Source organism: Pseudonaja textilis, chromosome 2 (assembly GCF_049901715.1).
Source record: "Pseudonaja textilis isolate UNSWEBS1 chromosome 2, rPseTex1.2, whole genome shotgun sequence".
NCBI lineage: Eukaryota > Metazoa > Chordata > Lepidosauria > Squamata > Elapidae > Pseudonaja > Pseudonaja textilis.
The window spans coordinates 124,008,557-124,078,802 of NC_141991.1; the positions used below are offsets into that span (position 1 = coordinate 124,008,557).

At 40.6% G+C, this 70,246-nt stretch overlaps 1 protein-coding gene across 3 annotated transcripts; it reads left to right on the forward strand.

Annotated features, from left to right (window-relative positions):
* The first annotated feature begins 2,083 nt into the window (after positions 1 to 2,083).
* MMD (monocyte to macrophage differentiation associated) lies at positions 2,084 to 40,188 on the forward strand. Of its 3 annotated transcripts, XM_087925148.1 has the most exons (8): positions 2,088 to 2,481; positions 2,806 to 4,927; positions 26,823 to 26,904; positions 29,946 to 30,106; positions 32,548 to 32,622; positions 33,748 to 33,849; positions 35,430 to 35,499; positions 37,531 to 40,188. In XM_087925148.1, exons 3-8 carry the CDS (start codon positions 26,827 to 26,829, stop codon positions 37,729 to 37,731), a joined length of 687 nt encoding a protein of 228 aa, XP_087781274.1. In that variant the 5' UTR covers positions 2,088 to 2,481; positions 2,806 to 4,927; positions 26,823 to 26,826; the 3' UTR covers positions 37,732 to 40,188. The 3 variants fall into 3 exon arrangements, with proteins under 3 accessions (XP_026566884.1, XP_087781274.1, XP_026566886.1); XM_026711099.2 differs by lacking the exon at positions 2,806 to 4,927 and having other exon boundaries at positions 2,084 to 2,481; XM_026711101.2 differs by lacking the exons at positions 2,088 to 2,481; positions 2,806 to 4,927 and adding an exon at positions 14,961 to 15,392.
* The last annotated feature ends 30,058 nt before the right edge of the window (positions 40,189 to 70,246 follow it).

Consider the following 70,246-nt stretch of genomic DNA (forward strand, 5'->3'; position numbering starts at 1 on the left):
CATTTTTGGCCTTCCAGAGCCCCAAAGGAAGCAAAACACCCCCACCCCTGAGGCTTCTCTGAGGCTAGGAAGCTCACAAAACAGAGCTTGGAGGGGTGCTGTGTGCCCAGGGGTGGGATTCTACCAGTTCTGTCCACCTCTGTAGAATCGGTTGCTCTGAAGAGCAGCAGACATAGAACTGGTTTTATGTCTGCTGCTGTTTTGGCCCACCTGCCTGCCCAGGCTCTTACCTGTCCTCTATTTCCTGCTTTGCGTGACACAGCTGTGGTTGAAAAAGCAGGGAAAAGGGGCTTTTCCAACCACTGCGCACTTGCACGCAGTGCTGCTCAGCTATCCGGGCAGCTCAGGAGGTCATAAATTGCACTCACACAACATGCGCAACTCGCGTATGCACACGCGACGCAGAGCAACAGAACTGGTAGTTATATCGGTCGGATCCCATCCCTCCCATGCTCTGTTTTTTTCTTCCTGAGCCTTAGAGGGGCTTTAGGGGAACAGAAACGCCTCCCCAGAGGCACCTCTGAGAATAGGAAGCTCCCAAAACGGAGTTTGGAGGGGTGCTGTGTGCCCAGGGGTGGGAAGCTCCCCAAAATGGGTAGAGGCAACAAAAAGAAAAAAAAGAAAAAAAAATCCACACCCACCCAGTCACGTGGCCATGCCCACCAAGCCACGCCCACAGAACCGGTAATAAAAAAAATTGAAGCCCACCACTGGTGCCACTGTAACTTCGAACAGTCACTAAACAAATTGTTAGAAGTATAACTTAGTCAAGACAGTGAACATGCCTAACACTCCGTCTTCTTCCCATTTCCCTCACAACTACAACCCTGTAAGGTGAGTTGGGCTGAGACAACATGATTGGTCCAAAGTCACCCTGCGACTAGAACTCACCCTGGGACTAGAACTCACGGTCTCCTGGTTTCTAGCCTGTTGCCTTAACCTCTAGATCAGTGGTGGCTAATCTTTTCCAAGTTGTATGCTAAAAGTGCACATGCGATTCCCTCCACGCCCCTGCACATGCGTGCATGGCCCCTGCGCGTGCACTGCACATCTCTGCACATGCTCATGTGATCCCATGCACACCTCTGCACATGCGCATGCAACCCCCCTGCATGCTGCATGCCTCTGCGCATGTGCACGTGTCTCCCCACGCACATGCAGGGCAGATACCCAACAATCAGCTGGCTGGCAGGGGCATGCACACATGCGCAGTGGGGGTTCTTCCAGGCAACCTCTTGCATGCCACTTCCGGCACGCATGCCATAGGTTCACCATCACGGCTCTAGACCATACTGCTTCTGCTGCTTATGCCTCCCACATCCCATGAGTCAAGACATATGGACCAGGCCTCTTATGCGACATCCTGCCTGCCTCTCAGTATAATAGTACCCTCCCCTTTTAACATTCAGGAGAGAACCAAAAACCTCTTTCAGTGGTTCAGTTCTAATTTGTGGTTCTGCTCTTGCAGCTATGTGTTACTGGCTTTATTACCTTTTTGTTGTTTTGATTATGGCTTTGTGATTTGTTTGTTTTTGTTCACCCTCAAAGCTCTACGACTGGGGCAATATGGAAATGCTGCAAAATAAAGAAATACATGAGCACACTCCACATACACTAATGAAACATTTAAGAAACATTTTTCTTAAACATTTTTTTCTTCTTCTCAGGAGCCCTTCCTATGTCCTAATTTTAAAAATTATAAAGGATCACAAAAAGAGGTTTTGTTTCTGTGGGTTACATTTATTGAAATTTATCATATTAAAAAATAAAATTGATGCGTTTGTTGCTGCTACCTCTTCTCGCAATTGTTTGATAGAATTTTAATATATTTTTTTCAATATAGGCTGGCAAATAATCTTAATTTCGAGGACTTCTGAGGGGGTCTTGAGAATACCCAAGAGTTGTGGGACCCACACCCTAAGAAATGCTGCAATGGAGCAAGAAAGGGAAACCCTAAGAAATGGAGCAATTATTAAAAAGACACTATTTTGCTAAGCTAATGAACTCATGAATTTGTTGTTGGTTTTAAAGGTTTAATCTTATATAGAGGGGGGGAAAAGGTCAATCAGCAATCACCTTTGCTCCCCAGGACACTTCAAACACAACTTTGTAAAGCAAAGTTCTTTCTTTAATGCTCCAAGCTTTCTTTTCCCAGATAATTACCTACCAGAACAGTCACGTGGGTGTTACTCATCTCTTGCTTCACATTCTTATGGTGAGTGAACTAGTTCTTAAGCCTGCCAGGGCTCATGTTTTCTTTTCACTCTTCTTTTTTAAGAGGACTAGACAAGGTTAATCGGTATACTGCAGGCAGGAGAAGGCAAGGATTCCTACCTGATCCTGTTGCTATTGCTTGAGAAGTACCCTGCCTTACAGCCAACTTGCTCTTTTGTCCCGTGAGATGGCTGACTGCTCCTGTGACAGAAGAAGGAAAATCTGGGTTACCAAGGATCTATGTGAAAACACAGACGAAGTAGAAAAGTGAGTATTCTTGGGAGCACTTGGGAGCCTTTGTTCAGTCTCAGACTTTTGCCTGGGTTTTCTTTTTTTTTCATTTGAGGAATGTCTGCGTGTGCGTAATGGCACACAGCCCTGATGAAATGATTATGGGAGATGTGAATCCACCACCTCACTGAAGCTTTTGTGTGAAATGTGTAAATAGCTACTGCTCTCACTGGGCTTCCTAAGGGAGCTTGATTACTTCTGGTATTTAACTTATGTAGAATTGCTGTGCAGCATTGGCTTATCACATAAAAATGTCTCCCTTTTTGTTGTTTTTTTTGTCCTTGATCTTCCTTTCATCAGACTCCGGTGATACGTTGGGAAGATTTTGCACTGGCTACACAAGGTGAAGGCTGAAAAGTTAGCTATTGAAGGAACTGCTAGATCCTCGCCTCTGACCCTATTTTTATATAAACCTATCCCTCCAAGGATATCCAACTTTTTTTTTTTTAAAGGACACTACATACATAATTCAGAGTGACTTAGATATGTTTGAAAATAAAAAATTCTGGCAGGTAAACCTTTGATATGCTATACTTCTGAATAATTGAAAAAAAAATTCTTTGTATTTTTTTCTATGTCAAGATTTCTCCCATGATTAGATATTTCAGGGGAAATCATGATGGGAACAGCATGCTGTAATTCTTTATGAAGCTGATTTTTAATCTTTTGTATTCAATCCCTTCATCCCTTTTTAAAATTGGGATTATGCTGGTTGTTTTCCAGTCCTTGGGCACAAAATTTAAGAGTTGTTAAAGAGGGGTGGGGGGTGGGGGAATGAGATAATTCTATTTATTTAATGTATATGCCTGCCTATCTCTAATTCATGACTCTGGGCAACTAACCATAATTAAAAACTATATAAAAACACAAAACCACATTTTAAAAAGTGCATAAATATAATCAGCAGCCACTATTAAAAATCATAAATTAGCCCAACGTCTGCATGGCTCTTTCATATCCGGATCTCCAAACCCAGTGACAAAACCCTGTCTTTAGGACCTTACAAGAAGCAAACAGGGTCAGAACCAATCTATTATCTGGAAGGATAATGTTCTAAGGGGCAGGAGCCACCACAGAAAATACTGTTTTCCAGGGCTCCATCATGACAGGACCCCACACCATGCTTGTCGTGCCAGACCTAATAAGACAGGTGGACATCATCAGGGAAGGCAGTCCCTCAAGCAGAGGTATAGCATGCACTGATCAAGGAACACATACACCTGCTTGTGCTACTGCAATCTGTACCAGCTGCAGCCTCCAAATAGTCTTCAAGGGCAACCCTATGTAAATCAGTAGTCCACTCAGTTGGTGACTGAGAATGAGTGACTATGAGTAGGGATTTGTGGTCCAAGAACAGGCACTACTGGTACACACATTCCTTGAACAGGAGCTGTGAGTCCAGAAGGACTCCCAAATTGTGCACAGGTTCTGTTTGGGATAATTCCATTCCATTCAAAATTAGTGATGGAAACTCTCCAAAACCAGGGGACCCTAATAATTAAAGCCACTGAGTCTTGCTAGGATTGAACTGAAGCCTGTTGTTCCTCATATAGCCTCCAGTCACTGAGACAGAACCTCCATATCATCATTTGGGTAATCAGGGGTAGAGATATAAAAACTGGGTATAATTGGCATACTGATGGCGTGGTGCCATCAGGTGACCACACGCAGGGGCTTCATGTAGACATTAAATGGGGGAAGAGAGAGAACCAAGCCCCAGGGAACCCTGCAAAGGAGGGGCAGAGGGCTGGGCTTCCCCATCATCAACTCTAACTATAACCAACCCAGGAAAAAGAAAGACAGCTAGCCAACACAATGCCAAACACTCTTCAAAGCCATTGCAAAAGAATACCACATCTGATGTTATTGAAGGCCACTGGCAGGTCAAGAAGAGGAAGGATGAATGCACCACCCCTCCTTCACCCAACAGATGTTATCCACAAGCACAAGCAATGCTGTTTTGGTCCCATATCCAAGCCTGAAACCTGACTGTAATATATCTGGATAACCTGCTTCTTTGAGAATTCTCTGTGGCTATTGCATGACTACCTTCTCTATAACCTGCCCTAAAAAAACTAAGGTTGGAAACTGGATAAAAATTGTCCAGCAACAATGACTTCTTAAGAAGGGGGGGGAATCACTACCTCTAAGAGTCATCTCCAGAGGATCTCCCCAAGCCTGGAGTCCAACGTGGAACAAATCCAAAGGACTTTGTCTGACATATGCACAGTACATTCCTCACAATTTTGTCTTATATGTACCCATTTCACAGTGCTATCTACAGTATATTGTCTATTCCAAGAGCTTTTAAACAATTAGTTACAAAGCTTGTATTTGTTAAAACTTTTTGTAAATAATTTTTCCTGTATCAAGGTATGCTAACCATCACCAGATTGATCTTGTTGTCACTTCTGTAGGACAGGTAACAATGATTTGTTTTTAAATATTTCATCACACAAAGATCTTATGCCCCTTTCACTGTCTATTATAAATCAGTTTTCCAGCATGGCTAGAGTTTAGTTTCTTCAAAAGGAATTTTGTTAGATTTCAATTGCAAGCATATCCCATAAAATAGACTATTCTTAGTGGCCCCCACCCATGTGAAAAATAAAATGTTTCCAATCAGAAATAAATAAAAAATGCATTTGCAATTTGTACTTGGATATTTCTTTAAAAGAACACTTTCTACATCAATGTATTCAAAAATTTAAAAAAACTGAAATATTACATTTTTTAAAATGACTTTTAGATGGTAATTTAGTGGAAGCAGTATACTCCTAAATTATTCTCTCAAAGTTAAAAATGACTTGAACAACTTTGTCACGTTGACAAGATTTGATTCCATGGATCTTCCAAATACAATGTACACCCTATCAGTTTGATGGAGGAGAAATCATACTACCATGTTTTCCTCTCATTACTGAGTGTTTGAAAAAAAAAAACCAGCTTATCCAACAGTTGGTATGAGTTTAGTGAGTTTCATACAATTTCATGAACTAATCATTTGTAGACTTGTGTCTGTAGAATCCACATTATGACATTAACGGGAAACAACAACTGTGTACTACTACATATATCCCTCAAGACAACTTGCAATTTATCAGTAGACCATTTGTGAAGACTACACAACTTAATTTAAGGGACTAATGATTTTATGAAAATGTGCCCAATGACAGGGTTGTTCCAATATGACATCATTCCAATAAAAACAGTAGTGATATTCTGGATCTGTGTTCTTCTTCTTGAAATGTAGTCTTTCAAGAATATCCCAACTCCTCTTTCATCAAGAAGAATTCTAATGGTTCCCAGAATGTTGTATGGAATTATCAGGTAAGTATGACTAATATTCCTGCTGAAGCTCTTATTACGCATAGATAGGCACTTTGCATAATTGTTCTCAGGCATTTATTCCCTTGTAAATTAAATAAATTTCTAGATCTGTTTCTCAAAGTCCCAAATCAAGCACTGAAAGTTTAGTATGCTGCTCAAAAGCCCCCTCCAAGTTTTCTAGGAATATATCCACATATCTTAAATATAATTCTGGGAAATGCATTCATCTAGGTCAGGGGTGTCAAACTCGCAGCATGCAGGCCAGATGTACTGGCCTTGTCCTCACCCAGTTTAGCGAAGGGGGGAAAGTCCCTCTACATCACATGATACTGCTGTGACAATGCAAGTTTGACCCTGATTTAGGTGCACTGCATGATGACCAAGTGTGTGAAACTGGTCACCTGCATATTTCAACCTTACCCATTGTGATTTGTTATGTTAAATAACAGAGGATGGAATAGTTTAGTCTGGATTGTAAATTCCTCCTTGAAAGAGAGAGCCTTTTAAAAAGAAAGAAATCATACTATTCAATATGCTGGTAAAACCCAATCTGGATCCTAAAGTGAATAGAATAGGGATGGGGTGGGGTAGGGATAGGGATAACAATAGAATAGGAATAGTATAAGAATAGAATAGAATAACAAAGATGGAAGGGACCTTGAAGATCTTCAAGTCCAACCCCCTGCTCAGGCAGGAAACCCTATACCATTTCAGACAAATGGTTGTCCAGTCTCTTCTTAAAAACGTCTTCTGAAAAACTTAGTGTTCGAGAATTCACAACTTGTGGAGGCAAGAAAGAAAGCAACCTTCCAGATATTAGGCTGTTAAGCAAGTGGCTGTCACCCAGACTGCAAGAAACCTTGAGAAAAATTGATTTTCTAAAATTCATTTGACCTTAATGTAAGGTCCAGTTTTAAGGTAGATAAGGTAGTCCTTGACTTACAACCACAATTGAGCCAAAATTACTGTTGCTAAGTGAGATAGTTTCATGTGTTTTGTTCCATTTTATGATGTTTCTTGCCACAGTTGTTAAATGAATCACTGCAGTTATAAGATAGTAACATGGTTGTAAAGCAAATTGGACTTTCCCATTAACTGCTTGTCAGAAGTTGTAAAAGGTTATCACATGATCCCAAGACACTGCAAATTTCAGTCAGTCTGAATTTTGATCACATGACCATGGGGATGCTGCAACAGTCATAAGTGTGAAAATCAGTCGTTACTTTTTTTGGTGCTGTTGTAATTTCTAATTGTCATAAATGAACCAATTTAAGTTCAGGACTATCTATACTGCCAAAGTTACTTGTATAAAGATCACTGCAATTTTGGTTGTTTGCATTCAGATTTATTCACTTAATTCTGCTGGGCATCAAATTTTAAATTTGGTATGAGTTACACAGAAAACTTAAAAATACAATAAACCCATTAACTGATACACAGCTTCCAGGTAGATATATTCCTAGTGCTGATAATCTATGTGAGAAATAATAATCTTGCAGCTATGATTAACTGAAATAATGATAGAATGAGTCTTTACTCCTGATGGAATATTTGAAAATATCTGGAGAAAGAAAATTGTTGTTCCAAAAACAAAAAGTATCTGAAATTGATACAGAAGCAAAGCAAGTACATTTCAATCCTTCTGTTAGACTGACACACATAAAAAGGAGCAGTTGCTCCTTGTACAGGAGCATTCTAGGCTTATCAGAATCATACAACAGCAGATTGATAAAACCAATGGATAGAAAATATATATATAAAACAGTTTCAAAAATTCCTTCTATTTAAGGAAAAAACCTTTGGATCCAAGTCAACGTTTATTTTAAGCATTGTAATTTATTGCACTTTCTATATCGTTCTCCAAAATGGTTCACCTTCAACAAAAAGTGAGACATCTTCATTCTGTTGTGAAGATAGGTTAAAAAAAAATGAAATCAGGTGATTATTTTCAGTTCACAAGGCCAGGCTGCTCCTAGATGCTTTCCCTCCTTTTCTTTTTGGAAGGCAATCTTTTGACTGTATGTTTGCAAAATTTTGTTCAAACATATTTTAATTATATTCATATTTTCAATAGATGAGAAATATGTAGCTCAGGTTGAATTTGTGGAGTCCTTGGTGCTGAGTAAGTTGGTTGTCTGTCTGCAGATGTTTCATTACCTGACTAGGTAACATCAGTGGTGCTAGCAAGTGTCGGGTTTGCTCCCTGTTTATATATAGTTGCTTGCCCTGCCAGTGTTGATTGGGAGTGTGGTTTCCTCCTTGGTAGTTCTGAGAAAACAATATCTGCTTGATTGTATTTCTGGTCTACATCCTGCTTATATGGGTGTAAGTTGCTGGAGAGGATGTGTTCTGGTCTTTTTGTTTCTTCTTAGCTTTTGTTTCTTTTGAATGATGTGTAAATTTGGTTCATTTCTCTGTCTCTACTGATGGCTGATTTACCTAAATGCCAATCTTACAGCATTTTTTCTTTTAGCTTGGTCTAGGATGCCCAGTTTCCCAATTGAAACTATGATTGAGTCTGTCCATGTGTTGTGAGAGTAAGGAATTTTCATTGTCTTTGCTTGCTAGTGTGTGTTTATAGTGCATAGTGGCCTTTACAAACCTCATCCTGTATGTTATAGATTACACCTTTCTTCTTCTTGGGCTACAGGGTCTGTTGGTTTATTAAAGAAGCTTTGGAGGCTTTAGTTGGTTTTTGTACTGTAGTGATGTTGTGGAGTAAAATGTAAGTCTGTTGGTTGTTTCTGAGATATATTTGGTGTATAGTACTGTTATCCTTTTTGTTAGATAGGTGTAGCAAGGAAGGAGTGGACCAGCAGTGTAGAGAACTCTTTATTTCAAATGGGTTAAAAAAGCAACAATTGCGGCCAGTACTGGCTTTTTATAGTTGGCACTGTCCAATACTTCAGCCACTGACGGATCTCCGATACTCCCACCAGTGGCTGAAACCAATAAGTGGAGTCTGACATCAGACTCCACTTTGCAACTGACGTGGATGACGTGGTATATGTAGATATAACGTCATGCATATTTAACACCCCTCCTTTCTTAGTTCAGTCCAATCCTCACTAATGTAGTCTTTCAGGTAGGCGGGGCTTTTGTGGCTGCATCTGGGTCTGCGCTGTTGTTTCTGAGGTGGCGGCTTGAAGGGGCAGGTCCTCCGCTGTTCCAGACTCCGCCCTTTGAAATGCCTCAGATGTTTCCGGAGGCGTGTCAGTTTCTGTGGAGCTAGAGGCCTCAGACGTACTACGCTGGACTCCTCCTCCTAAAACTAAGTCCTCCTCTATCCCATTCAGGGTTGGTCTTGCTGAACTCGGTGTAGTCATTAGGTGTATGTTTCATTCTTCAGTTTCGTGTGTGTGTGTAACCTTGCAGCCCCATAGTTGGTCTATGTGCATATTCTATGTTCTTCCCCCTTCTATTTCCAGTCTGTATGATCTTGGTTCCGTAATCTCAATTATTTTTGCCGGGACCAAGGTTTCCCCTCCTGTATAGTTACATGCATACACCATGTCATCTGGCGTGAATGTTCTGCACTTCCCTGTGGTGTCTAAAGGGGTTTCATTAGTATAATCTGGATGAATCCTGTCTAGGGTGGTTCATAACTTTCTATTCATGAGCATTTCTGCTGGACTCCTGTTTGTTGCTGCACTTGGTATTATGTGTTGGGTTAGTAATAATTTGTCTATCTTTTCCTGCCAATCACCAGGGCCCAATGTCGTTAGGAAATCCTTTGTTGTTTGAACCATTCTCTCTGATTGGCCATTTGCTGCCGGATGAGCAGGCGCCGATAGGGCATGTCAGATCCCTTTCGAATTGTTGTGCTGTGAGTTGTGGGCCATTGTCCAAAACGAGCACATTGGGTAGCCTGTGGGTAGCAAATATTTTCCATGGGGCTTTGATTGTTGCCTCTGTTGTTGTGGAGTTCATAATGACCACTTCCAACCATTTAGAGTAGACCACAATTAGGAACATTTGTCCTTGATGGGGTCCAGCAAAATCTATGTGTATGCACCCCCATGGTTTTGTAGGCTTTTCCCACTTAAGGGGGGGTGCTGCAGGAGGGGCCTGTTGGGATACCTGACAAGATGAGCACATGGCAACCCAAGTTTCAATGTCTTTGTCTATGCCTGACCACCAGATGTAACTCCTCGCTAGGGCCTTCATTTTCACTATTCCTGGATGCCCCTCATGTAATGATCCCAAGATTCTTTCCCGTAATGGATTCGGCACCACCACTCTTTCTCCCCACAGCAAACATATCCCCTTAATGCTGATAGTTCCAATTGTTTGTCTTTGAATGGTTTGAATTGTTCCCCCTCCAAGTTATCCAGCCATCCCCGCCATATTCAGTTCAAAACTTGCGCCAAGGCTTTGTCTTTTGCAGTGAGCCTCGTGATGTCCGCCACCGTCACCAAATTTGGCTCGAAATGTTCTACGAGAAATATGGCAGGCACAGGGGCAGGGTCTTCCATTAGATCTGGCAGGCAGCATCAGCTGAGTGCATCGGCATGCAGAATGCTCTTTCCAGGTATGTGCAGCAGGCGGTAGTTATACGCTGCTAGGAAAACTGTCCATCTTAGCATTCCTGGTGATAAAATGTTTGGTGTGGGTTTGTCCCCCGAAAATATGCCTAGTAGCGGCTTGTGGTCAGTGATCAATTCAAAGGGTCTGCCTTATAGGTATTCATGAAAATGTTTAACCCCGGCTACGGCAGTGAGGGCTTCCTTGTCTATTTGGCCATAGCTTCTTTCAGCTTTTGACAAAGTTTTGGAATAAAATGCTATAGGGGCTTCCTTTCCGCTTGGAAGTCTATGGCTCAGGACTGCCACGATGCTGTATGGAGATGCATCGCATGTTAATCGTAGCGGCAGGGTCTCACTATACTGCATTAAAACTGTGTCCAAGGTTAAAATATTTTTTATCTCCAAATGCAGTGTTTTCAGGGGGTCCCCATTTCCAAGTTGTATTTTTATCCAACAGTCTATGCAGTGCTTCTGCTAAGGTCGCCTTCTTTGGTAAGAATATATTATAAAAGTTTAATAATCCCAAAAACGCATGGAGTTCCCCCTTATTCTTTGGGGTAGGGGCTTCCTTAATTGCTTGCAGTTTCTTATTGGTGGGTCAAATGCCTGACCCATTGATTTGAAAACCTAAGAATATTACGCTTGGGACTGCAATGTGACTTTACTCCTTCTTTTATTTTGAGTCCCGCGTCTTGGAATCTTTCTAAAACTTTCCGGACCCTGCCCATTAGTTGGGGCTTGTCTTCGGCCAAGATTATTACATTGTCAAAATATGGAACTACCCCCGGCAGACCTTGTAGCAGTCTTTCCATTATGCTCTGGAAGAGGCCAGGAGCTTGCTAACTCCAAATTGTAGCCGGTTGCACTTAAACATGCCTTTATAGGTTACGATCGTTTGGGCTTCTGCGGTGGCTGCATCCACAGGCAATTGTTGATATGCCTGTGCTAGGTCTAGCTTAGCAAAAATTCTGCCCCAGCTCAACGAATGTAGCAGGTGCTGGACAACTGGCACTGGATATGCACTCTGTTGTCGGGCACGGTTGAGGGTACTTCGGTAGTCCACACAGATTCTGATAGACCCATCAGGTTTCACAGGGGTCACTATAGGTGTCTCCCACTTTGTGTGGTCTACCGGCTCAAGAATGCCTTGAGCTACCAGTTTATTTAATTGCTGTTCAACCTTTGCATGCAGAGCAAATGGGACTCTCCAGGGCTTGAGACGGATAGGGGCTATGTTGGGGTCTAGGCTAAAACTTGTTGGGTTCCCCTTATACTTGCCCAATTTGCTGCTAAAAATATCCTGGAATTCTTTTTCTAACACATTCAAATCTTCTAGGAAGGTCACAAAACAGAGCTTGGTTTCCCCAGCAGCCTCCACATGGTTTGCTCCCCTTTCTGTTTTCGGATTTACTAGTTCTTACCCGATGAACATCCTTCTTTTCACTGTCACTGCTTTCAGAGCTGGATGAACTACACAAGGTCCTTCTTGCTACTTAGGAGGCGTGGACCTTGCCATGTCCTTTGACTCAGGCGGCTGAGGATTCAGAGGTTTCAGCTGCTTTTACTTCTTCCAGCGCCTGTTTGAAGGAGATGTCCTCTCTAGCGAACAGTCTCTTCTGCAGTGTTAAATCTCTAAGTCCAAGGACTAAACAATCCCAGATCATTTCTTCAGTGTTCACAATTTTTTGACAATTTCCTTAATGTAGCTACGAAATCACTTATACTTTCCCCTTCTTTTTGGATTCAGGTACAGAAGTCATTTCGGTTTGCCATGTACAACGGGGTAGGGTCAAAATGCCCTTCAATGCCCGTTGCAGTTCATCCCAGGAGACATTTTCCAAATATTCTGCAACGAGGGCTTCTGCCAGTTCATAGAGTTCTGAATCACAATAGGTCAAGAAGTATGCCTTCTTCTTTTCGTCAGATTCTGTTTTCATCCCATTCATCACCAAACTCTGGTTGAATCTTCCCATGTACGAAGACCACTTCTCTTTGGCTGGGTCAAATGGGATGGATAGGGGTCGATGGGCCATGTTGGTTCACTGTCGGTCTGAACGGTCAGCTGGAAAATGGCCATGGTGCCTACGAGGTCCTTTGTCTTCCATGGGATCCCACCTTCATCACCAGTGTTAGATAGGTGTTGCAAGGAAGGAACGCACCAGCAGTGTAGAGAACTCTTTATTTCAAAAGGGTTAAAAAAGCAACAATTGTGCCCAGCGCTGGCTTTTTGTAGTCAGCGCTGTCCAATACTTCAGCCACTGACGGATCACCGATATTCCCACCAGTGGCTGAAACCAATAAGTGGAGTCTGACATCAGACTCCACTTTGCGTCAGACTCCATCTGACGTGGATGACATGGTATATGTAGATATAATGTCATGCATATTTAACACTTTTCATAGCTTGCTTTGGTGTGTTATAGTAGGTTGACTTTTTGATAAAGTTGCAGAAACATCATTGTGTTGGAAAAGATGATATATTAGCATTCTGATATGTAAGATGTTGGCAGTCTGTTTCTTTTTTTCTGGTGTTCCTAGTTACTGCACTGTTTGTATTCATCTGAATAAGTTATTACATAGCTCTTCTGGTGGAAAGCTGGGTTGTTACTTTGGTAATAGATCACTTGGTTAGTATGGATTTTCCATTGAGTTTCTAATGTGCCAAAATTTCCTATTCAGATGAGCCAATCTAGGAAGAGTAGTATGTATGTTTTCTTCTTCCCTCATGAATTTTATTCATTTGAAGATATTGTTGATTGTTTCATGCATCTTCTCCAGTTATTCCTTTTTTATTATGATACTGTCATCTACATAACAGATGTATATTTTTCTGTGTACATGGAGAAGTCCCAGTTTCTAGATGCTGCATAGTCTCTGCAACGAGTCCTGAGGGTGCTGATCCCTTGGGCGTTTCTCTGATTTGTTGCTATATTTGCCTTTCAAACTGAAAATAGATGAGGCGGAGATTGATTCTAGATATTTTTATATTAGTGCATTTAGCTAGGTTGGGCATGTTGTGAATATGGTTACCATCAATTTTTTTGCTAGTTCTAGATCTCTGGATATAAAGAGTGCTGTGATATTTAATGAAACCAGTTTTATCTTCCATTTTTAAGTCTTTAATTTTCTGGAGACACTGTGGTGAACAGTTGATAGAATATTTGCTCCCTATTGTGAAATGTCCACACTTATTTTTTATTTTTTTGTGGGTTCTCTGGCTATGTGGTATGTTGGGGTCCCTTGTAATATAAGTGGATGAAGAAATAGTCAGACTTGTGTATTTTTAGTATTCATAAAAGCATGGGAGGATGGGTCCACTGTTTTTCATCCACTGCTGTTCTTTTGTGCTTTATATTTTAAAAGATTGTTATTCATATTTTAAAACAAATAGGTATGGTAAATTAAATTCAGAACACAGAAATTACAGAAATTACAGAGTACCCCAGAGCGTATTACTGCAGTTAAAGCAGTAGCTGTTTCTTTTAATAGCGAGAAGCAGGTTCATACAAAATGCTCATATACGGGGCACCTAGGACAGATATGAGTGAATGATTCTACTTGTCTCTGACTTGGTCAATTTCAAATAGAAACACTGAGCCAGACTCAAAAGTGTTAATAGTAATGAAAGAGTTGACCTGGAACTGTGAAAATACAGATGCAGAGCTATCCACTGGATGATGTAGGGCAGTGACGGTTAACCTTTTCAGCACTGAGTGCCCAAAGCGCACATCACCAAAATGTAATATGCATGCGCCTCCCGCGCATGCAAGTCCCCAGTGCATGCGTGCGTCCCCATGTATGCCTCCCACGCATGCACCCTATTCCCCCCCATGTCCCCCCCCCCATGCATGCGCAGCAGAGACCCAAAGACTCCCAAAGTGGGAGGCACATGCACAGCAGTGCCATAGGTTGGCCATCACGGATGTAGGAGTCAGTCCCTCAGTCCAATTTACCTCACTGGCTAGAGTTGAGGAGGGGAATTTGGGAAGAGGAATTGCTAAGCACAATGTTTGGAGAACAGGAGAGTCATAAATGAAATAAAAGCAATATTTTCCGAGCCAGATGAGACCAGAGCAACAGATCGTGCAGAGATGCAGCAGGCCATCTCCTTCACGTATGGGTCATTAAACTTTCAGCGAAACATCCCTTCGTGTTTGTTTGTTTTTGGTTCGTTTGTTTTAAGCAAGCAGCTTCCTCTCTGGGAATGACCAAGGGGTGTGTGTGGATTTTGAAGCTCTAGCAAATCATTTTGCTATGAAAAGGGAGCCCCACAGCAGACGCGTCTCCGGCGAGCACACTTTAAATCGTGCGCCGTTTTGGACGACCAGGCGGAGGTGGCTCGTTACCCCACTGCCGTAGGGTCTGGACCCGAGCAACGCCACGCAACCAGCCCTCCGGCAGCCATTCGCTAGGCCACGACGCCTCCCCCGTATCTGGAAGCGACTCTTTTTTCCAAAGAGGTGGCGGAGCGGGAAAGATGAGTAGCTCCCGCAACCCACGCCTCGCCGCCTTCCCCTCGCCGGCGAGGGAAAACTGAGCCGCGCGCGCCATCAACGGGTCTCTCACGTCGCCGGGCTTCCAGGCGGCGGGGGGGGGCGGGGGGGGGGGTAGGGCACGCGCGCGAGCTTGCCTCCTGGCTCTTTCCTTCTCGCGCCCCTTCCCAGCCTATTGTTCTGCCGCCGCTTCCTCCCCCACCTCGCCTTTCCCTCCCCCCCGCCCTCGGAAGTGGGCGGGGTTTTCCCCGGCCTCCGACTGACACTTCGGGGACGGGCCGGAGCCGGTTGAAAACGGGAGCCTGAAGCCGGCGGGACAGAATTGGCGGCGTCGCTGCTGCTCCTGTTACTGGAGGCAGCTTTGGGCCTGCTGTGCGGCGCTTTGGCTGCCTCGGTGCGGGCTGGCAAGCCAATGAGGGCCCGGACTCCGGCCCTCGCTGCCTCAGGAGCTGCTGGGAGCCCCCCGTGCCGACCGCCGGCCCGAATAAGGGCGGGTCGACTGGCCCCCCATGCGGCGGCTCCAGGAGAAGTTCAGGAGGTGAGGCGCGGCGGAGGCTTATCGGGGGCGGAGGGGACTCCGTTATAAAGCGTAAGGATTGGCGGCGGATTTCCCTCCTCTGCCTACCGTAGGAGGAAGGTAGAATCCCTTAATGGGTGTGTGTTCGCCATCCGATGCTTTTAATCGGGGAGATTCTGCCTCGTTCCCGTGGCCGGATCTTATTTTTTACCGTTCACCCCCGTGGGGCACAGAGACCTCTTAAAATAAAAACGGTTCCGTTTTTTAAAACCACACGTGTCTTTTCGTCCTCCCTTCTCCAGGTGTCCGCATTCCGTGCAGTTAACGATTGAAACGTGGGCTCCGCTATCCCCCCTCCTCCCCCCCCCGGTTTCGTGGCATGGCTTCGGGGGGGGTGTTAATTTGCTATTTTTGGGTTGGGGAGGGAGTAGGGTAGGAAAGAGAGAGAATACCAACATACAACTTAATTTGAGTTAAGCTCAAATTGCTGCGGGGTAGTCGTGTCCAGGGGACCACGTGAAAATGGATTCGGGGCGAGAGTCATTAATCGAGATTAATTAAAGCAGAACACGAATGATGCCGATGTGATTCTGGGTGTGCTGTGTATCTCATTCAGGCATATTGTGTAAACCGTTGCCTCTTTTTCTGAAGACTGGAAACCTATAAAAGGGCTGTGGTCTTGACTTGCTGCCAGGGGGCTTTTTTTTTTTTTACACAAGTGCTTATGGATTTAATCTCTAGCACTCAATTTTGAATGCAATGCCACAAAGGTGGTTTTTCTAAAGACATTCAATGTCTGTATACATCTCAGTACAAGTGGAATTTGCGAGATACTGATGGAATTTATAGCAGGAAGATGGGAAGAGAGATAAATTACTGAGGATGAGTTTCCATCAAGTGATGTAGAAAAATGTACATAGAGTAATTGTAAAGCTATATTTGGGGATGGTGAACTTTTTCAGCTGATTTTTTTTTTCCAGGTGAGATTTATTTTGGCTTACAAGCCTGGGTTTTATCAGTAAGCTAATTTTTGCTTATAATACTAGCCCTTTGTAATATCTTGGATGGGATACAGGCCTTTTGCTTAAGAGTTTACAAAATGGTGCATATGACATCTTGTGTATGATACCATTAATTTTGTTTTTGAAGGTAAGTTCATAATTTACTCCACTGTCAAAAACAAAATCAAGAGTGGGAATTTTTGTTTGTGTATCTGATTTTGGAAGTGTTTTTTTGAAATACAGAGAAAAATTGAGAGTATATGCAAATTATTTTTGTTTTAATACACTTAACAAGACATTAATTTAATCTAAGCTAATAGTTTATAGGCACATCTCCCATCACTTTTTTTCTACATATTTAATTTTACCTTTTTTTTCTTGCACCATCTTGAATTACCTATTTATATTCTCTGACATTCTTCCTGTAAATACAGCTATTTGTTTGAGGAATGTAAACATTTCTGGCCTGAGTTTTCTCAGAAGGGCATCTGAAATTCAAATTCTTGGATTCCTTTCTCTTCCTTGTTCTTCCCTTCTTTGTTCTTCTTGTCCTTTCTTCTTCTGATGCATCATTTAATTTTGTGATTTCTTCTCTTCCACTATAACTCCAAGTGAGAGAAAGGGGGATTATTTCTATAAGCCACCTATAGTTACTGTGAGCAGGCATGTACATTTCCTTAATAAATAAAAAACTGAATCTGTACATTCTTTGAAACTAACAATTGAGACAGCTGAAGTTACAGGGAATGTGAGCATTTGATATTGAATATACTTGCGGCTGACAGTTTCTTAAATTTCTACATATATGAAAAAGTGGCTATTATCTCTGCTGCTTGAGAAAAATTGGATAGACATCTGCTTATGGATGAGAGTACAGTAGAAATGATTATAGTGCTTTTCTTTCAGAAAGGAAATAGATCATAGTTGAAGTTTTTCATCTTCTAGGTGAAAGTTCACATATCCGGTGTTTGTCTTGTTCATCTAACTTGAACTACATTTCTCTTTCATGTGTAGCATATTAGAAAGCTTTTCCATTTTCCCCCTTTTCCATTTTTCAGAATCATCCATGTAGTTGTGGGACAGATTCATCAGTTTGAGGGGCAAAGGAAGGATTAAAATCAGTTTGGGAATAATATACTAAAGCAGGGGTGTGAAACTGGTGGCCCGTGGGCCAGATGCATCACACGCAGGCCATGCCCACCCCAGCTCCGTGAAGGGGAAAAAAGTAACAAAACATCATGTGATGGTAACATGTCGCTGCGAGTTTGACACCCGGTCATTAATGTAATATGGAAAATATTGTGTGTTAATAGAACCTGCAAAAATGAGTCAAATATGTATTAGGTCAGAAACAATAGTGCTAAAATAATAATGCAAATGTTTGATCTTGTTTTAAACAATATGTCAAACAATATGAATGGTTTAATTTGAAGCATGACTAGACCTGTCTTTACATATGGTCCAACTCTACATGGCAACACATGCCTTTATTATTCACATTGGATATGCTGAAGAATTGGCTTTCTTCTTCCTCTTTTATAATCATTTTTACTTTGAAAAAAGATCTAAAATGTTTTTTTTCTTTTTCACATGAGTCAAGAACAGTTATTTAGCAGCAAGTTTTTACACAGTTAAAATAGACAGCTAAAGGACAGAGATAATGAGAGTAGAACCTTGTAGGTTTTGGATCCATCCTTTAATTAAGGGGAACTCCTTAGCTCAAACTGTAGCAGGTAGCAGTACTTGCCAACCTTAGCTGAACTAGAAAACTGGAGATACAGTCTAGTTTAGTACTTGGATGAGACCATCTGGGATTTGCAGAAGTGAAAGATAAAGGGGCGGGGGGGGGGTGGAAATCACCCAAAAAGGTAGTGACAGTTTTTGTATTACAGTATTGCCAAGAAAACAATATAGGAGTGTTATGAAATCTGTGAGAGTCAGTCTTGAAAGAGATTTTACCTTTAGCTTTGTTACTTCAAAATGACCAAAACATTTCCAGGTAATTCAGCTCCATATTTTTAAACCAAAATGGAGCAATGTTTTAATTGTGATATGAAGTTTCATCAACCTTATAATTTTGAACACACCAACCATGATTGTAACCATTGATTTTTTAAAAATCTTATTTCATTTTGAAAATAAATATGAATGAACCTGATTACAAAAGTCCCTTTTTTAGAGATCTGGTTTGAATATCAGAGAGCAATTACCAGTTTTCCAGTCCCTATCTCTTATCACTGAAGAGACTTGTAGCTCAGTTAATTGTCTGGATTGTTTCATACCAGCAAGACGGTGAGGTGAATTACAACTTGTATTGCAAAAACTGTTATCTTAATTATCCCAAGATGTGCATTTGTTTGTACCTTTGAATAAAACTTGACTCTTGGGCCACATTAAAAGCCAGCAAGCTTTGAGTTCTAATTTTGGTTTAGGCACAGAAGCTGGCTGAATGACTTCGGCAGTGACCAGTCACTGTAAGTCAACTCTAGGAAGAAAACAATGGCAAACCACTTCCAACACTGTAGCCAAGAAAATTGTGTGGATTGTCTCTCAAGTTACCAATAAATATTAAGAGAACAAGACTAGAATATGATGTATGTTCTTTTTTAATTCCTCTCAGATTTATCCTTTAAAATCTAAGCATCATTGATCTGCATGTTTATCAGTTTAAGAGTCATTTGAATCATTTTTTAAAAAAAAACTGATTTCTGCTCTTAAGATAATTCAAGTCTGTAGAATGAGTATTTAGTCATTTTAATAATCATACACAAGTTGGACCCAATTGGGCCTCACAACATTGTAGATGTGCTAGTAAGTGCATTTTTAAGCTTTCAAAAAGAATTAATTGAATACAGAAATTCAATAAATTGGAGATAACCACGTGCTAATAAGATTCCCTATTACACATAGCCTAAAGATAACATTACTTTTTTAAAAAGCTTTTATTAAACTCACTTTTGGTTTGCCCTTTCTCTCTCTCTCTCCTCTCCCTCCCTCCCATCTCCCCCGCGCCCCCCACTGAAACTTAATAATATTTGGGGAAATGCAATTGCTCACAACTGAATAGATGCAAAACAATCTTAGGTTAGTTAACAAGAAGAAGGCTAATAAGCTTTGGGGGAATAAACTACACTATGGCTACTAATAGCTATGGGTCAAGTAGCCTGTATTAAAAAGAATGTTTGACTCTAATTCTGTATAAGATTGCCCCTTAGAGCTATTTTAAGTGGTTACTACCATGTTTCCCTGAAAAGAAGACAGGGTCTTAAATTAATTTTTGCTCCAAAAGACACATTAGGGCTTATTTTCGGGTTAGATCTTATTTTATAAATAAGTTATTTATAAATAATTTGCAAGCAAATACATGGGGTTCCATGCTTGTAATTTCATGCGTGTAAATTAATGAGGACAAGCAAGGAACACTTTGTTTCTGTTCTGTAATAACTCAGTAGAGCTAAACTTGTGGCTTATTTTTAAGCCAACTCTGCTTTTAAAGGAAGTATTCAAGACATTTTTGGTGAGAAAAGGGAGGTTGGGAATACCTTATCTCAAACTGGAAAAAAAATCCACATTCCTATTATACCCGTAAACCACCAGCTTGTCACCTGCAAGGATTTTTGTTTTTAAACAACCTGAATGTTGTTTAATGCTGTAAATTACTCTACTGTTTAATACTATAATTATTCTACTGTAATGCAAATTACTCCCTGCACTTTTCTTGGCAATGGTTTTAGAAGTGATTTGCCATTGTCCTCTACCTAGGGCTGTGAGAAAAGAATGGGCTCAAGGTCATTCAGATGGTTTTGTGCCCCATTCCTAGCCTCAAGCCTTTACTACTACACTAGCCCTGCTGAAACTGCGAGGTCTTGTCTGTGCATTTGCCAGGAGCCAAAAGTCTGAAAACACCCCCACTCCAAAAAAAAAAAGAAAGAAAGAAAAGAAAAAAGAAAAGAAAACTAGAGATTTTCTGCCTACAGAAACTAGAGGCAGTTCGTTTCTCAAGATGTGAGGGAAAACAAATTTCAATACAATATTTAGAAAAAAACTATGTTAATATCGGTTTATTTGAATTCTTGAAATACAGAAAAGGATTATTATATTGCTAAAATTTAAAACTAATTTGGAAAAGTACAATAAAATTGATGCATTCTCAGAATTCAATCTGTTAGAAATGTTAACAATTTGCATTTAAAATTATTTCCTAATTTTACATAAAATTGGTATATAAATAGATGTATCCCTTACAAGGAATTTTTAATTGCAAGTCTACAAGGAAATAGTAGTTGCACTTGTACTGTCTCTATAATGAAGCAGAATCTTGCCTCTTTGTGCATCCTACAATACACTATATTTGTCTAATACAGTTATTTAATAATATATAATATAACCCTTAGTGGCTAGAAATATTTTAAGCTTGAAATGAGATGTTCCAACTTTTATCATCTGTATTCTAGGAGAGAATGTAGAATTAAAGAACAATTACAGATACACACTAAAGTTGATAAAAGCATAAAAAATCATTTTTAATAGCAGGGTTCAGTTTATTACACCCTTAATACTGTATACCTTTGCTTGATAGAAACATGGAAACGTGGAAAACTAATGACAGAAAAATACCCAGTAGTTCATCCAGACTGCCCCTTGAGTGTTTTTGTTTTATTTTTAACATTATTTTTAATTAATGTTTTTGTTTATTCATTAGAATATATGCAAACTGTATGTGATATTACAGATAGTCCTCATTTAGCAAAGACTCATCTTGGTTGGGATCAGTGGCTTGGTTGTTAAGCAGCGTGCTTGCTAAGTGAAACCACAACTGTGCTAAAAACTTCTACTTTTCTTTGCTTTACAGATGTGTGAAGATAGTAAATGTGAGAATTGGTTGTAAAGTCACTTTTTCATCACCATTGTAATTATGAACAGTTGCTGTCTGAGTTAGTTGCTAAATGAGGATTACCTATAATTTTTGTCTTTTAGAAAAAAAAGTAAAACCATTTTATGGAAAAGGTCATAAAGTGAATGATATAGAAAAGGTTTTAGAGGTATTTTAATATAACAGATGCTGAGTCCTGATACAGCATGATTTATGACATCAAGCTAGTTATTCTTTAAAAAAAAACAGTATAAAGATACCTTATGGAGAAGATTCACAACAGAAAATAGCAATAAAGCACATGGCTTAAGGAAGCTGATGTAGCTTGGTGCTGAAACATATTGCTAAAAAACCTTGGGATAATTATAAAATCACTGGAGTGTGTGTAGGAATCTGTACAGCCAAATTTCTATTGGCAGGCTCTGGGTGAACTTTTTCCCTAAGAGTGCTAAATCCCTCCATGCAACAGTGCCCGAGATTTATTTACATACCTCCTCCTGACTTTACTCTGGGAAAGCGCCAAGAAGGAAAGCAGCATACTAGTTGTGCACTATTGCTTCAGTTGTGCCATGCTTCAGGTTCCTTCTGGAGTAGTATATTCTACCTCACCAGCCCTTCCAAAGGAAAGGGAAGATGTTTAATATGCACTTGGAGGATATTCCAAAGAGACACTTAAGACACCCAAGCAGATATACTCCTGCTACCCCACGCACCCACTCCCACCCACTTTCCCCATGCCAGTTTCTTCACAGTTTCTGTATGGGTCATGCAAATACTGGATAAATTTAATCTTCCTCCCAGTTTTTCATTGGGAAAGTATGCCTTACTTGTTGTGTACAATTGCTGATATTTTCCATATTCATCTCTATGTCGGTAAACTTCAGGTGTTGGTTACTAGTTTTTTTATATTTGCTGCAGAATGATGCCATGCTAAACAGAATTATTGAAATTATTTTATTTGGAGTCATGGTTAGTAAACAAAGCCCTAAGCCTTTCTTCCCCATTTGAAACTTGTAGATTGACTGGTATAGAATGGATTATAAATAGAGCTAGCATCTTTTTTTACAGTGGAGGAAGGGCGGGGGGAGATGCTTATTATAGATTATGCTCTGCAGGAAAAATAAATCTTTCAAAATAATACGTAAGGCATTTTAAAAAATACATAGGAAACAACCATAGGAATTATGAGCCCCTGATTCTCTGCCTCTAATATGAAGCCATCTTTGGAATTTAATGTATTTTCCATGTGCAGAAGAAGTTCATTTATGCAAGGAACAGTCTGAAATCCAGCCTGTTATATATCAAAGCTGTAAACTGTGTAAAGTGGGTATGAAAATTGCAAATTGAGATCAAAAATCCACATGTATAAGGAAAATTAATAATATAAAACAGAACAGAAACTATTCAGCAAAGCTAAATCTTGCACTTGTTTTCAAAAGTGTGGAATACATGAACAATAAGCTCTTAAATGGCTTTACCAGTTCAATGTAATAGATTTTGTGTGTGAACACCATTTTCACTATTTTTCTATATGTTCCTCGTTCTTAACTGTTTTTGTGATTCATCCACACATCCCCCTGACTGCAGAATGAATGTTCCAATAGAATAACTGCTTTTTGTGCCATACCGTCCTGATGCTGAGCCCACAGTGAGATACCTTAAGTTCATTGTTAGTTGCTTCACTTTTAAACAGTATTTTCCCTCTTCTTTCAACACAATTTTTGCCATGGTTACATGTCATTAATAATGTGGTTGCTGTTACATTCATGGGTGGGATCTATCTAACTCTACTTCATCATTTAGGATTATTGTGGCATAGTGAGTCCTTTCTTATTGCTGCCTGGAGGGACTGGGGAATTGGGGAGAGATAGACAGGGGAACCTTGAGCATCCCTGTGGTCAGTCAAGGGATCGTGGAAATGCTGCAATGGCAGTAACTGTGGGTCCACCATACCATCCAACAGTTGCTAAGCGACCAGTCATTAAGAGACCTGTACTGTACTGTGGCAATATATACTGTAGATTGACAATTGGTGCAGCAGATTTTTGGCCACCAAAATTCTATGATGGCTTAAGTGACAGTATTCTAAGGCGGCTGTACTCGTTACGCGCAGATTGCCTATGAATGTAGACTTTGTGTGGACAAGTATAATGAAATACAGGATTCATTTATACAAAATACAGTAAGGTTTAAAAAGCATGATGGTTACATAAATATATTCGAAATAAACATATACAGTTGATGTTAAAATCTACAGACCCCTGTTAAAATGCCAGGTTTTTGAGATGTAAAAAAATCAGACCAAGATGAAATTGCAGCAGAATTTTTCCCTACTTTTAATATAACGTAAAAGCTGTACAATTTAATTAAAAAATATATTTTGAGAGAAAAGTAACAATAAAATGTACAATACTGTGGTTGCATAAATGTGCACATCCCCTTACAAGTAGGGATGTGGCTTTGTTCAGAATTTGGTTAAATTCTGAACAAAGCCACATCCCTGCTTATAAGGGGATGTGCACATTTATGCAACCACAGTATTGTACATTTGTATTGTTACTTTTCTCTCATCCAAACTAATATTAAAAAGTAGTCAGTACACACCTGCCATTAATTAAAGTGACTGATTGAGCCCATGTAATGGTTAGCATCAAAGACATCTCATTGTTGGAAGGTGTCAATCAGGAGAAGAATTCATAACAATTTCCAAAGCATTGCATATGCCATGCAACAAGTTGAAGGCGGTCATCCTCAAGTGGAGAAACTATAGTACAACAGTGACATTGGCAAGAACTGGATATCCCTTCCAAATTGATGAAAAAACAAGAAGAAAACTCTCGTCTGAGAGGTTGCCAAGGGGCTTACAGCGACATTAAAGAACCTGCAGGAATTTCTAGCGCAAGTATTGGTTGCATACTACATATGACAACATACTACATATGAAGAATATGATATATTCTTCATATATCTGGGCTGTGGAGTAGGGTTGCAAGATGGAAGCCTTTTCTTACAAAGAACATTCAAGCCTATGTATATTTTGCAAAAAACCTACATCAAGTCTGACAGAAGCATGTGGGAAAATGTGTTAACCTGGTCTAATGAGACCAAAGGCTGAACATTTTGGCCATCATTTCAAAAAATACATCTGACATGATTTCAAAAAGTACATCACCAAAAATACAACTTATTCACAGTGAAATGTGGTGCAGCATTATGCTTGGGGGCTGCTTTTCTTCAGCTGGAGGTGGAACTTTAGTCAAGATCAGGGGTGTCAAACTCAAGGCCCGGGGCCAGATCCGGCCTGCAGGGTGATTAGATCTGGCCCACAGGGCCACCCTGGAAACAGCGAAAGACTGGCCGGTGCCTCTGACATCAAAAACAAAACTCGAGTGGGCTGGATACAGCCCTCTTGAGCTCTGTTTTCATTGGCAGAGGGTTACTTATAGGAGGCCGTTGCAGCAGAAAACAGAGCTCAGGAGCCTGTTTGGCAGAGGGCTTGGGCCACCACAGGCACCCCTGACACGAGTGATGTCGAGCTGACCACACCCACTCTGGCCCTCCGAGGTAAAATACAATCCTGATGCGGCCTTCAATGAAATCGAGTTTTACACCCCTGGTCAAGATGGAGGGAATTGTGAACAGTTCCAAATATCAATCTGTTTTGGCACAAAACATGCTGAAGATGAAGAGAAATTTCTCCTTTCAGTATGACAGCAACCCAAAGCGTACCTCCAAATCAACAATAAAATGGCTTCACCAAAATAAGATCAAAATTTTGGAATGGCCCAGCCAGAGTGGGGTGCCAGAAGAGAACTGTCCACAGAAAACGCCCTCCCAATCTGATAGAAGTGAAATATCTTGGTGGGGTTTTTTTTACCTTTCAAAAATTTGGCATTTTTACAGGGATGTGTAGATATTTTGTATCCACTGTACATACTTGCATTAGGTAAATATATACATAATTGAAATTTAATCTCATAACTATATATTTTCTTTTTATCACCTTTTTAAAGTAATTATGTTTTTTATTTTGATAATGTATATATTTCTGTCATGATTATCTTTGTATTTTTGTTCCTTTTTCTATTATCACTTTAAAAGCAATATATATAAATATTAAAGTGTAGCTATGCTCCTAGATTAAAGGTTTGTGGATATAGAATGTATGTATGGAATAAAAAGAAAGTATGTACCTACCCTTTTTTTTACATTTTGAAGAGAAAAGCAATATTTCCAAATGGAAGGCAGAACTATTATGCACTACTTAAAACAGATTTATGAATTGTCTAACTTACTAAAATTAAATGTTTAGTAATTTAACAGTTGAATGGCTTTGAACACAATTGGGACTTACAAATATCTCTGTAGCAGAGAGTCTGCAGAAGACAGTCCTCAAAATATCACCTAGCACCCTGAGAGTGTATTGCTGATTTGGTATTAAATGGCCACATTTCAGTGATATGATTTGGGGAATCATTATTTTGGGGAAGATAGCAGCTTTATATGGGTAAGGAAAATAGTTGGAAACAAAATGTGTTTTTTTGTGATTGAACTAGTCTGCTGTGACATTCAGATAATAATTCAGCTGAAATTTGAAAGACTGATTTATATATTCAGAATCTGTATTTTTTTTATTTCAAGTTCCAAACAGATTTGATTACTGTAATACTTTATTGAAATTTTATGAAATTGAGACATAGTGAAGGTTGTGATTTGTTTCTCAAAATACAAAGCAAAGCATAATCCCATGCCATTTTGAAAAGGAGTTAGGAAACATTTTATAGTGTTATAGTGATGATATGTTTTGGAGCTTTAGTTATTATTGGAATGAAATTCAATGTGCACATTAAGGGTTAGTGATAACTCACTTCATCAAAATGCTCTATATTAAGGTTTGGAGCTATGTGTCATAACTTTTTGATAAACATTTTGGTCCTTTTTGCAAGATACTCTCTAATTGAAGCTCTGAATTAGTTAATTGGAAGAAAGCACTGATAAGCAGTTTATTCCAATTGATAAATGAATATATAAAACCCTGATGTAGATTTCTTAATTGTAAGATTTAGAGATAAGTTTTTAAATTATGGAGATTTGTTTATTTTTTTAAAAAAAGGCATGTGTATATATATAGCCAGAATCTAGGAAGTGGAATCCTCAAAGAAGATGTGTAGGTTTATTTATCATAATTTAAAAAAAAAAAAAATTTGCCTTCTCTACTATGGAAGAGAAATAAGGTGAAGTAACTTTTCCAAATCATGACTCTATTATCCAACCTCTTAATATTTTTGTTTCAGGGTGTAAATACCCATTGCCATGGGTTTCTTTCCCCAAAAATAATGTTGCAGTAAAATGGACGTACATTTGATGATCAATGTTACTTTTAAATTCTAAATGTTTTGTTGTGCCGAGAGTGGAGGAAAGCACTTTTAATGAAATTCTGTTTTTTCATTGTAAATGTATTTAATGTTCGGTATCAAAAACATTAAAATATGAATTAATTTAACAATAAATAAATGCATTCTTTACATTCTTGCAATATTAATCTGCATCATCCTAATATTTTGATTATCTCAACAGATTTATGAATCATCCAGCTCCAGCAAACAGTCGTTATAAACCTACTTGCTATGAGCATGCTGCTAACTGTTACACTCATGCGGTAAGTAAATTTCCTGGAAGTCAATTCTTATGATAGTCCAAATAATTCTGATTCCTGTCTGCCAAATATATTAGTGCATGATCCCATCCATGGATTAAGTTAACCAAGATACAGTGAAAAACGCATCATCTGCAGATAAGCCAATTATGAAAATCAATACATCAAAATATTTTGAGTGTCAGCTTATCTGAAGGTGGCACTTTTTTCATCATATTTTGCTTAAAAACACGGGGGTCCGTTTAATTGCAAATGGATTAATATGAGAATATGGATGGGTACTTTTAAAAAGTATTGCTATATATACTCACAGGTAAGCTCATCCATGGATAAACTGAACTCAATTGTGTGTAGGGGTGTGTGTTATGGCAATGGTCCCCAACCTTTTTTGTGCCGCGGCCCGGTACCGGCATCACAAAATCATCCACGGCCCGGTACCGGCATCAGCACGCATGGCAAGGCAAGCCGAGCAACCGGCCATCCATCCATCCTCCGCTTCTCCCCGCCACCTTCAACTCCTCCTTTGTACCTGTGTCGATGGGCTTCGCGACGGCTTCGAGACGGTCGCTCGGCTCGCCTTGCCATGCGTGCTGAAAGAATCCTTGTGCCTTAGTTTTGTTCGAAGCCGCCCCCCCCCTCGATGAAACTAAGGTGCGAGGATTCTTTCATCACCCAAACACCGCTTTCTACCCGGAAAAGCTCACCGGAAGCACTTTTTCATCAAAACAAGATGGCAGCGCCCAGCAAACTGGCGGCTCGGTAGAAATTGTTCCACGGACCGATCCCGGTCCGGGGACCGGTGGTTGGGGACCCCTGTGTTATGGCACCTAAATTCTTGGGTTATCTGCGAGTGTATACAAAACATTAAATTTAATAGTGTATTGATAATTGATTAGATCAGGGGACCTTTCATTCATTATGCATTACTTTAATTCATTTTTCTGATACAGTACAGGCTACTTGTGTTACTTTGGTTTGTGTACTGTTTTGGCAATTTATGCTAAAAAGAGGGTTCAACCAAAACCTTATAGATTCTTTTCCATTGTTTTTCTTCCATGGGACATGAAATTCATTAAATATATTTATTAAATATAGTAAACTAATTCAGTATTATATCAGGCTTTGAGTCCCTCACCCTTTTTTCCCAAAATTATCATGACAGTAAACTGAAATACTAAGATTTTGAGGAACTTGACTGGAAATAATATTTTCCTCCCGTTCCCTTTAGCAAAATGTGTCACAATTATTAAAATGCTGATCAACTAGTAGCCTGCCTCTTATTTGGTCTGTGTCAGCTAAATCATTATTCTGTTATTTCTATATATTTTCCTCTTATTTCAAGTTTTCCTTTTATATTAGGTTGACCAGCAGTCGTAGGTTAGATAGTTAATGTGATAGTTAACATAGTTACAATGGTCTAGTTGAAAAATCTCTGCCCAAAAGCAAAAAAAAATGGACAAAAATATACACATGGATGGAAAAAAATGATTAAAAAAGCAACATATAGATTTTAAAACAGAAATACTTCTGTTGGGCATTTTATCGGATAAGTATAACAAGGGGGAATGCATATTTGATTCTACTTGTATTAACTGCAACTAGAATTGTGTTTGCACAACAGTGGAAAAGTGAAATGAAGATGAAAATGTGATTTAAAAAATATTAGAATGTGCAGAAATGGATAGACTAACACTTACAATTAAGGGAAAGGAAGAAACTGAATATTTTTTTGACATGGGACTTATTTTATCAGTGGCTAGCTAATAAAAACAGAAGTTAGAAACATGTAGATAAAAGAAAAGGACTAATGATATAAGGGAGGTTTATTAAAATGAATAAGCAAATATTGTTATCGTAGAGAAATCTCAAGTAACATGATATGTATGGGTTTGTTTAACTGTTTATTTGGTAAGATTTTTATTTTTTGACTGCAAGGACAATGGCTTCATATAACAATTGTGTTTGTAAACTGGAAGTAAGCGGGCATCTGAAAATAAATAGATAATTACTGTACGAATTAGCTAGTACCACAATACTGTATAGAAAGTATTTAGTTATGTCATGTATCTTGGACTAGAGAATTTTTTTTGCATAATTTGTATATATGATACATATAAATGAATAAAATGTCTAGGCTTGTCAACATGCTGTTTAGAAACAAGTGCATTTTTGGCAGGCTCTGAAAATATTTTAGACATCTTACTAAAATATAAATTTTAAAGGCAGTGAAGTAGTTAGAACATAAACATGTTAACACAAAATTTGGCTGGCTTAGCCCTGTGTTTTTAAGCAAAGTATAGTAGCCTGGTTCACAACTAATTTTAAGCCTGAACTATGGTTTATAATGGATAGTTTACAGGTTGTACTAAACCAGCATACAGCAATTTTAAAGACAGTAATCGTGAATCTCTGTAACTAAGCATACATATTAGATATTTTGTAAGTGTTCTAGGTTTTTTTTTCCTCACTTGCACAGTGAATTTAATTTCAGCTTATTTTGATCTCAAACATGACGTTGCCTGATAGTTGGGTGCTGCTTTGTCTTTTGGCATGTGGTGTGTCTTTGTGACGTAGCAATTCTGTACCAGCAATTGTTATTCAAAATAATTGAGAGATCTTGAGATTAAACGCGCGAGGAAATTAGAAACATTGTTCCTCCTTTCCATGCTAATGGAAATTAAAAATACGTTTATTTGTTATATACTAGGATAATATAATTTTGTTTTAAAACCTCACTTATTTTCATTTCATTTGAATCAAAGGGCAGAGGAAAAAAAATGACTATCAGGGATTTGACAGCTATCTCAGATAAAATGTCTTCTGGGCCAACCTCCTACGTGCCCAGGAGACCTTGAGAAGATTTCAGACCATTCATTATTTTAAGTAGGGGTGCTTTGTTGTGAGCCAAATGCCTTATTGATGTCAACGTGAAGTATTTGCACAGTAATATGAGGTGAAGAGGGCACATTTATAAGTGGCGTACAATTTAGATGAGATAATGCATTTGTTTTGCTTTGTTTTTGGGTTTGTTTGTTTTTGTCTAGTTTCTTATTTTCCCAGCCATTGTTGGTAGTGCCCTCCTTCATCGACTGTCTGAGGATCAGTGGGAAAAGATAACAGCATGGATATATGGAGTTGGTCTATGTGCACTTTTCATCGTTTCAACAGTATTTCATATCATTTCTTGGAAGAAGAGTCATCTAAGGTAGAGATTTCTGGCACTTTCTTCTGACACACTCTAATCTGTTCTGCTTTTTTTAAGTAAGTCTTTTATGTTATGTTTCAGAGCAAAATAAATTTGTTACAATGATTCTTCTTTGTACAATTTATCTTTTGTAATTTTAAATATTCCCTGACATCTAGACCACAAAATATCCTGAAAATTAAGCTACCAGGAACAAATGTTGATTTCATTAGCACTGATCGTAGGGCTTAGTCCCGCTCTTTGCAAGGAATACACTCTTTAAAATATTGGCTTACTATATTTCTGAAATCAGATAACCCAAAGACATCTTTTAGTTAATCCCTCATTAGCAAACATGGAACTTCAGGGTGAAGCAACTAACTTAATTTCCCTAGAATTATGTCCTCTTGCAACAGTTGCTTATGTAAGAAAACCAAATCTTACCCTCAACATTTGCATCCTCTCTTCTAATTTTGGGAAGGAAACTTTCGCAAGAGTCCTATACAAGTCATCTTCCTGTCTTTTTATTGAATGTTTACTGATCTCTAAAATACTAAAATGTTGTCTTATCTTTATCTACTTCTATCTTTTTCTACAGAATAGTTCATTTGGACACCTGGGGTCTGATCAAGCACTATTTTTTTTAAATGACAGAAAATCTAAAGCATCTTAAAGCATAAGCATGCTAGCATAAAATAATTAGGGGAGTAAAATAACAAATCATCAGCCTGATCAAAAAACTCACTTCGATTATCTTATTTTTGAAGCACCCAAACATTCAGAATAGAATATTTTATTGGCCAAGTGTGATTAGACACACTAGGAATTTGTCTCTGGTGCTGAAGTTCTCAGTGTACATGCAAAGCAACAAAATAATAATAATGATGATGATAATACCAATAAGAGGGAATAGTAGAGTAGATGAGAAAGATAATAATACTACAGCCATAACACATGGGTAAATATACTTAGATATAAGAAAATACTGGGGGAATTAGGTGTTCAGTAGAGCGATGGCACGAGGGAAAAATTGTCTTTGTATCTAGTTGTTTTGGCATACAGTGCCCTGTAAGTGGTGTCCCAAGGGAAGGAGTTGAAACAGTTTATAGCCAGGATTTGAGAGGTCTGTAGTTATTTTGTTCAGCCCCGCTTCTGATCCAGGCAATATATAGGTCCTCTATAAAAGGCAGGCTGGTTGCAATTGTTCTTTCTGAAATTCTAACTATCGTTGGAGTCTGTACCTGCCTTATTTGGTTGCTGATTCAATAATTCCTCTGGGGCAGTCTGAACTTTCTGAGTTGACGCAAGAGGAACATTCTTTGTTGTGCCTTTTTAATAATGATTCTCTAATGTTAGGTGTCCATTTCAAATTTCAGATTTCAAGTTATATTTTTAAAAATGCTTTGATGACCACACATCTATTTTAATCAATTAATTAATCCTCTAGTGTATACATGCAATAGAAAGATGGGGGAATTCATGGAACAAAAAAAATGTGAATTTTTAGCCTAAAATATACTAGCATGAGAATCAGCTGCATGCTCATCCCTCAACTTGATGTGCAATGGAAGCTCCCCAAATGGGATACTGCACTTTCTCTCCAGCAGCCTCCTCATCAGAAGATCAGCAAACTGTCAGGAAGCATAGAGAAAATATAAATGGCTTCCTGGTGCCAAACATTGCTGGAAGGTCAGGAAGCCCTGTTTCTTCCTTCTAGCAATTTTAGTAAGTGGGGTGGGAGAGGGAGTAGAGGGGAAGAAAAATTCCTAAAATTAAAGGCATTCTTGCTGCCACTATAAGCCAATTTGCAAGTGGCTGAAGATTTCATTACACCCAAGAACAATTTTGGCACTTAGTTTTAATTGTCAAACAAGTATGATGAATGAAGTCTTTTAATAGAATCCATTTAAACAACGTTAATACATGATCATATAAGTAGACTGCAGTATATATGGTTTGGTCTGCCCCAAAATATATATATATATATATATATGAAAAACACAAAGTTTTTTTCCTTCTCCAGGTACCCAATTCCTAAGCTGTATTGCAAAGTAAATTCAATAATTCTTTTCTCCAGAATTTAAGCAATAAAATGACTCAGTATTTTTCATTGTATAATATTTTTGCTAAAATATTTATTAAAAAATAAACCAAACAAAAAAAGCCTTATAGGACAGTTGAGCACAATATTTGAACTGAAGACTAATATTGCTCAGTTTTACATTTCTAAAATACAATTTTGGGAAGAAAGAGCAGAAAAGCACATTTGGATACTGGTTTTGATTTAGATGCTTTGCCTTTTTTGTTTGTTTGTTTGTTTTTTTCTGAGAGGCTGAAGAAAACAAGCATTTTGTTTTGGCTAGTTTAATCTTCTCTGTCTGCCTAGTACTTCTTCGGTGGAATTCCAGGGTAATTATTTTAATGGCACTTTTTTTCTGAAGTGTTCCCTGTTTGCAATTTAGGACAATGGAGCACTGTTTCCATATGTGTGACCGAATGATGATCTATATCTTCATTGCAGCATCATATGCACCTTGGTAAGGATGAAAATATATGCTCTTGGGTAGAAAACAAATGTAATCCCATATTATCATCTGAAGGATTAGTTAAATAATTGCTCCTAACCTGAGAAAAAATAAAAGTACAATTTGTTTTCCATCTGATAAATTAAGTGTGGTGGTGGTGGTGGGGTTGCTGGTTTGTTTTTGTCTTTGCCTTTTCAACTTAGTTGACCTGATCACACAAGATTAGTACAGAATCAGATTTCTGCTTTTTGGGGACCGTTCCCTAAATAATGCACCACAGCTGCAGCTCTGAATGTGAGGCAACAATATTCTGTGATGCTGCACTTACACTGTACTCTTTTCAGGGAACTGAAATAATTTTAATAGAATTTTATTGCTATAAGAAGCTATAGTACACATTTTATGAAACTATAAGCAAATTTTAGTTTTCCAAGTGTGATTGGGATTAATAAATTAAAATTTACAGGTAGTCCTCAACTTATGACCAAACTTATCCCAAAATTTATGTTGCTAAGTGAGACATTTATTAAGTGAGTTTTGCCCCATTTTACGACCTTTCTTGCCACAGTTATTGAAGGAATCATTGCTATTGTTAAATTAGTAACATGGTTGTAATCTGGCTTCCTCATTGACTTAGCTTGTCAAAAGATTGCAAAAGCTGACCTTATCTCCCTAGGACACTGCAGTTATCATAAACATGAACCAGTTGCCAAGCATCCAAATTTTGATCACATGATCAAGGGGATGCTGCAGCAGTTGTAAGTGTGAAAAACAGTCTTGGCCATTTTTCGGTGCTGTTGTAACTTTGAACAATCACTAAATGAACTGTTGTAAGTCAAGGACTATCATACTTTGTCATCAGAACTAACTTTTTCAATTTATTGAATGTTAGTGATATGGATATTTTAAATGAGCTTGAATATTATGTATTCACACCACTTTATTTTAACTTAACTTTTTTCTTGATTTTTTTTTAAACTAAAACCATATTAATAACAAAAAGGATGTGTTTTCTCCTCCACCTTGCCTTTGAGAACTGACTGGATTATTTTTTTACATCTGGAAAAAGAATTTAAGATGCCTTTAATATGCCATTCTTTTTACTAGTTCAGAAAGTCATTTAAATATTTTTTTCAGGTTAAATCTTCGGGAACTTGGGCCTCTGGCATCTCATATGCGTTGGTTTATCTGGCTAATGGCTGCTGGGGGAGCATTTTATGTATTTCACTACCATGAAAAGTAAGGATTATCATGATTATTCTTTAATGTTATATGTGACCATTTAGATTCTACAGTTCAGTCTGCAGAGATCCCCATGTCGCTATCTAATCAGATTATTTTAGATAGCTTTTAAAGTTCAAGGGTGCTGGTCCCTTCTCTCTCTCTCTCTCTCTCTCTTTCTCTCTCCCTCTCCCTCTCCCTCCCCTCTCAGTTTAGTGAAATATCTCATAAGTGCTTGCATGTGGCTTTTTTACATAAAAATCCTTGGAATAGTGCAAGTCAATTGCTTTTTCAGGATAAAACAGACCATTTTCATGTAATCACACACTTATTTCTCTTTATGAAAAATGATTTTGTATTATTAATTTTTTTCTCCCTTGCAGTGCCAGTAGGAGGACATTATCAGCCTATAAAAAAATCACTTGTCTCGCTTTTAAGAGTTCTTTTTGATAAATAATTAAAGCCGCACTTAATATTCTGCTTGATGAGAACAGCTTGGAGTCATATGGAAAAAAATAGAGTATGTGACTGCAGTCCATTTTTTATTCCACTGTATACATCCAGACCGTTCTCAATATTAAAATTCTAGGGAAATATATTTTCTAATACAGTACAGCAACAGAAAGAAGGTAGATCAGGATTATTGCTAACTGAGTTCATCAGATTCTAAATATTCTCAGAGAAGCTTTCTTAATTCTAAATTCACATGTTTGATTTCTGGCTTGGAGAGTTGAAGTAAAAAACAAAACTAGTCTATGAAAGTTTTATGCTTATTATGCTAGCTAGTAAGTGGGATTAATCCTTTAGAGGAGCTTAGTGTTGCCTCCAAATGTGTCATTTGAAGTAGCTTCTCACATGTTTTGTGAAGATATGAAAATTGTTACCAATACAAGTACCGTATTTTTCAGAGTATAAGATGCTCCGAAGTATAAGATGCACCTAGCTTTTGGGGAGGAAAACAAGAAAAAAAAATCTGCCTCTGCCTCCTAGCAATTTCCCTCCTTGTAGCAAACAGCAAACAGCCTGTTTCAGCTTCAGCACAGCCTGATTAGCACAAGCAGCTAATTGTCAGTTGGATTGGCCTCCTGATGATCAGCTATTTCGGGCTGCAGGGATTGCCATCACCTATTGCTGCCTCCGCATGCCCCGTTTTTGGCCTCCACGCCCCCCCCACCCCCATTTTTGGCCCATAAAGTTTGTTATCCTGGGCTGCACAAGATACTGTTTCCACAAGTGCTTCGGGGGTATCTTTTTCTGTCACTTACATAGGAATCCATCCCCAGTGTAAGAAAGTTTTCCTTCTGAATATTGGTGAGAAGTGGCAAGAGAGTGATACATAGTCATGTACTTATAGGTGCTGTTTATTCTCTACTAACAATAGAAATTGAACCAACAAGAAACTCCTCCCATTTTCTGGATGCTTCACATTATATTAACAAATCTATTATTAAAGTTTTGCTTAAATTTATTTCTATCTTCTGTCCATGAACAACAGGAATTTATGGGTGACGTTGAAGCAAAAATATTTTGCGTTTCTAAAGCAAGAAAGTGCCGTTTTCATAATTGCAGGCTAATGTATTTTTGGTTTTTGTACGTAGGTATAAAATCGTGGAGCTCTTCTTCTATTTAGCAATGGGATTTTCTCCTGCTCTAGTTGTAACTTCCATGGTAAGGAACACTCATTTAAATAGTTGCATTTAAAAGAAAACACTTGTGCAACCACTGATACACTTCAAATTTAAAAGAGCACTAAGAAGCTGACTTTATTTTTGCCTCCCTTTTTCTTTTTTTGTTATTGGAACAACACAAATGTAAGAAAGAGGCAACATCTTAAAATAAATCTTCAGTGTAGTGATTAGGTGTTGTATTAAGAGATGGGAACTTAAGTTCTAGATCACCAGCAGCCAGAAACTCACTGGTGATTTTGGGCCTCTCTGTCTCTCTCCCTCCCTCCCTCCATCCTCGCAGGGTTGTTCTTTGTTTGTTTGCTCAGTTTATATAGCTGCCCATTTCACAAAATGAGAGTTTCTAGGTGGCATATGTTGAAGCTAAAGCAAATAAGAAATGCCTAAAACAATTATCATTATTATTGTTAAAAACTGGAAAAAAAAACTATAAAAACAAAGCTAAGAAGTAGTCAATGAAATGATGTTAATATTTGTATAGGGAGGGAGCATTCTTTATGTCTTGTGAGCTCCTGTGTAAAAGGCAGGATACAAGTCAGATAGACAAATGAATAACAGCCTGATCGTTATCTTAATTTCTGAAGATTTTTAGTAATATTAGATTAACAGAAAAGTTATGATTTTAATGGATGTACACAAACAACTGAGCCCCACCAAAGTTGGACGCATTCTATTAATAGGGATTGCATTCCTTTGCTGGATCAAAGTGCAGCATCCTGGAAACTATTTCCTAGCACTGTGTGGACAGACAACAGACCACTTCCCAGTGCTCTAAAAGGAAACAGTGGCCAATAATATAAAAGCCTGTGCAGAGAGACAGCAAGCATCTCTCCAGTACAGATTATCCACAAGAGGGCTTAGTGCTGTTTTTGTGCCAGTTCATGTCTGAACCCAGATGAAAGGGATGTAGATAATTACTTGTAAGAATCATTTGGGGTTGTAATGCTATTGCCTTTGCCATTAATTTGGCTACACAGAGGGACAGTAGGAATTGGTTGGGTTCAAAGATACTTCCTTAAGCAAGAGTTTTGTCATTGCTTTCCTTAAGGGATGGGAGCACTTGGCCTTAATTATTCCACATCTCAACCAAGCCAAGCAGATAAGATGCTCCCCAGAATTATCTAGAATTCAGTCAGATCCATTGACCTTTGAGGGGAATCCAAACTAATGCACAAAACCCATGAAATCATGAACTTCCTTGACTTCAGCATGGAAGTTACATTTGGAAGTCTTCATATCTCTAAATCCTGCATTTAAAATTACCTGTATCTGCTCAGTCAAGGTTTCCATTAGGTGGTGAAGCCGCCAGCATATATCCTTAAAGGTAGCCAAATCCCAGAGAGAAGAGTGTGGAAGATGAAATCCTTGTTGAGGATAACCACACCTCATCCCTAGCCCAAAGACTGAGTCTCTGCTGCATGAAGTACTCTGTTGGCAGAAGGTGAACCAATACAAGTTACTGTTCCCCATTTAGTTAATTAACTCTTTGATTTTTTTCTAATGCCATGGATGTTAACATTTTTATTACAGACCAACCTGATGTTCATTGGAAGTAGTATCAAGGTCTGTGGTTGCTCCAACTGACTGTCCAGGTTACTTTCACAAACAGAGGCACAGGAATGAACCATTATGTCTAAATGGTTTTATCTCTCCAAATGGATCTGTCTGCCCCCTTCTCTTTTCTTCCATTTATCCTTATTATACTTGGATAGCAATACCAGTAGCTACTGGAGAGGAATGTAAACACCTGCCTAGGTCACAATAACCCTCTCCGTTCACTAAAGCAATAGATATATTGCTGGTCACTGCAGAAACAAGGATCCTGTACTACAAATCCTCTTGGTTTTTAAGCCAAGAGGCTTTTATGTCAATACCTGATAATAGTTTTTTACCTCTATCTTGTCTGTGTATAGCCTGAACAGAAATTGCACTGTATTCCTTTAGTGTTAATGACTGTTCTCTTACATGTACTCAGGTTAAAAAGAAACCTGTTCCCTTTTCTGTTCATCTACAGAACAACACAGAAGGACTTCAAGAACTTGCCTGGGGAGGCGTAATTTATTGTATGGGAGTGATCTTCTTCAAGAGTGATGGAATAATTCCATTTGCCCATGCCATCTGGCATCTGTTTGTTGCCACAGCAGCTGCCGTTCATTATTACGCTATTTGGAAGTATCTTTACAGAAGTCCTGGAGATATCATCCTTCAGCTATGATATGAAACACGGAGATAGAGACATTTGCAACAACAATTTGCCTTTGACTCAGTATTACTTGGGGAAAAGAAATTATCCAGGAAACCTGGGGAGGGGGATTGTAGAGGGAAAAATGCACTGACTTTGACCATGTTCACCTTTACTGTGAACTTAAGTGACAAAAAACTTTCCTAGAATTACAGTTTGCATAGCACGTGCTGGAGCACTTCGTTCTCCAAGCACTGTCCTTGGAGAGCCCCAGTTGAAATAAATAGGACTTGGGCAAGAACATGGCACTCCCGTTCATTTCAGGGCGGCTTGCACAGAAGCCTATCCTTTTCATGTTGCATCCACCGTGAAGACGTGGAGACTACATCTAACCAGTGAACTTTAGGTGGGGCATTTAAGTCCATTTAAGCCCAGGTTGGGATTGTGGTTCAAACCAACATGCTGCATTATGAAATATCCATTCCACATTAACAAGCTACAATGATGTGAAAAATGGGTGGTGGTATGTTTACAAATTCTTTTTTAATGTCTGTTGTAAGTTTAACTTCTGCATCTTTAAACAATGTAAACTTACAAATTGTAGAAGTTTATGTGATAGCAAAACCACATTTTTACAACTGCTTCTATCACTTTTCACAAATAATTTCATTAAATACAAATCATGAACCGATAGGGTATAGCTCTTCCCTCCCAAATCTGATAAACCAATGTGACTTTTATAAAGTGTTTTTTTTAATAAATTAAAGACATACCTTTTTTCTTTTTGCAAAAACCAAAAAACAAACCTAGCTACATTCCATGTATTGGTACATAATATCTCTACCAGGGTTTTCATTTAAAAAGATAATGTGATTGATAAAAATTTCTAAAACTGGCTTTGCCAAAGTAAAAGCCTGAAAAGCTTCCACCCTCTGTGGTAAACTGAATTACCTGTGTGGAATGTATTTCAGAATACAACTAATGCTACCTAATACAGTGCCATTTCTAGAGTAATTTGTAGGTATCTGTGTGAAAGCATTCTGAACGTTTTAGTTAGAAATTGTGAGCAGCGGTTAACAGCTGTAACATTTAATGACTAAAGCATCAGTTATTTTGTAGATTCATAAGACATTTGGTGCTCAAGCAGAGGTTATAGTGCAACTTTATGCCTGTTTACTCAGAAGTAAATCTCATGGTATTAATGAGGTTTACTCCCTAGTGATATTAAGACTGTGTCCTTACAGTATTCAAGATTACTAGTTAGGCCAATTGCTCCCACTAGGGTACTTTTGCCATTTCTGAAAACTTAAAGAGTTGCTGGTAAATTTTTGAATATTAATAGTGAGTGGTTCACTGTAACACCCAAACGGCCTTTATGGAAGGGAAACTTAAAATATTTGTGATGTCTCCTCCATCTGGGACTTAAAGTTGCAAAACTGCAAGCGTATGTGGTTCTTACCATAGTAGTTGGGATAATAACAGTAGCAGTTTGGTTGTCTGATGTGCTTATTAAATGACAAGGTGTTTGGATCTTCGTTGTGATGATCATTGTCAAGTTACTGTATACGTCCCACTGTACTATGAATGTCTTATATTAAGATTGAATTTATGCTTTTTGTAACTTGCTCTTTTTCATGTAAGTATTTAAAAAAAACTAAAATGAAACATGTTGCCTTTTTCAGATTTTACTCTGGGGATTTTACCTGTGAAACAACCAAATGAAACTATAAAAATGTTGGGGGAGGGTTCCCACCCCCCCCCACACCGCCCAGGAGTATGTAAACCTCTTCAACATTTGCCAGTTGGTTGTAATCTAGGCTTCTAGAGTTTGAGCCCTTTGTTTTAGACAAGAGAGGCTGCTCAGAAAGAAACCTGGTTTCAGTGCAGTATTAGCTAATGACTATAAAATTTTATCTTATCAGACTCACTTCCAAAGCTGTTCAGAGTGTGAAGGTGTCTGTGAATTTCTGACTAAGAAGTAGTTGTTTCACTCTTTTTCTTAACATGTCAACGTTTTATAGACAGCAGTGTTGCAAAAGAACAGAAGAGCCTTACAAGAAATTTCCATCTAGCTATTGGAATCCAAGACTTGGAGAACTTGTTTAACTTTCTGAATAGAATGTCAGAATAAAAATATCAGAGTACAAAATGTTTACTGCGTCCATTCCGGAATATCTGAATGACACGGCTCTTTTTTTATTTTCTTAACTGATGTATCTGATTCTAAATATTTTCACTTTACGTGAGTTCTCTTAATCAAGTGTAGTGCTGTTAAAACCACTAAAATGTGTTTAAAGCTCTGTTTTTGTCAAAGCTAGTTCTAAATAATACTGCTACCTTTATGGTAACTTCTTATGGGCTTTATAATGTTGCATATTTTAAGGATGGAAAGTGTTAAGGTTGAAAACATGTCCTACCCCTAATTTAATCTAGTTCCGGAAGGTTAAATGTACTGGATTAATGCAAATAAACATTTTGTGCAATTTGAAATTCTGTTGGCAGATGTTGCATTTATCATGGTCACGCAAGGCATCCTGTGAGCATGCAAAGGTACCAGAATGGACCCTGACTAACTACCATGCATCTTTTATAGACTGCAGCACAAGAGAATAGAGTGGAACCTTGGGTCACAACTGTAATCCGTTCCAGGAATACGGTTGCAACCTGATTTGGTCATGTCCGGAAGCATGACTGACTGCATATGCACGGACAAAAAAATGTGCAGACTGTGCATGTGGTGCAGGGGAAATCGGCACAAAAAGAGAATCTGCCATGGCCAGGTTTGTTCGCCACCCATTTTTTTAATCGTGACCTGATTCAAAAACCGGGTGGATTTTTTGGTTGGAACCTGATTTGGTCACAAACAGAAGCATTTGCGACCCAAGATTTCACTGTACTGACATCTGGCCCTATATGTTTGAAAGGAGATACAGCTTCTTTCCACGTGTTTCTTTTACTTGAGAAAAATTACTGTGTAAGAATAGAAAGAGAGTAACTCTTATAGACTCTGTGTGGGAAGGTGATGTTGTCTTTAAGAGGACATTTTGCTGTGTTCTTTTAAAGGATGTGCAGCATTTTAATATCTGCCTGTTCTTATTGCAGTAATGAAGAAAGGGCTACTCTGTGAAATCACTGAAAACAAGCAACACTTCTAACCCCACAAGTTTGGTGAATTGGAAGGGGCTAGAATGAAGCAAAGTATCACTGTACCAGTTGAGTAATTTGTCTATAGGGAGATCTCATTGGTACTGGGCCCCCAAGTGAAATGTTGCAAGCTCAGATGGAAGATGACTAGCTAAGTCTAAGGCCTTTTCTTTCCCCCAAGAAGTGCTAGAATAGTCCCTCGCCAAGTATTTTCCTTCCCAATGAGACATAAAGGAGTAAAAAAATAATTAGAGAAAAAAACATGACCATTAACTTGCTGCTTTGTTTGGCTTGAGTGTCAGGCTTTGGAGAAAATGGGCAGCTGCTCATTCTCAACATTGCTTAGAATTGTATTATCCTGATTATTGATTTCATCACCAGAGAAAACATTCTGGATCTTGTTGGGGGCAATATGCTGACTCTGTAAACCACTTAGAGAGGGATATAATTATAAACCACTATAAAGCAGTATCTAAGTCTAAGTGCTATTGCTATACAGACACTAACTTGTTTGAGGGCTGACATTTCAAAGGGAACTCTCAACTATAACTGTCTGACAAGCCTCCAACAGAAGCGTAAAATAACAGCAGCAATAAGAAACTGAGCCTGGATAGCTTCAGTCAAATCTCTTTTGTGAAGCCTCTTAAAAATTAGTATTTGTAAATGTTTATTATATTGGAATTAGTTTGGCAGTTTACTTCGGTGTGACCATGTGCCCAACTTTCATACTTTAATTCGCTGAATCTATATTTTAGTGTAATTTGGCTTATTTAGAACTATTTATACATCAGCAGAATATGCCCATTATTAGGTTCCTATGCCATTTGGGAAAGTCTTAAGGTTTTAAAAGGCTGCTAAAAAAAAAGAATGGGTCAATATACAACACTGGTGTTGACGTAGTGTTGGAAGACAAGGTTTAGAAATCCATATTTCTAATCAGTCTTTCAAGCTTTACAAATCCATAGACTTGCGGGGGTGCCTTCATTCCAGAAGATGGTTTCCTAGCTTCATGATGCATGCCCTTTCCCTTTTATATTCTTGCAATTTTAAAATTCATGTATTAGCATGAACAATTCCCTCCCTCCCCAATTACATACATTCAAAAGCATCAGAAAATGCCATAGAATTGGCAGACTGCAAAAGAAAAAGGGAGCCTTGTAAAAAACGTTTCTGAGTAGCATTCTCATTATATTAATGGGTTGACTGGGAGCTGCAGGATTTTTAAAACTTAAAAAGATTTTTCTGTTGAGCCCCCAGGGCTTTCCCCAATTACATATTCTCAAAGGTGCCCCCAGTATCCTAATTTTTACTGGCATAGACTAACAAGGCTCTCCACTTACATAATTTAAACCAGTTGATTATTCTTATTTTTCCTTAAGGAATTTTTTAATATTTCCAAAAAAAATTAGTTATTTTACTGCAGTTTGGAAGGCAATTAGCAATTGAGTTTAGTGCAGTGCAGAGGTGGTATTTATCAGGTTCTGACCAGAGAATCGGTAACAGAAATTTTGAGTAGTTTGGAGACCTGGCAAATACCACCTCTGACTGGAGATTTTACAGTATCCTTCCCCTGCCACGCCCACAGAACCGGTAGTAAAAAAATTTGAATTCCACCACTGGTGCAGTGCAGTGCAGTAGTTATAATACTTCACTTGATCGTGGTTAAATGCCTTCGGGGCATATAATTTCAGCCTGACCAAGTTTACCAAATTGTTTTGGGAATAAAAATAAGGAGACATGCCATGTTCGCTGCCTTGAATTCTCAGACAAAAAGTAGAATATCTTATGGAAAAAAAATTCAGCGTAGACTGACAGCACACCTATTCTTGTGACTTTTGATGGTAAGAAGAAACAAAGAACTTGTTCCAAGTTCCCAATGTTTTCTGTAGCTGTAATACTGAAACCTTTTGAATGTTGTTTTATCACTACACAACCAACCTGAAATACTTTGAATTGAGCTCTCATTCTGAGCTTGAAACAAACCACGTTCTCAGTCTTGTGCCTGTCCCTATAAGTAACGGTTTATTTAAGATTTCCATTCTGCTTTAATGGGTCTTACAAATCTTATATAAAGAAAAGCACCTTGGGCTGATTTGTGTAAAAGTAGGAGAAACCCCTATTTGTGACATTACCCAAACCTCGCCATTTCTAATAAGACCATTTTATATCCTAACCAGATGGCTGTTCTTGCTAAAGCACAGGGACCCTAACTGGGAGGGCGGTTGCAGGCTAAATGCCCCATTTGCTCTCTTAAGTCATATTATTAGCAGGTTTTACTAGTTTGCAGCAAGCTGGTTGTTAAGTTGGTTCCATTTTGAAAGCTCTGTTGTGTTTGTGCTCTGAATACCATTGTGATTTCTGAAGCTGCCCTTGGAAGAGGTGGACGTATACAGTAACACTGCATCTCTTAGGAATTTTACTCATCAGGTTTTTAAACCTGAACTTGATGTACAGTAAGACATAAATAAGGTTTTCTGCAGTCTGAAAGACAAGGAAGTACGGAATACAGAGGAAGTGCAAAGTCATAACTACATAGTTTAGTTACAATAACATATTCTTAAAATAGCTTCCTAAGTTTCTGTTGCTCTCAAGTTGATTCAGGGTAAAGAGTGTTTCACCATAACACACTACAGTTTTTGAATGAGTTTCTGGTTTTCTGCTACTAATGGGAGTGGGAGATCAGCGATCATATTAATAACAGAGAACTCCTATAAATCAGTCATTCAATATCATTGTCTTTCGATTAAGTCCGCAAAAGAGGGAAGAGAACTTTTGAGAACCTTCCTTGTGATGAATCCAATCAATACCCCAACCATCAAGTTTTAGCACGGCCACGGATTAGGGACAATAGTCCAAACAATTCCTGGTCATACATTCCCCACTCCAGCTATTTGGGCAAGATTATCTCCAGTCGTGATACATCTAATGATACAACAAAAAACAAGCGTAGCAGAGAGGACATAAAACCTCCTTGAGGTGACACAATGGCACAAGTAATAAAAGTTCTGTTTTGTGCTAAAGTAGTTTTATTTTTAATAGAGAGTTTAACAGTCATTCAATATTTATGGGGAAAAGTCTCTTTCAAGTAAGTGTTTTTCTAAGCTAAAAAAAAAAAGCTAAGGGAAACTTGAGAAACCTGCCTTGGTGGGTTCAAGCTATTTTTTTTGTGTGTGTACATCAAGCAGTATCCATTTTATTTCCCTTTTTAACCATGTATTAGGGCAGATGGTGAATTGATTTGCCAGAGCAAGAACCTCAAACTAGCTCTTGGATGTCTATGGAGATTCTCAATCATCCAGGCCATGGTTACTTTCTTAGCTCTTGGATGCCCTCTTGCGTGAAAAAATGGTGTTTTCTATTGGTAAATTGATTATAGTTTTCATTGTATCATTTTCTTTCAGTTGCTTCTTCTAGCCACAGGTCTCATCAAGTATCTGAGAGCAAACTGCTGTCATATCTAAGCTTGAAATCAATGGTTCTTGGAAGAAGATCTAATTTCTAACCACAAAACACTAATCACCTACTTCTATTAAAAAAAATAAAAATAAAATAAAATCTGGCTATTTCATTGAAAAAAGGTACAATCCAAGGCTTTAAAAAATCCTGGTCCTACAATGAAAAGCTCCTACAATGAACAAGCTCCACAATTTTCTCCATGGGTTGCTCTGCCAGTTCTATAAAATAATGGAGACCTAACATTAACCCTAGCTGTATTTGCCCACCAATGGGATTTTCACATGTATCTTAGCAGTAAACGTAGATAAGACTGACTTGAAAAATTGGTGGCCTCAAGCACTCCAAATCCTTAAACGAACTCAATTTTGCTCTGCGAATTCATGGAGACCTAACCCTAGATGCATTCCGCTCCCCAAAGGGATTTTCCCATGTATATTACCAGAAAACGAAGATGTCTGATTTTAAAAGTTGGTGCCCTCTTAACCATAAACTAGCACTCTGAATCTGTTAGTGATGTCAATTTTTTGCTCCTAATTCATGGATATATATACCCTAAACCTACGTATATTTGAGACCCAATGGGATTTTCCAATGTATTTGATAAGCAAATGTAGATGAGGCAGGCTGAAAATGTCGGCACTATCCTAAGGATAATGAAGCAATCCAAATCTGTTGGCGATATCCATTTTGCTCTCCAAATACATGGGCACCAAACCCTAACCATAGATGTATATGCCCACTAATGGAACTTTCCCATGTACTTTACCGGGAAAAATGGATAAGTCTTACTTAAAAGGTTGGTGCCCTCCTAACCATAAAATAGCACTCTGAATCCATTGGCAATGTCCATTTATTTCTCTGAATTCATTGAGACCTAGCCCTAGGTGTATTTGCCCCCCAGTGGGATTTTCCCATGTACTTTACCAGGAAAAGTAGATAAGACAGGCTCAAAACCTTGGCGCCCACATAACCATACTTTTGAACGAGCCTTATCTACGTTTCCTGGAAAGATGCATGGGGAAATCATATTGGGTGCCAAATACACATAGCTTTAAGGTTAGCTCTCCGTGAATTCGGAGACATCACCAATGGATTCGTTGCCCATAAGTATGCTTAGAAAGGCATGAACTTTTTCACTGTGACTTATCTATGTTTCCTGGTAAGATACATGGGAAAATTCAATGGTGATATAATGTTTTGCACAGAATTTATGGAGACCTAACCCTATCCCGAGGTATATGTGCCGCCCAATAAGATTTCCACTTGTATTTTACAAGGAAACGTAGATAAGGCTGATTCAAAAACTTGGTAGCCAACTAAGCATAATGAAGAACTCCAAATCCACTGTCGATGTCCATTTATTTCTCCGAATTTATGCAGACCTAACAGGATTATTTCACCCCAATTGGTTAATGGCATGTACATGAATTTCGACAGGAAAAGTAGATAAGACAGGCTCAAAAATTTGGTGCCCACCTAAGCACAATTTTGAAGAGGCCTTATCTAGCTTTCCTGGTAACATTCATAGGGATACCTCAATGAGCAGCAAACACACCTAGTGTTAAGGTTAGCTCTCTCTGAATTCGGACAGGAAAACAGGCACCACCAATGGATTCCTAGCCCATCGGTACATTTAGGAGGTCACTAACTTTTTGAGTCTAACGTAACTTCTGTTTCTGGTAAAATAAATGTGAAAAACCGATGAGGATACAATTACACTTAGGGTTAAAGTTAGTTCTCCATGAATTCGGAATAGAAAATGGAAATTGCCAATGGAATCCTAGCCAATTCATACATTAATTAAGACACTAACGTTTTGAGTCTGACTTATCTGCAGTTCCTCGTAACAAAAAATGGGAAAATCCCATTGGGATGCAATTCAATTTACGGTTTGGCTTAGCACTTCATTAATTTGGACGGGAAAATGGACATTGCAAATGGATTCATAGCCCATCGGTATGCTTAGGAGCACATTAACTTTTTGAGTCTGAATTAGATGCGGTTCCTGGTAAAATACATGGAAAAAATCCCATGGGGCTGCCATTCCACTTAGGGTTAGGGTTAGCTCTCCATGAATTCAGACAGGAAAATGGACATCACCAATGGATTCGTAGCCCACTGGTATGCTTAGGAGGACACTACCTTTTTGAGTCTGACTTATCTGCGGTTTCTCGTAATATACATGGGAAAATCCCTTTGGGGTGCAATTCCACTTAGGGTTAGGGTTAGCTCTCCATGAATTCAGAAAGGAAAATGGACATCACCAATGGATTCGTAGCCCATTGGAATGCATAGGTGGACACTAACTTTTTCAGTCTGACTTATCTGCGACTCCTGGTAAAATACATGGGAAAAATCCCATGGGGCTGACATTCCACTTAGGGTTAGGGTTAGCTCTCCATGAATTCGGACAGGAAAATGGACATCATCAATGGATTCGTAGCCCATCGATATGCTTAGGAGGACAATAACATTTTGATTCTGACTTAACGGCGGATCCTGGTAAAACACAGGGGAAAATTTCCATTGGGGTGCAATTCCCCTTAGGGTTAGGGTTAGCTCTCCAACAATTCAAAGAGGAAAATGGGCATCGACAAAGGATTCGTAGCCCATAGGTATGCTTAGAAGGACACTAACTTTTTGAGTCTGACATATCTGCGGTTCCTGGAAAAATACATAGGAAAATTCCCATGAGGTGCAATTCTCCTTAGGGTTAGGGTTAGCTCTCCATGAATTCAGACAGGAAAATGGGCATCGCCAATGGATTCGTAGCCCATCGGAATGCTTAGAAGGACACTAACTTTTTGAGTCTGACTTATCGGCGGTTCCTCGTAAAATACATGGGAAAATTCCTTTGGGGTTCAAATCCACTTAGAGTTAGGGTTAGCTCTCCAACAATTCAAAGAGGAAAATGGGCATCGACAAAGGATTCGTAGCCCATAGGTATGCTTAGAAGGATTCTAACTTTTTGAGTCAGACTTATCTGGTTCCTGATAAAATACATAGGAAAATTCCCATTGGGTGCAATTCTCCCTTAGGGTTAGGGTTAGCTCTCCATGAATTCAGACAGGAAAATGGGCATCGCCAATGGATAAAGTGAGCCCATCCGGAATGCTTAGAAGGACACTAACTTTTGAGTCTGACTTATCGGCGGTTCCTCGTAAAATACATGGGAAAATTCCTTTGGGGTTCAAATCCATTTAGAGTTAGGGTTAGCTCTCCAACAATTCAAAGAGGAAAATGGGCATCGACAAAGGATTCGTAGCCCATAGGTATGCTTAGAAGGATTCTAACTTTTTGAGTCTGACTTATCTGCGGTTCCTGGAAAAATACATAGGAAAATTCCCATGGGGTGCAATTCTCCTTAGGGTTAGGGTTAGCTCTCCATGAATTCAAACAGGAAAATGGGCATCGCCAATGGATTCGTAGCCCACTGGTATGCTTAGGAGGGCATTAACTTTTTGAGTCTGACTTATCTGCGGTTCCTGGTAAAATACATAGGAAAACTCCCATGGGGTGCAATTCCCCTTAGGGTTAGGGTTAGCTCTCCATGAATTCAGACAGGAAAATGGGCATCACCAATGGATTTGTAGCCCATTGGTACGCTTAGGAGGCCATTAACTTTTTGAGTCTGACTTATCGGTGGTTCCTGGTAAAATACATGGGAAAATTGCCATTGCTTTGCAATTCCACTTAGGGTTTGGGTTAGCTCTCCATGAATTCAGACAGGAAAATGGGCATCGCCAATGGATTCGTAGCCCATCGGTACACTTACGAGGGCGCTAACTTTCTGAGTCTGACTAATCGGTGGTTCCTGGTAAAATACAAGGGAAAATGGCCATTGAGGTTCAAATCCCTTAGGGTTAGGGTGAGCTGCTGTCTAAGGACCCAGACAGGAATTCACCACAGAGTGTAGCCCATCGGGTATGCTTAGAAAACTTTCTGAGTCTGACATCACCTGGTAAAATACATAGAAAATTTTAGGAGCAAGCCCAGGTTCGGTCCATGAATTCAGACAGGAAAATGGACATCACCAATGGAACAATTTCTTAGAGGTCTTTGATCTGAGTTACGGCGGTTCCTGGTAAAATACATGGGGAAATTCCCAAGGTGGAGCAATTGCACTTAGGGGTTAGGGTTAGATCTCCATGAATTCAGACAGGAAAATGGACATCAGCAATGGATTCGTAGCCCACTGGTATGCTTAGGAGGGCATTAACTTTTTGAATCTGAGTTATCGCCGGTTCCCCGTAAAATACATGGGAAAATGTCATTGGGGAGCAATTCCACTTAGGGTTAGGGTTAGCTCTCCATGAATTCAGACAGGAAAATGGACATCACCAATGGATTAGTGGCCCACTGATATGCTTTGGAGGGCATTTACTTTTTGAATCTGAGTTATCGGCGGTTCCTGGTAAAATACATGGGAAAATCCCATTGGGGTGCAATTCCACTTAGGGTTAGGGTTAGCTCTCCATGAATTCAGACAGGAAAATGGACATCACCAATGGATTTGTAGCCCATCGGTATGCTTAGGAGGGCACTAACTTTCTGAGTCTGACTTATCGGTGGTTCCTGGTAAAATACATGGGAAAATTGCCATTGGGGTGCAAATCCACTTAGGGTTAGGGTTAGCAAGGCATGAATTTGGATCGGAAAATGGACTCAGATTCACAAAGTTATTGCCTTCCTAAGCATAACAATGGTCTACAAATCCATTGGTGATGTCCATTTTCCTGTCCGAATTCATGGAGAGCTAACCCTAACCCTAAGTGGATTTGCATCCCAATGGCAATTTTCCCATGTATTTTTTCCAGGAACCACCGATAAGTCAGAATCAGAAAGTTAGTGCCCTCGTAAGCATGCATTCAGACAGGAAAATGGACATCACCAATGGATTAGTAGCCCACTGGTATGCTTTGGAGGGCATTAACTTTTTGAGTCTGACTTATCAGCGGTTCCAGGGTAAAATGCATCAGAAAAAACCTTTGGGGTGCAATTCCACGTAGGCTTAGGATTAGCTCTCCATGAATCCGCACTGGAAAATGGACATCAGCAATCGATTCATAGACCTCTCTTATGCTTAGGAGGGCACTAACTTTCTGAGTCTGACTTATCGGCGGTTCCTGGTAAAAAACATGACATAATCCCTTTGGGGTGCAATTCCACGTAAAGTTCGGGTTAGCTCTGCATGAATTTATACAGGAAAATGGACATCACCAATAGATTTGTAGCCCATCGGTATGCTTAGGAGGGCACTAACTTTCTGAGTCTGACTTATCGGTGGTTCCTGGTAAAATACATGGGAAAATTGCCATTGGGTTGCAATTCCACTTAGGGTTAGGGTTAGCTCTCCATGAATTCGGACAGGAAAATGGACATCACCAATGGATTCGTAGCCCACTGGTATGCTTAGGAGGGCATTAACTTTTTGAATCTGAGTTATCGGCGGTTCCTGGTAAAATACAGGGGAAAATTCCCATGGGGGTTCAATTCCATGTAGGGTTAGGGTTAGCTCTCCATGAATTCAGACAGAAAAATGGACATCACCAATAGATTTGTAGCCCATCGGTATGCTTAGGAGGGCACTAACTTTCTGAGTCTGACTTATCGGTGGTTCCTGGTAAAATACATGGGAAAATTGCCATTGGGTTGCAATTCCACTTAGGGTTAGGGTTAGCTCTCCATGAATTCAGACAGGAAAATGGACATCACCAATGGATTCATAGCCCACTGGTATGCTTAGGAGGGCATTAACTTTTTGAATCGGAGTATTCAGCGGTTCCTGGTAAAATACAGGGGAAAATTCCCCTGGGGTGCAATTCCACTGTAGGGTTAGGGTTAGCTCTCCATGAATTCAGACAGGAAAATGGACATCACCAATAGATTTGTAGCCCATCGGTATGCTTAGGAGGGCACTAACTTTCTGAGTCTGACTTATCGCAGGTTCCTGGTAAAATACATGGGAAAATTGCCATTGGTTTGCAATTCCACGTAGTGTTAGGGTTAGCTCTGCATGAATTCGGACAGGAAAATGGACATCACCAATAGATTTGTAGCCCATCGTATGCTTAGGAGGGCACTAACTTTCTGAGTCTGACTTATCGGTGGTTCCTGGTAAAATACATGGGAAAATGTCATTGGGAGCAATTCCACTTAGGTTAGGGTTAGCTCTCCATGAATTCAGACAGGAAAATGGACTTCACCAAAAGATTTGTAGCCCATCGGTATGCTTAGGAGGGCACTAACTTTCTGAGTCTGACTTATCGGTGGTTCTGAATTGCCTTGCAATTCCACGTTAGCTCCATAATTTCAATGGATTGTAGCCCATCGTTGTAGGAGGCACTAACTTTCTGAGTCTGACTTATCGGGGTTCTTGGTAAAATACATGGGAAAATGGCCATTGAGGTGCAAATACCCTTAGGGTTATGGTTAGCTCGGGGTGGATTTGCACCCCAATGGAAATTTTCCCATGTATTCTGCGAGGAACCAGTCATACTCAGAAAATTATTGCGCACCTAAGCATGAATTCAGACAGGGAAATGGACATCAGCAATGGATTCGTAGACCACTGGTATGCTTAGGAGGGCACTTACTTTCTGGGTCGGACTTATCTGCGGTTCCTGGTAAAATGCATGAGAAAATCCCTTTGGGCTGCAATTCCACATCGGGTTAGGGTTTGCTCTCCATGAATTCAGACAGGAAAATGGACATCAGCAATAGATTTGTAGCCCATCGGTATGCTTAGGAGGGCACTAACTTTCTGAGTCTGACTTATCGGTGGTACCTGGTAAAATACATGGGAAAATTGCCATTGGTTTGCAATTCCACTTAGGGTTAGGGTTAGCTCTCCATGAATTCAGACAGGAAAATGGACATCAGCAATAGTTTTGTAGCCCATCGGTATGCTTAGGAGGGCACTATCTTTCTCAGCCTGACTTATCGGTGGTTCCTGGTAAAATAAATGGGAAAATCCCATTGGGGTGCAATTCCACTTAGGGTTAGGGTTAGCTCTACATGAATTCAGACAGGAAAATGGACTTCACCAAAAGATTTGTAGCCCATCGGTATGCTTAGCAGGGCACTAACTTTCTGAGTCTGACTTATCGGTGGTTCCTGGTAAGATACATGGGAAAATTGCCATTGGTTTGCAATTCCACTTAGGGTTAGGGTTAGCTCTCCCCAAATTCAGACAGGAAAATGGACATCACCAATGGATTCGTAGCCCACTGGTATGCTTAGGAGGGCATTAACTTTTTGAGTCTGACTTATCTGCGGTTCCTGGTAAAATACATGAGAAAATCCCTTTGGGGTACAATTCCACGTAGGGTTAGGGTTAGCTCTCCATGAATTCAGACAGGGAAATGGACATCAGCAATGGATTCGTAGACCACTGGTATGCTTAGGAGGGCACTTACTTTCTGGGTCGGACTTATATGCGGTTCCTGGTAAAATGCATGAGAAAATCCCTTTCGGCTGCAATTCCACATCGGGTTAGGGTTAGCTCTCCATGAATTCAGACAGGAAAATGGACATCACCAATGGATTCGTAACCCACTGGTATGCTTAGTAGGGCACTAACTTTTTGATTCTGACGTATCGGCGGTTCCTGGTAAAATACAGGGGAAAATTCCCATGGGGGTGCAATTCCACGTAGGGTTAGGGTTAGCTCTCCATGAATTCGGACAGGAAAATGAGCATCACCAATGGATTTGTAGCCCACTGGTATGCTTAGGAGGGCACTAACTTTCTGAGTCTGACTTATCGGTGGTTCCTGGTAAACTACATGGGAAAATTGCCATTGGTTTGCAATTCCACTTAGTGTTAGGGTTAGCTCTCCATAAATTCAGACAGGAAAATGGACATCACCAATGGATTTGTAGCCCATCGGTACGCTTAGGAGGGCACTAACTTTCTGAGTCTGACTTATCGGCGGTTCTTGGTAAAATACATGGGAAAATGGCCATTGAGGTGCAAATACCCTTAGGGTTATGGTTAGCTCGGGGTGGATTTGCACCCCAATGGAAATTTTCCCATGTATTCTGCGAGGAACCAGTCATACTCAGAAAATTATTGCGCACCTAAGCATGAATTCAGACAGGGAAATGGACATCAGCAATGGATTCGTAGACCACTGGTATGCTTAGGAGGGCACTTACTTTCTGGGTCGGACTTATCTGCGGTTCCTGGTAAAATGCATGAGAAAATCCCTTTGGGCTGCAATTCCACGTAGGGTTAGGGTTTGCTCTCCATGAATTCAGACAGGAAAATGGACATCAGCAATAGATTTGTAGCCCATCGGTATGCTTAGGAGGGCACTAACTTTCTGAGTCTGACTTATCGGTGGTACCTGGTAAAATACATGGGAAAATTGCCATTGGTTTGGAATTCCACTTAGGGTTAGGGTTAGCTCTCCATGAATTCAGACAGGAAAATGGACATCAGCAATAGTTTTGTAGCCCATCGGTATGCTTAGGAGGGCACTATCTTTCTCAGTCTGACTTATCGGTGGTTCTTGGTAAAATACATGGGAAAATGGCCATTGAGGTGCAAATACCCTTAGGGTTATGGTTAGCTCGGGGTGGTTGCACCCCAATGGAAATTTTCCCATGTATTCTGCGAGAACCAGTCATACTCAGAAAATTATTGCGCACCTAAGCATGAATTCAGACAGGAAAATGGACATCAGCAATAGATTTGTAGCCCATCGGTATGCTTAGGAGGGCACTAACTTTCTGAGTCTGACTTATCGGTGGTACCTGGTAAAATACATGGGAAAATTGCCATTGGTTTGCAATTCCACTTAGGGTTAGGGTTAGCTCTCCATGAATTCAGACAGGAAAATGGACATCAGCAATAGTTTTGTAGCCCATCGGTATGCTTAGGAGGGCACTATCTTTCTCAGCCTGACTTATCGGTGGTTCCTGGTAAAATAAATGGGAAAATCCCATTGGGGTGCAATTCCACTTAGGGTTAGGGTTAGCTCTACATGAATTCAGACAGGAAAATGGACTTCACCAAAAGATTTGTAGCCCATCGGTATGCTTAGCAGGGCACTAACTTTCTGAGTCTGACTTATCGGTGGTTCCTGGTAAGATACATGGGAAAATTGCCATTGGTTTGCAATTCCACTTAGGGTTAGGGTTAGCTCTCCCCAAATTCAGACAGGAAAATGGACATCACCAATGGATTCGTAGCCCACTGGTATGCTTAGGAGGGCATTATCTTTTTGAGTCTGACTTATCTGCGGTTCCTGGTAAAATACATGAGAAAATCCCTTTGGGGTGCAAATCCACGTAGGGTTAGGGTTAGCTCTCCATGAATTCAGACAGGGAAATGGACATCAGCAATGGATTTGTAGACCACTGGTATGCTTAGGAGGGCACTTACTTTCTGGGTCGGACTTATCGGTGGTACCTGGTAAAATACATGGGAAAATGGCCATTGAGGTGCAAATACCCTTAGGGTTATGGTTAGCTCGGGGTGGATTTGCACCCCAATGGAAATTTTCCCATGTATTCTGCGAGGAACCAGTCATACTCAGAAAATTATTGCGCACCTAAGCATGAATTCAGACAGGGAAATGGACATCAGCAATGGATTCGTAGACCACTGGTATGCTTAGGAGGGCACTTACTTTCTGGGTCGGACTTATCTGCGGTTCCTGGTAAAATGCATGAGAAAATCCCTTTGGGCTGCAATTCCACGTAGGGTTAGGGTTTGCTCTCCATGAATTCAGACAGGAAAATGGACATCAGCAATAGATTTGTAGCCCATCGGTATGCTTAGGAGGGCACTAACTTTCTGAGTCTGACTTATCGGTGGTTCCTGGTAAAATACATGGGAAAATTGCCATTGGTTTGCAATTCCACTTAGGGTTAGGGTTAGCTCTCCATGAATTCAGACAGGAAAATGGACATCAGCAATAGTTTTGTAGCCCATCGGTATGCTTAGGAGGGCACTATCTTTCTCAGTCTGACTTATCGGTGGTTCCTGGTAAAATACATGGGAAAATCCCATTGGGGTGCAATTCCACTTAGGGTTAGGGTGAGCTGTCCATGAATTCAGACAGGAAAATGGACATCACCAATAGATTTGTAGCCCATCGGTATGCTTAGGAGGGCACTAACTTTCTGAGTCTGACTTATCGGCGGTTCCTGGTAAAATACATGGGAAAATGGCCATTGAGGTTCAAATCCCCTTAGGGTTAGGGTTAGCTCGGCATGAATTCGGATAGGAAAATGGACTCAGATTCATAAAGTTAGTGCCTTCCTAAGCATACCGATGGGCTACAAATCCATTGGTGATGTCCATTTTCCGGTCTGAATTCATGGAGAGCTAACCCTAATCCTACGTGGAATTGCACCCCCATGGCAATTTTTCCATGTATTTTGCGAGGAGCCACCGATAAGTCAGAATCCAAAACTTAGTGCCCTCCTAAGCATACCAGTGGGCTACGAATCCATTGGTGATGCTCATTTTCCTGTCCGAATTCATGGAGAGCTAACCCTAACCCTACGTGGAATTGCACCCCCATGGGAATTTTCCCCTGTATTTTACCAGGAACCGCAGATAAGTCAGACCCAGAAAGTTAGTGCCCTACTAAGCATACCAGTGGGCTACGAATCCATTGGTGATGTCCATTTTCCTGTCCGAATTCATGGAGAGCTAACCCTAACCCTAAGTGGATTTGCACCCCAATGGAAATTTTCCCATGTATTTTGCGAGGAACCAGTCATACTCCGAAAATTATTGCCCACCTAAGCATGAATTCAGCAGGGAAATGGACATCAGCAATGGATTCGTAGACCACTGGTATGCTTAGGAGGGCACTAACTTTCTGGGTCTGACTTATCTGCGGTTCCTGGTAAAATGCATGAGAAAATCCCTTTGGGCTAAAATTCCACATCGGGTTAGGGTTAGCTCTCCATGAATTCAGACAGGAAAATGGACATCAGCAATAGATTTGTAGCCCTTCGGTATGCTTAGGAGGGCACTAACTTTCTGGGTCTGACTTATCGGTGGTTCCGGGTAAAATACATGGGAGAATTGCCATTGGTTTGCAATTCCACTTAGGGTTAGGGTTAGCTCTCAATGAATTCAGACAGGAAAATGGACATCACCAATGGATTCATAGCCCAGTGGTATGGTTAGGAGGGCATTAACTTTTTGAGTCTGACTTATCGGCGGTTCCTGGTAAAATACAGGGGAAAATGGCCATTGAGGTGCAAATCCCCTTAGGGTTAGGGTTAGCTCGGCATGAATTCGGATAGGAAAATGGACTCAGATTCATAAAGTTAGTGCTCTCCTAAGCATACCAGAGGGCTACAAATCCATTGGTGATGCTCATTTTCCTGTCCGAATTCATGGAGAGCTAACCCTAACCCTACGTGGAATTGCACCCCCATTGGGAATTTTCCCCTAGTTTTTACCAGGAACCGAGATAAGTCAGACTCCAGAAAGTTAGTGCCCTACTAAGCATACCAGTGGGCTACAAATCCATTGGTGATGTCCATTTTCCTGTCCGACCATGAGAGCTAACCCTAACCCCAAGTGGATTTGCACCCCACTGGAAATTTTCCCATGTATTCTGCAGAAACCACTCATACTCAGAAAATTATTGCGCACCTAAGCATGAATTCAGACAGGAAATGGACATCAGCAATGGATTCGTAGACCACTGGTATGCTTAGGAGGGCACTTACTTTCTGGGTCGGACTTATCTGCGGTTCCTGGTAAAATGCATGAGAAAATCCCTTTGGGCTGCAATTCCACATCGGGTTAGGGTTAGCTCTCCATGAATTCAGACAGGAAAATGGACATCAGCAATAGATTTGTAGCCCATCGGTATGCTTAGGAGGGCACTAACTTTCTCAGTCTGACTTATCGGCGGTTCCTGGTAAAATACATGGGAAAATTGCCATTGGTTTGCAATTCCACTTAGGGTTAGGGTGAGCTGTCCATGAATTCAGACAGGAAAATGGACATCACCAATAGATTTGTAGCCCATCGGTATGCTTAGGAGGGCACTAACTTTCTGAGTCTGACTTATCGGCGGTTCCTGGTAAAATACATGGGAAAATGTCATTGGGGAGCAATTCCACTTAGGGTTAGGGTTAGCTCTCCATGAATTCAGACAGGAAAATGGACATCACCAATGGATTCGTAGCCCACTGGTATGCTTAGGAGGCCATTAACTTTTTGAGTCTGACTTATCTGCGGTTCCTGGTAAAATGCATGAGAAAATCCCTTTGGGGTGCAATTCCACGTAGGGTTAGGGTTAGCTCTGCTTGAATTCAGACAGGAAAATGGACTTCACCAAAAGATTTGTAGCCCACTGGTATGCTTAGGAGCACATTAACTTTTTGAATTTGAGTTATTGGCGGTTCCTGGCAAAATACAGGGGAAAATTCCCAAGTGGGAGCAATTCCACTTAGGGTTCGGGTTAGCTCTCTATGAATTCAGACAGGAAAATGGACATCACCAATGGATTCCTAGCCCACTGGTATGCTTAGGAGCGCATTAACTTTTTGAGTCTGACTGATCTGCGGTTCCTGGTAAAATGCATGAGAAAATCCATTTGGGGTGCAATTCCACGTAGGGTTAGGGTTAGCTCTGCATGAATTCAGACAGGAAAATGGACTTCACCAAAAGATTTGTAGCCCATCGGTATGCTTAGGAGGGCACTAACTTTCTGAGTCTGACTTATCGGTGGTTCCTGGTAAAATACATGGGAAAATTGCCATTGGTTTGCAATTCCACTTAGGGTTAGGGTTAGGTCTCCATGAATTCAGACAGGAAAATGGACATCACCAATGGATTCCTAGCCACTGGTATACTTAGCGGGGCATTAACTTTTTGAGTCTGACTTATCTGCGGTTCCTGGTAAAATGCATGAGAAAATCCCTTTGGGGTGCAATTCCACTTAGGGTTAGGGTTAGCTCTCCATGAATTCAGACAGGAAAATGGACATCACCAATGGATTTGTAGCCCATTGGTACGCTTAGGAGGGCACTAACTTTCTGAGTCTGACTTATCGGTGGTTCCTGGTAAAATACATGGGAAAATGTCCATTGAAGTGCAAATCCCCTTAGGGTTAGGGTTAGCTCGGCATGAATTCGGATAGGAAAATGGACTCAGATTCATAAAGTTAGTGCCCTCCTAAGCATACCAGAGGGCTACAAATCCATTGGTGATGCTCATTTTCCTGTCCGAATTCATGGAGAGCTAACCCTAACCCTACGTGGAATTGCACCCCCATGGGAATTTTCCCCTGTATTTTACCAGGAACCGCCGATAAGTCAGACTGAGAAAGTTAGTGCCCTCCTATCTGAATTCATGGAGAGCTAACCCTAACCCGATGTGGAATTGCAGCCCAAAGGGATTTTCTCATGCATTTTACCAGGAACCGCAGATAAGTCCGACCCAGAAAGTTAGTGCCCTCCTAAGCATACCAGTGGGTTACGAATCCATTGGTGATGCTCATTTTCCTGTCCGAATTCATGGAGAGCTAACCCTAACCCTACGTTGAATTGCACCCCCATGGAATTTTCCCCTGTATTTTACCAGGAACCGCAGATAAGTCAGACCCAGAAAGTTAGTGCCCTACTAAGCATACCAGTGGGCTACGAATCCACTGGTGATGTCCATTTTCCTGTCCGAATGCATGGAGAGCTAACCCTAACCCTAAGTGGATTTGCACCCCAATGGAAATTTTCCCATGTATTCTGCGAGGAACAAGTCATACTCAGAAAATTATTGCGCACCTAAGCATGAATTCAGACAGGGAAATGGACATCAGCAATGGATTCGTAGACCACTGGTATGCTTAGGAGGGCACTTACTTTCTGGGTCGGAGTTATCTGCGTTCCTGGTAAAATGCATGAGAAAATCCTTTGGGCTGCAATTCCACATCGGGTTAGGGTTAGCTCTCCATGAATTCAGACAGGAAAATGGACATCAGCAATAGATTTGTAGCCCATCGGTATGCTTAGGAGGGCACTAACTTTCTGAGTCTGACTTATCGGTGGTTCCTGGTAAAATACATGGGAAAATTGCCATTGGTTTGCAATTCCACTTAGGGTTAGGGTTAGCTCTCCATGAATTCAGACAGGAAAATGGACATCAGCAATAGTTTTGTAGCCGATCGGTATGCTTAGGAGGGCACTATCTTTCTCAGTCTGACTTATCGGAGGTTCCTGGTAAAATACATGGGAAAATCCCATTGGGGTGCAATTCCACTTAGGGTTAGGGTGAGCTGTCCATGAATTCAGACAGGAAAATGGACATCACCAATAGATTTGTAGCCCATCGGTATGCTTAGGAGGGCACTAACTTTCTGAGTCTGACTTATCGGCGGTTCCTGGTAAAATACATGGGAAAATGTCATTGGGGAGCAATTCCACTTAGGGTTAGGGTTAGCTCTCCATGAATTCAGACAGGAAAATGGACATCAACAATGGATTTTTAGCCCAATGGTATGCTTAGGAAGGCATTAACTTTTTGAGTCTGACTGATCTGCGGTTCCTGGTAAAATGCATGAGAAAATCCATTTGGGGTGCAATTCCACGTAGGGTTAGGGTTAGCTCTGCATGAATTCAGACAGGAAAATGGACTTCACCAAAAGATTTGTAGCCCATCGGTATGCTTAGGAGGGCACTAACTTTCTGAGTCTGACTTATCGGTGGTTCCTGGTAAAATACATGGGAAAATTGCCATTGGTTTGCAATTCCACTTAGGGTTAGGGTTAGGTCTCCATGAATTCAGACAGGAAAATGGACATCACCAATGGATTCGTAGCCACTGGTATACTTAGCGGGCATTAACTTTTTGAGTCTGACTTATCTGCGGTTCCTGGTAAAATGCATGAGAAAATCCCTTTGGGGTGCAATTCCACTTAGGGTTAGGGTTAGCTCTCCATGAATTCAGACAGGAAAATGGACATCACCAATGGATTTGTAGCCCATTGGTACGCTTAGAGGGCACTAACTTTCTGAGTCTGACTTATCGGTGGTTCCTGGTAAAATACATGGGAAAATGTCCATTGAAGTGCAAATCCCTTAGGGTTAGGGTTAGCTCGGCATGAATTCGGATAGGAAAATGGACTCAGATTCATAAAGTTAGTGCCTCCTAAGCAAACCAGAGGGCTGATAATCCATTGGTGAAATGCTCATTTTCCTGTCCGATTCATGGAGAGCTAACCTAACCCTACTGGGAATTGCACTCCCATGGGAATTTTCTCCTGTATTTTACCAGGAAACCGATAAGTCAGACTGAGAAAGTTAGTGCTCCTTTCTATCTGAATTGGATGAAGAGGCTAACCCTAACCCGGATGTGGAATTGCAGCCCAAAAGGATTTTCTTCATGCATTTTAATAGGAACATCCCAGATAAAATCTCGAGCCAGAAAGTTAGTGCCTCCTAAGCATACCAGTGGGTTACGAATCCATTGGTGATGCTCATTTTTCCTGTCCGACCATGGAGAGCTAACCTCAACCCTACGCTGAATTGCACTTGCATGGGAATTTTGCCCTGTATTTTACCAGGAACCGCAGATAAGTCAGACCCAGAAAGTTAGTGCCTCTTACTACATACCAGTGGGCTACTAATCCACTTGGTGATGTCCATTTTCCTGTCTCAGATGCATGGAAGCTAACCTAACCCAAGTGGATTTGCACCCAATGGAAATTTTCCCATGTATTCTGCGAGGAACAAGTCATACTCAGAAAATTATTGCACTCCAAGCATGAATTCAGACAGGGAAATGGACATCAGCAATGGATTCGTGAGACCACTGGTATGCTTAGGAGGGCACTTACTTTCTGGGTCGGAGTTATCTGCGTTTCCTGGTAAAATACATGAGAAAATCCCTTTGGGCTGCGATTCCACATAGGGTTAGGGTTAGCTCTCCATGAATTCAGACAGAAAAATGGACATCACCAATAGATTTGTAGCCCATCGGTATGCTTAGGAGGGCACTAACTTTCTGAGTCTGACTTATCGGTGGTTCCTGGTAAAATACATGGGAAAATTGCCATTGGGATGCAATTCCACTTAGGGTTAGGGTTAGCTCTCCATGAATTCGGACAGGAAAATGGACATCACCAATAGATTTGTAGCCCATCGGTATGCTTAGGAGGGCACTCATTTTCTGAGTCTGACTTATCGCAGGTTCCTGGTAAAATACAGGGGAAAATTCCCATGGGGGTGCAATTCCATGTAGGGTTAGGGTTAGCTCTCCATGAATTCAGACAGCAAAATGGACATCACCAATAGATTTGTAGCCCATCGGTATGCTTAGGAGGGCACTAACTTTCTGAGTCTGACTTATCGGCGGTTCCTGGTAAAATGCATGGGAAAATTGCCATTGGGTTGCAATTCCACTTAGGGTTAGGGTTAGCTCTCCATGAATTCGGACAGGAAAATGGACATCAGCAATGGATTCGTAGACCACTGGTATGCTTAGGAGGGCATTAACTTTTTGAATCTGAGTATTCGGCGGTTCCTGGAAAAATACATCAGAAAATCCCTTTGGGGTGCAATTCCACGTAGGGTTAGGGTTAGCTCGGCATGAATTCGGACAGGAAAATGGACATCACCAATAGATTTGTAGCCCATCGGTATGCTTAGGAGGGCACTAACTTTCTGAGTCTGACTTATCGGTGGTTCCTGGTAAAATACATGGGAAAATTGCCATTGGGGTGCAAATCCACTTAGGGTTAGGGTTAGCTCTCCATGAATTCAGACAGGGAAATGGACATCACCAATGGATTCGTAGACCACTGGTATACTTAAAAGGGCATTATCTTTTTGAGTCTGACTTATCTGCGGTTCCTGGTAAAATACATGAGAAAATCCCTTTGGGGTGCAAATCCACGTAGGGTTAGGGTTAGCTCTCCATGAATTCAGACAGGGAAATCGACATCACCAATGGATTTGTAGCCCATTGTTATGCTTAGGACGGCACTCACTTTATGAGTCTGACTTATCGGTGGTTCCTGATAAAATACATGGGAAAATTGCCTTTGGGTGCAAATCCCCTTAGGGTTAGGGTTAGCTCGGCATGAATTCGGATAGGAAAATGGACTCAGATTCATAAAGTTAGTGCCTCTCCTAAGCAAACCAGAGGGCTAATCCATTGGTGATGCTCATTTTCCTGAAACCAATTCATGGAGAGCTAACCCAACCCTACGTGGAATTGCACCCCATGGGGAATTTTCCTGTGAGTTTTACCAGGAACCGCCGATAAGTCAGACTGAGAAAGTTAGTGCCCTCTATCTGACCATGGAGAGCTAACCCTAACTCCGGATGTGGAATTGCAGCCCAAAGGATTTTCTCATGCATTTTACCAGGAACCATGCAGATAAGTCCGACCCAGTGTTAGTGCCCTCCTAAGCATACCAGTGGGTTACTTGAATCCATTGGTGATGCTCATTTTCTGTCCGATCATGGAGAGCTAACCCTAACCCTACGTTGAATTGCACCCCATGGGAATTTCTCCCTGTATTTTACCAGGAACCGAGATAATCAGACCCAAAGAAAGTTAGCCCTACTAAGCATACCAGTGGGGCTACACGACCTGGAGATGTCCATTTTCCTGTCCGAATTCATGGAGAGCTAACCCTAACCCTAAGTGGATTTGCACCCCACTGGAAATTTTCCCATGTATTCTGCGAGGAACCACTCATACTCAGAAAATTATTGCGCACCTAAGCATGAATTCAGACAGGGAAATGGACATCAGCAATGGATTCGTAGACCACTGGTATGCTTAGGAGGGCACTTACTTTCTGGGTCGGAGTTATCTGCGTTTCCTGGTAAAATGCATGAGAAAATCCCTTTGGGCTGCAATTCCACATCGGGTTAGGGTTAGCTCTCCATGAATTCAGACAGGAAAATGGACATCAGCAATAGATTTGTAGCCCATCGGTATGCTTAGGAGGGCACTAACTTTCTGAGTCTGACTTATCGGTGGTTCCTGGTAAAATACATGGGAAAATTGCCATTGGTTTGCAATTCCACTTAGGGTTAGGGTTAGCTCTCCATGAATTCAGACAGGAAAATGGACATCAGCAATAGTTTTGTAGCCGATCGGTATGCTTAGGAGGGCACTATCTTTCTCAGTCTGACTTATCGGAGGTTCCTGGTAAAATACATGGGAAAATCCCATTGGGGTGCAATTCCACTTAGGGTTAGGGTGAGCTGTCCATGAATTCAGACAGGAAAATGGACATCACCAATAGATTTGTAGCCCATCGGTATGCTTAGGGAGGGCACTAACTTTCTGAGTCTGACTTATCGGCGGTTCCTGGTAAAATACATGGGAAAATGTCATTGGGGAGCAATTCCACTTAGGGTTAGGGTTAGCTCTCCATGAATTCAGACAGGAAAATGGACATCAACAATGGATTTTTAGCCCAATGGTATGCTTAGGAAGGCATTAACTTTTTGAGTCTGACTTATCGGCTGTTCCTGGTAATATACATGGGAAAATTCCCATGGGGGTTCAATTCTACTTAGGGTTAGGTTTAGCTCTCCATGAATTCAGATAGGAAAATGGACATCACCAATCGATTCGGAACCCACTGGTATGCTTAGGGGGGCACTAACATTTTGAGTCTGATTAATTTGCGCTTCCTTGCAAAATACATGGGAAAATCACATTGGGGTGCAATTCCACCTAGGGTTAGGGTTAGCTCTCCATGAAGTCGGACAGGAAAATGGACATCACCAATGGATTCGTAGCCCTCTTGAATGCATAGGAAGGCATTAACTTTTTGAGTCTGACTTATCGGTGGATACTGGTAATATACATGGGAAAATTCCCATGGGGGTTCAATTTTACTTAGGGTTAGGTTTAGCTCTCCATGAATTCAGACAGGAAAATGGACATAACCAATGGATTCGTAGCCCTCTTGCATGCATAGGATGGCATTAACTTTTTGAGTCTGACTTATCGGTGGATCCTGGTAAAAAGATGGGAAAATTCCCATGGGGGAGCCATTCCACTTAGGGTTAGGATTACCTCTCCATGAATTCGGACAGGAAAATGGACATCACCAATGGATTCGGAGACCACTGGTATGCTTAGGAGGGCACTAACTTTTTGAGTCTGGCTTATTGGCGGTTCCTGTTAAAATAAATTGGAAAATCCCTTTGGGATGCAAATCCACTTAGGGTTAGAGTTAGCTCTCCTTGAATTCAGACAGGAAAATGGACATCAACAATGGATTTTTAGCCCACTGGTATGCTTAGGAAGGCATTAACTTTTTGAGTCTGACTTATCGGCGGTTCCTGGTAACATACATGGGAAAATTCCCATGGGGGTTCAATTCTACTTAGGGTTATGTTTAGCTCTCCATGAATTCAGACAGGAAAACGGACATCACCAATCGATTCGGAACCCACTGGTATGCTTAGGGGGGCACTAACTTTTTGAGTCTGATTAATTTGCGCTTCCTGGCAAAATACATGGGAAAATCACATTGGTGTGCAATTCCACCTAGGGTTAGGGTTAGCTCTCCATGAAGTCGGACAGGAAAATGGACATCAGGAATGGATTCTTTGCCCATCGGTATCATTAGGAGGGCACTAACTTTTTGAGTCTGACTTATCTGCACTTCCTGGTAAAATACATGGGAAAATCCCTTTGGTATGCAATTCCACGTTGGGTTAGGGTTAGCTCTCCATGAATTCCGACAGGAAAATGGACATCACCAATGGGTTTGTAGCCCATCGGTATGCTTAGGAGGGCACTTACTTCCTGAGTCTGACTTATCGGTGGTTTCTTGACTTACAACCCCAATTGAGACCAGAATTTGGGTTGCCAAGTGAGAGATTTGTTAAGTGGGTTTTGCCACATCTTACAACTTTTCCTGCCACAGTTGTTAAGCGAATCACTGCAGTTATTAGATTAGTAACACGGTCGTTATGTGAATCTGGCTTCCCTTGTTGACTTTGCTTGTTAGAAGGTCCGAAAAAGGGAATCACCTAACCCTGGGGCACTGCAGCCATCATAAATGTGAACAAGTTGTCCAGCATCCAGATGTAAATCAGGTGACCATGGGGATGCTGCAACCGTCATAGAGTGTGAAAAATGGTCAGAAGTCACTTTCTTCCAGTGTTGTCATAACTTCAAACAGTCACTAAATGAACTGTTGTACATTGAGGACTGCCTGTGTAAAGTTACAGAATCTGGATGTGGTCCCCTTTTCCTTCCTTTATCTCCTTAAGAGCTAGGCAGGATCGTGCCTGAGATACTTACTCAGGTTGCAGATATGCGCTGACTCAGATTTCTTTTATCTGACCGTTCTCTTCCACTTCATCTTGTTCCTCACCTCACAATTATTCCTACTGCCCATTGCACTTTCTTCTTGGTTGTTGAAATCTTTTCTGATGTTACAACTGTATCTGTTTTTGACTGAATCAGAGTGTCTCCCAGCCACTTTGGTCTCTTATTGGATTGTCCCAGATGTTACTCCAGTTTTTAATTCTTTTCCTTGTCTCCTCCTCCTTAGTTTGGCATTTTTATCCATCGATTGAGTTCTTCCCAAGGATCTGGGTTAGGTAGATGTTGTTTGAGGATGTTAAAGGAATCGGTGCAGGATATTATTAATTGTTATTATTATTATTATTATTGATCATTGCACAGTCAGCCAGATGTTCAGACTGGGTTTGGCATTTTTGTCTACCTATCGATAGGCAAATCTGGAAGTCTGACAGTGTTACAGATATCGTCACAGGACGGAAGCTATTCCAAATAAAGCCGCCTTCTGCACTTGACTGATGGCAAATTTGTCAATGCCAAAGATGGTGTTCAAGTGGTGCTCCAGTTGTTTTGGGATTGCACCCAAGGCGCCTATTACTATTGGTACTACCCTTGCTTGCTTTTGCCATAGTCGTTCTATTTCTATTTGTACCGTGTTTCTCCAACAATACGGCCTCCCCCAATAGGAAGTCCCAGCATGTTTTATAGGCATGAAATGAAATTAAGCTCCTCCCCCCCAAATTAAGGCCTATATTAAATGCGAAATGGGGAATGGTGCGGGGGGGCTTGCCGTTAGGAAGTACTTTTGTTGCACACCCAGATATGGTGCTGCCTGCATTGACCCCGGTACGAAGTGCCCCACCAATGCCGAGGTCAACATCCAAGCTGTTGCCGCCCGCCCACCTGACGATGCAAGGGGGTGGGAATTAAGTCACCCCCGAAAAGATGGCCTAGCCATTTTTTCGGGGCTCAAAAAAAAATAAGACCCAGCCTTATTATATGAGAAACACGGTAGGTCTTTGTATTTTGTTATCTTCTCCAGTTCTTTCTCTTCTGTTCTGCTGTCTCCAGGCTCTGCCACATCCACTATCCAGACTTTTTTGTCTATTATTATTATTATTATTATTCACAGTCACCCATATGTCCAGAATGGGTTTGGCATTTTTTTTTAACCTATCGAGTCCTTACCAAAGACCTGGGATAGGATGATGTTGATGATATCTCTGATGACGATTGTTGTTTGTCGCACAGTCAGCCAGATGTTTGGCATTTTTGTCTGCCTTTAAGCCCTTCCCAAGTACCTGGGCCAGGCGGGTGTTAAAGTTTGATGGTGTTGGAGGTATCATCATGGGATGTAAAAATTTTTGAGTAAAGCTGGCAATTGCAATTGATGGATGTGAATTTGTCAATGTCAATAGTGTTCAGGTGATGCTCCCATTGTTTTGGGATTGCACCCAAGGCACCTGTTTTTATGGGTGCTACCTTTGCTTTCTTTTGCCACAGCCATTCTATTTCTGTTTGTGGGTATTGTCTGCATTATTATTCTTTTCTGAACTGGACTTTCAGAAGAAAGGTCATTTCCGAAACCGTTGCTGCTATTCCAGTGTAATAATAACCATCAATGTACTTAGAACAAAACTCCCAGTGCAGAACTGTACCAATTCAAAATAAGGAAGCTTGGAAGTGCAAAATGTGGAACGATGTAGAAAGGTCGGTTGCAAAGGTATGAGCACGGTTGCACGTTACAGCAATCACAATGAAACCTAAAAAAAAAAAAAAAAAACAGCGGGTGGGTCAGAAAAAGATGCAGGGCAAAATGTTTGCCACAAGAGGGCACCAGACACAAAAAGAGAGTAATGTTGACATGAAAAGCAAAGAATGAGTTGAAGTTATTTTCCCCTCAACATCGTACAGTAGAATGAAAAAGATGGGAACAAACGTAAAGCATGATGGGTGGAATTCTTGGCTCCAACCCCACCAGCTTCAGGCCTCCATAATAATGCAGGAACAGGCAATTTGGTAATGTTTGGACCATTCTTCCCGTAATCCCTGACTTCATTCCCTCCGAAATTCATGGTAGTTACACAGGGAGTTATTATGATGACTTACGATCACAACTGAGCCCAAAATTTATGTTGCTAAGCAAGACAGTTGCCAAATAGATTTTTGTCCATTCTGCGGCCTTCCTTGCCACAGTTGTTAAGTGAATTTAGTTATCCCATTTACTTTGTTTGTCAGAAGGCTGCAAAAGGTGATCATATGACCTCAGGACACTGCAACACAACAACTATCCTGTTGCCAAGCAATCTGAATGTTGAGATCAAAAGGATGCTGTAATGGCTATAAGTGTGAAAAACGGTCATAAGTCATTTTTTTCAGTGCATTGTAACTTCGAACAGTCACTAAACAAATGCTTGTAAGGCCGGTACTAACTTCCAAATAAATTCACCATAATTGCTGGCCTGCAAGCGGGTAATTCATTCAATCATCTCCAAGCTCTTCCAATGTAATTCCAGAAGTCTTAGAGTGTCTTGTGTGCTATTCAAGGGAGAATGGCTCTGCGAGAAGCATGCAACATGTACATTTCAGGTGGGGAAAACTGTCATCCAGCAAACCTGGCTGAACTACATCTTGGTGCAATCCCAAATCACAAGGCTATTGAGCTGCGGTGGTTAAAATGTAGTATTACAGGGCTACTTCTGCTGCCTGTCGGTTGCCTGCACTTTGACAGTTTGATCCTGATTGGCTCAAGGTTGACTCAGCCTTCCATCTTCCAAAATGAGGACCCAGATTATTGGGGCGATAGGCTGACTCTGTAAACCAGGGGTCACCAACCTTTGGGACCTCAGGGACCACCAAACTCATAATTTTAAATCCCAGGGACCACTAACTGGTTCTGTTGGCATGGCCTAATTTGTGGGTGTGGCTTGATGGTCATGTGTCTGGCTGGGCATGGCTTGTATGTAAATATTATAAATATTTATATAAATATTGATTTTTTTATTTAAAAAAGAGCAACTTTTACCCAAAATCAGGCAAAGCAGGCAGATTGAGTTGCTCGCAGAATCACAGATTCAGAGATCTATCTATCTGCCATTGGCTATCTGTGTCTGTCACATAAAATTTGCTTGCAAGCAAACTCATAAAATTAACTCACAACACACCATGTATGTAAATATTGATTTTTTTTATTTAAAAAAAGAGCAACTTTTATCCAAAATCAGGCAAAGCAGGCAGATTGAGTTGCTCACAGAATCATTCAGTGAGCTATTTATTTGCCATCGGCTAGCTGTGTCTGTCACATAAAATCTGCTTGCTGTGAGTCTGTACTGAATAATAGAACCTTCAGTCCTAAGGGAGGTTTGGTTGTGCTTAAAAGCAGAGCCAAAGATCTAAAGACTAGCTAGAAAGCAAGAAATCCAACCATTTCCTGCTTCCTAGCTAATCTAAATCTCTTGGCACAGCAGAACAGCTGATGGTCGGAAAAAGGAACAATAGCAACTTAATAGGCAAGTTTGCCAGGTAAGGAATGAGTGGGTGGGGAGGGTTCCCGAGGACCATGTGGGCGATGCAGCCTTGTGTTTCTGTGCAGCCTGGGTTAATTGCTTTGGGGGGGGTGCTCTGAGGGTGAGTTTTCTCTGCGGCCCACCAAAATTTTCTCACGGCCCACTGGTTGGTGACCACTGGATTAGAGTACCTTAAAAAAAAGATGAAGTATAGGGATTTTGTGTAAATATCTGATGATAATCAGGTTAAATGGTTTGACAGTAATATGGATATGGCAAATTGGCGACCGCTGCTGAAAACTGCTTAGGGAGGGCTGTAAAGCACTGTGAAGCGGTATATAAGTCTAAGGGCTGTTGCTATTGATTCTGGGAGTTGCAATTGGCAGCATTGAGACAGTCACAGACTACCTATCCTTGATCCGGTCTTGCAGAGTTATCCTTGTGTAATATTGGGAGGGGAGAAGAGCAAGTCTGGTTCCTAGCGCACTGAGAGTGTTTCATGATAAAGCCATAGCAATGGATAAACAAATTGCCCTCCAGACACCTCAGCTGCGATATTTTCAGAAAGACTCTCACCATTTTTGAACGAATCATGCATTTCAGGAGGTGGGCTCTGGAAAGCTGGCACAGAGGCATCTGTTTATTACTACCAGGGCCCATATTTGAAATATTTGAAAGAAAGGATGCTTCCTACCTATCTGAAAAGAATCAACTGCGTTGACCTCCCCTCCCCATTGAATAACGACATTTCGTGGTCCAAATACATCATTCCAACATGTGTTTAAGGGTGTGTTTTTCTCATCTCTGCTGAGATGCTACCACCTGAACCTGCAGGAAAAAGGAGTCCAACCATCACATGCTCTCCACATTAAAAATCCTGCAATCAATCAAACCTCGTTTCTAGTAAAGGTGGAAGGGAATAAGTAGATGGTGGTTAAAGGGCATTTCACAATGGGGGAGCCACTAAGCAAAAAGTCTCATTAACGTGCCGATGGATCGGGGTGGTATTCAAAGGGTACGGACCGGTTCTTGTGTCTGGGTAGGGAAAAATTTGACTGGTTCAGAGAACCACCAGGGAAAATTTTGACCGGCCCTGACCACCCGCCCCGCTCTTACCTCTCACCTCTCCTATATATTCTGTTGTTTGTTAGCTCAGCTGATTTGCGTGGCAGAGCGGATTGCCGCGTCTTAGCTGAGCTAAGAAACAGCTGATGGTCAATGTTGCTGTTATCGGCGCATGCGTGAATCATGTGTTTGGTGTGCTCCGGGGGAGGTAAGAAACAGCTGGTGGTCGCTGTTTGTCCCATTTGTAGTGCATGCGAAGCAGGGGGCAGGAGGCAAAAAAAGTTTGGCCAAGTCTTTTCCTCCTTCTCCTTATTTTGTCAGCCCAAGGGCAGAGAGAGGGGAAAAGGTAATGTACGTAGGCAATTGCCCTGTCTCTGCAGCATCGGTCATGTGACTGAGTGGGCATGGCCCACTCGGCATCACTCAAAGCAAGGTGCTACCCTACCTTGCCATGAGTGGTATCAAGTTGGCCATGCCCACCCAGTCACATGCCCACCTGGGCCACACCCACCTGGCCGCACTCACCAAGCCACGCCCACAGAACCAGTGGTGGTAAATTTTGAATCCCTCCACTGTGATGGATCTTTAATGGTGGACAAGGGAGCAAGGCCTTCAATGCCTGACTGTAAGACTTGAAAAGCTTTCTAAAGGCACAGTCTTTCCAAGAAACTGGCTCATCTATCCATCCACCCACTTCTGTAAAAGTTGGTAACAGAAAGGACAATCTGTTTTCCACAACTGGGTCCCTGGCTCCAGCCCAGCTTTGGGACCCCTAAATTGTTAAAGGGCCGAGTATCCATGTTGGAAGACAGTGGTCTTATCAGTCTTCTCACACTGACACATGAGTTATGTCTTTTTACTGATTAAGCAGTGGTGGGATTCCATTCTTTTTACTACCGGTTCTGTGGGCGTGGCTTGGTGGGCGTGGCAGGGGAAGGAGACTGTAAAACCTCCAGTCAGAGGTGGGATTTGCCGGTTCTCCAAACTACTCAAAATTTCCACTACCGGTTCTCCAGAACTGGTCAGAACCTGCTGAATATCCACCTCTGGAAATAATGATTTGAAACAACGGAAGCCAAACCCACAGTCCTTCCTTAAAAGGAAGAGAAATA

Bases quoted from the DNA above. Each gene is read 5' to 3' on its own strand.
- MMD (XM_026711099.2), top strand. From the start codon at position 2,402: ATGGCTGACTGCTCCTGTGACAGAAGAAGGAAAATCTGGGTTACCAAG. The intron at 32,623-33,747 runs GTAAGGATGAAA...TATTTTTTTCAG, and splicing joins GCAGCATCATATGCACCTTG to GTTAAATCTTCGGGAACTTG. The intron at 35,500-37,530 runs GTAAGGAACACT...GTTCATCTACAG, and splicing joins CTCTAGTTGTAACTTCCATG to AACAACACAGAAGGACTTCA.